Consider the following 72089-nt stretch of genomic DNA (forward strand, 5'->3'; position numbering starts at 1 on the left):
AGGCTTTCTGGAAATCTAAGTACACTATGTCCACCGGATCCCCCTTGTCCACATGTTTGTTGACCCCTTCAAAGAACTCTAATAGATTAGTAAGACACGATTTCCCTTTACAGAAACCATGTTGACTATTGCTCAAGAGTTTATGTTTTTCTATGTGTCTGACAATTTTATTCTTTACTATTGTTTCAACTAATTTGCCCGGTACCGACGTTAGACTTACCGGTCTGTAATTGCCGGGATCACCCCTAGAGCCCTTTTTAAATATTGGCGTTACATTAGCTAACTTCCAGTCATTGGGTACCGAAGCCGATTTAAAGGACAGGTTACAAACCTTAGTTAATAGTTCCGCAACTTCACATTTGAGTTCTTTCAGAACTCTTGGGTGAATGCCATCTGGTCCCGGTGACTTGTTAATGTTGAGTTTATCAATTAATTCCAAAACCTCCTCTACTGATACTTCAATCTGTGACAGTTCCTCAGATTTGTCACCTACAAACGCCAGCTCAGGTTTGGGAATCTCCCTAACATCCTCAGCCGTGAAGACTGAAGCAAAGAATCCATTTAGTTTCTCCGCAATGACTTTATCATCTTTAAGCGCTCCTTTTGTATTTTCATCATCAAGGGGCCCCACTGGTTGTTTAGCAGGCTTCCTGCTTCTGATGTACTTAAAAAACATTTTGTTATTACCTTTGGAGTTTTTGGCTAGCCGTTCTTCAAACTCCTCTTTGGCTTTTCTTATTACACTCTTGCACTTAAGTTGGCAGCGTTTGTGCTCCTTTCTATTTGCCTCACTAGGATTTGACTTCCACTTTTTAAAGGAAGTCTTTTTATCTTTCACTGCTTCTTTTACATGGTGGTTAAGCCACGGTGGCTCTTTTTTAGTTCTTATTGGGTTCTTAATTTTGATAGCCTCTCTAATTTCCCTTAGCATTTCATCATCACTATTACTGTCCTGGTCAGGTGGTCGATAATAGATCCCTAATGTTATATTTTTACTAGAGCATGAAATTTCTATCCATAGAGACTCTATGGAACCTGTGGATTCGCTTAAGATTTTTACTTCATTTGAATCTACACTTTCTTTAACATATAGTGCCACTCCTCCCCCTGCACGGCCTGTTCTGTCCTTCCGATATATTTTGTACCCCGGAATGATTGTGTCCCATTGATTGCTCTCAGTCCACCAGGTTTCTGTGATGCCTATTATATCAATATCCTCCTTTATCACAAGGCACTCTAGTTCACCCATCTTATTATTTAGACTTCTGGCATTTGTGTACAAGCACTTTAAAAACTTGTCCCTGTTTATTAGCCTGCCTTTTTCTGATGTGCCAGATTCTTTTTTATGTGACTGTTCATCATCTGATCCGGCCCTTACATTATATTTCTCATTCCTCTGCTCCTGACTATAACCTGGAGATTCTCTATCATCAGACTCTCCCCTAAGAGAAGTCTGTGTCCGATCCACACGCTTCTCTGCAGCAGTCGGCTTTCCCCCATCACCTAGTTTAAAAACTGCTCTACAACCTTTTTAATGTTTAGCGCCAGCTGGTTCCACTTTGGTTTAGGTGGAGCCGTGAACCTCCTCTCTACATGCGCGTGGAACTGGGAGCATTTCTGAAAATGCCACCATAGAGGTCCTGGATTTCAGTCTCTTCCCTAGCAGCCTAAATTTGGCTTCCAGGACATCTCTCCTACCCTTCCCTATGTCATTGGTACCTACATGTACCACGACCACCGGCTCCTCCCCAGCACTACACATAAGTCTATCTAGATGCCTCGAGAGATCCGCAACCTTCGCACCAGGCAGGCAAGTCACCATACGGTTCTCCCGGTCATCACAGACCCAGCTATCTACATTTCTAATAATCGAATCTCCTGTTAGCAGCCCCTTACTGCTGCTCCACAAAAGTCAGCATGCACTTCCCTAGGTGTGTAGGATCTCCAGGGGTCTGGTCTGACACCCCAAAGCTGCTCCCTTGCGGTCATCTCATATTCGGGGAGTGCTAGTGTGACGAAGTGGGACTGTTCTTAATGTTTCCTCTGAATACTGTAGGGGTGCCTCAGTTTCCCCTATGCATTTCTTAAGTCTCTAGGTGGTGGGATAAGGGGGTGTGATTGGTGCAGAGCAAAGGGCCAGTGCACATAAATGGCCGACACTCTGTCTCCTGGCAACTGATGGCCTGGGCCCTTCCCCCCTGCAAGGTGATAGCTAAAGGTGTTGGAGAACAAAGGAATCAGGTGACCTCCTGGCCCGGAAAGGGACAAAGGCCAGAAAGGAGGGGCTGGAGGGGTTTTTCAGTTTGGGGCTGGCTGGGGACGCGGAGTGAAGTGCAGACGTGGGGGTCTGGCTCACTGCCCCCTAAAATGGACCCAACTGAGGGGTCCTGTTCTCTGTACCTACAAGCTCTGTTTTGGACCGTGTTCCTGTCATCTCATAAACCTGCTTTACTGGCTGGCTGAGAGTCACGTCTGACTGTGGAGTTGGGGGGCAGGACCCTCTGGCTTCCCCAGGATCCCGCCTGGGCGACTCGATGTGGGGAGCGCATGTGGGAATGCTCCAAGGTCAGACCCAGGAAGGTAGAAGCCGTGTGAGCTTCTTGCCCTGAAGACAGTCTGCTCACAGAGAGGAGACTTCACCAGAGTCCTGACTGGCTTCTTAGGGAGCAGTTCCAGCGCATCGCCCGGGGACTCCGTGACAGCTAGTTCTGTAGTCTGCTGTGCTATTGGAAGTAATCAACTGCTGTCTACCTACATTTTGTTTTTCATGTAATCTCTTTAATACTGTGTAATACTTTTCTTTTTAAAATACAGTATTTTTTGAGGTAGACCATTACAGTTCAAAAGCATTTCTTTTCAGACATTAATAAGACATGAATTAAATACTTTCATGTACAATATGTTGCAAAATGAGGTAGAAATGGTTACAGAGGATGTACAAAGTCAAATATGATAATAAGAAAAAAAGTCTTCAAAAATCCAGTACCACTTTTTGGAGGAAAGGTGAGAGGGAGGCAAGGAGGATGCTAAAAGGAGGTACATTTAAAAAATATTCCCAAAAGGAAGCTTTCTACAAAGGCGCTCACGATACTATCAAGTGAATGTGCAGATACACACGTACATAGGTGAACCTGAAAAAGTTCATGTAGATATCATAATATTTGGACATAGCCTCCTCCTGTGATGTCTCATGCAGCAGGAAAGAGAGAGGCTTTGGCTATACTGAACATAACAAGGGATTCTTTGTTGAGGGTCCTGGACACAGACCCTTCAGTTCTCTCTGGCTCTTTAGCTCTCAGCTTGTGTGGCCAGCCGCCACTATCCTGGATCTCCTTAAATCCCAGCCTGGATTACAAGTCAGGGAACGTGCTGCTAACTATGAATCTATGAACTACACCACAGAAACGTTTATATTTCCTGGGAGATTTTTTACTGATTCCTCATCTCAACGAGTGGGGTTATCCCCCATTATACAGATGGGCAAACTGAGGCACAGAACATGTTATAAAACTAAACCAAGGTCGTGCAGTAAACCCATGACACAGTCAGGGAATAGAGCCCACAAGTCTTGGTTCCTTGTTGCCTCTTAATAGACAAAAAATAAAAAAACAGTTCCTCTTGTATAGTACTTCCAATTTCATATAAAACAAGATCACAGAAACATCTTTTAAAAATCTTTTAAAAATTGTCTGGGTCATGTTATCTTCTTGTATTTCAACCAGTTCATCCAATGTCTCTCACATATACACCCTCCCCTTACCAACTGAGGTTATCCAGACCCCACTTTTAAAACTGGACACCCAATTTGTCCCCCAGCCATTCAAACCAGCACTTAGGTGCCCAAATACATGTCTTGGGGGCCTAAGTGTCAATTTGAGAGCCCGACCATGGCACTGGATCTCTTACATTTAATGGCCAAGTTTTGAAAACTGGTCCTACACAGTCAAACTGGATAAATTAAAAATTTTAAAATCCCCTGCACCTTTTCAATCCTCTCCCTCCTCAGGGTTCCATCCTTCCCCCATTGCTTTATTCACTGTTATGCGTTACTAATCAAGGGAAGATAGACCAACCAGAAAGCCTCTCCCCAAGACAGCCAGGTCTAGCCATTCTTAACTTCCAATGGGAAATCAGAAAGAGGATGAGGGGATGGCTGGAGCCAGATACCAGCAGTAAGAAAAATGAGTGGCTAGAATTTTACAGAGTCAATTCCTGCAGCCTACTGCATGTATGGTCTTGCTGCTCCTTTTCTTTCTGTGAGCAGCCGTTTAACCATTGTACATGGACTGTAGCTAGGACCATTTCCAAACCACCAACATATATAGAAGGGAAAGTCCTGGGTCTAGGCAACAGCCCCAGGGAACTCCTGGTCATAGAGAACATGGGTTGATTCCTGGCACCTGGGACTGTTGGTTAATACAGAATGTAACTCTGTGGGTACGTCTACACTACCCGCCAAATCGCTGGGTAGTGATCGATCTATTGGGGATCGATTTATCGTGTCTAGTGTAGATGCGATAAAATCGATCCCCGATCGCTCTGCCGTCAACTCCGGAACTCCACCGCGGCGAGCGGCGGAAGCGGAGTTGACGGGGGAGTGGCAGCGGTCGATTCGCCGCTGGCCTCACAGCCAGGTAAATCGACCTAAGATACGTCGACTTCAGCTACGCTATTCGCTATTCGCATAGCTGAAGCTGCGTATCTTAGGCTGACCCCCCCACCAGTGTAGCCCTAGCCTGTGTCTTGGGCAGACTTCAGCAAGAAGAGTCGGGAGCAGCTATTTCAGAGCCTATCTCCTGGTTTGAGTGGCCAGCACATATTCCAGCAGGGAGCTGCCCAGGAAGTGCCACCCTTGGACACATCACTGCACACAGCTCTCTCTAGCTGCTGAGCACTTTCTAGTTTTGTTTTCCAGGATTTCAAAAGAACGAATGAAGAAACCTAGAGAGAAAAAGCGGCCGGGGGGGGGGGAGGAGCACAAATTGAGCCCTGTTTGAAAAGTGCCCTGGGTCTCAGCCAGTGTTTTGTACTAAGCCCTCAGAGATAACGGAGAAGAGCTTATTTAATTTGCCTCCTAAATTATATACTCACTTAAGGGTACTTCAATAGCCGTGGCTTCTGCTTTCTCAATGGTTAAATACAGCAGCTGTCAGAGAGAGGAAGCATCAGTCCTACATTGTTAACAGTTGCCAGGGTTCTAGAATCCAACCCGGAGGAGATGCCTCAAAAGGAGGTGGTGTAAAGACCCTAAAAGAAAGTGAGATTTTAGGATCTGAGGAAGCAGGGGGAGGAGAAGGAATGAATGAATGAGAGCTGTGAAAACAATCCAACCCACCACAGCACACCTGCCCACACAAGGGACAATGGCACTTTTCAAGCGGTAAAGCTTGTCACAGCAAGCAAAGGGCAGCGGAGAGCAGCAGAGTGAAGAATAAAGGACAGTGCTATCCCTCTCCAGCTTCTGGGCCAGTTTGATTATTGCAAATTCAGACTAAGTTGGAGACCAAGACAGAAAGTGAGACGGAACATCCGCAACATAAAAAACAACAGAGCCCTGTCTGCACTCATCATCCAAAGATCTGATCCCCCGTTCACTGAAGTGGACAGGAATCTAGTTCCATTTACTCAAAAGGGCTTTGACTTGGGCCCTACATTGTTTTAGACGGTTGGTTTGGTTATACAGTAAATCTGCACAAAGCTAATGAACGCTGGTTGTCACGATCACATCACTGCTGTTCTGCTACTTGCTCTGATCCATCAGAGGCAGAGGTGGTGCAGTTAGACTGAGTCACACGTGAGCCTTTACAACGCAGATACCCCTTTCAGAAAGATTTCCTTGTCAGGCAGCTCCGCAGCTACTCAGGAATTAAGGATTTCAAGAAATGGTTTGGGTCGGGGACTGGGTCGTTATATGTTGGTGCAGGGACACAGCATGTTCTGGGTGCTAGTGCAAAAACCTCATTCTTTGTAGGGTGAAGGGGGGGAAGTTGCAATGCTAGCAGCAGAATCTTCTCATGAGACACATGGACGCCAACGTCAATTCAGAGAAGCAGCAAGCCCCTTAATAACAGCTCCAGCAGCTCCCTCATCACAGCCCTGCAAACACCCTCCCACTCTCCCTGAGCAGTCAGAGTTCCTGGCTCACAGACTATAGCATGCAAGACCTCTCAAGAAACTGGTTCTATCAAATGCGACACCAACGAATCTTTGGTGGGGATAAGGGGCATGATTGCAGCTCTGTAGACCATGAGCCAAGGTGTCTGTTCCCTCCCAAATTATCTGTGAAGAACATGCCTAGAGAAAGAAGCTAAGAGGCAGCCTTGGGTTGGCTCCTGGCACAGGGCGTTATTTGGTGTGAGAAGAGAGAGGCTGTGATGAACACAGAGCCAGGGAGGGAACAACTGTGGTACCCTGGCTAGCTTCTTCCAGCTGCCTTCCCCCAATAGAGCAAAATGATCTAACTAAGGGAGTGGGAGTGCCTGGACTACACTGCAGCTATTCTCTGCTTCTCCTGGCCCAAAGGAGGCCATGGGAACTAAAGCATAAGCCAGAGCAGCCCTGAGGCTGCTGTAACTCACACTGGAGGATGTGCTGGCCCCTGAAAGCCCAGAGTGCAAAACTGGCTTAAATCCACCTTAACTCCACCCTTCCGCACATGCAGGGGTGGGAGTAACTGAAATTCCAGACCAGAGAATCTCCCAGTGCCCTTGCTAACCTGCCTCAGCCTGCTCTGTGCCTCTTCCCTGCCCCAAAGTGGCCAGTTCTCAGCACTAGAAGTTCATTCTCAATTGGCCTTTTAGCTCCAGCCCTTTGGCTGCTGTTAAGCATTGCTATAGTGTCCTAGATCAGCACAAACCATGGGCTGATGCTCTATTACCAGGCAGCGCTGGCAGTGGGACTTCAAGTGGCTGGGGGTTTGGCATTTTGCATTTCAAGTGCTTGGCCTGTTTTTTATAGGCTGTATAAAGGCAGCTCAGGGAGCCAGCCGGGGGCTGAGGTGACGCGACTCTCCATGCAGGTAAGAAGGATCGTAACAAGCCCTTCTGATGGCTTCAGTGGGGTTGGGATCGGACCCCTTAGTTCTGGGATGGTAGCAATGCGACTAGGCCCATGGGTCACAATGGTACTGTCCTGCCTTCCCCTACCGTTAACTGGGACATACTCATCTTCGCTAGATGGAAGGAAAATGCCAGTACGGAAAAGCCTCTGCATGAGGAGACTGGGCCCTGTGTTATTCAGACCTACACATGAGCTTCAGAGCCAGGAAGACACAAGAGATATTTAGCTTTACCCCCTGCCGTCGCTCTCTGCTCCTGTAGCCTAGGGGTGGGTTTTGAGAGGGCTTTGCCTGCAAACAAAGGCCCTGATCCGGCATGTTGTTCTGCACAGGGCAACATGATACGCCAGCAACACAACCTGCAGGATTGGGCAGTAAGAAATGGGCTGTGACCTACTAAATGGCACTAGTTTAACTTCAGCTGTTTTTAAAAAATGATTTAGTTAAAGTGGTACAAACCTCTTATTTTGGTTTAAAGGCAGCTCATTTTGTTTCAGCTTCTGCCAACTCCTAACTGACTTTGGGCTATACCGAAATATGCCTGGTTTAAACAAAAAGATGAGCATCCACACAGAGGTTTGCACTGGTTTCATTAAATCTATTTAAAATCTCACTCTTAACTAAACCAGTGCAGCTTTCTCCTGTAGATAAGGCCTTAAACATACAGTGCAGAAGTCTTTGCAGGTTAAAACCTGGTTCTCTAACATAGTTTTTCCTGTCCACAAAGGCAAAAATAAACCTTCTTACAACGTGGTCAGGTTTTGACCACATGTAAATATACTTACTCCTGCAGCACAGGCAGGGCCCTTTGCTAGGATACACAAGAAGAGGAAGTGGAGAACACAACAGAGAAACAAGCTTTGCAAACCAAGAAGCTGGGAATGTACCCAGTAGGTTTATCCAAAAAGTGGTACTAGCAACAGCTTTTAAACTACGGCACTAATACTCTCGTTTCCTTTGAAGACACGTTACTCCACCAAACACTACAATAACAATGTTTAAAAAAAATAAAATAAAATTATGGCATAATATAGTGTGAAAAGCACCTGAAATACATTCAACTTTCATCTTTGTAACAACTTCAAGTTTTTTTTTTCTTTCTTCTTTCTGTCATCCTTTTTTGGAAGCAAACACATAATGCAGCTTTGTATTGAGTTTGGCAAACTCTTAAGATCTTTTTTTTCCCCTTCCCTTTCTTGAGAAGATAAAAGAGTTTTTAAAAACACATTCGGGTTTGTTTGTTTTTTCTGAGGTAAATTTTTTCCTGAGTAGTTAAAAAGAAAAAACAAAAAAATACTACATACATTACAAAAATAAAAATGAGGTCTAGTATATTAAACAATCTACATTTTTTTTTTACTCCAAAACCTTCCCTCCCTCCTCCCATCTCCCTGCGCCATTTATTCCTAATAATAAATTCCTCATGCTGGCTTGAAAAGATGTTGGGTTTTCTGCGGAACGAGTCCTTAGTATGGCACAGTTCAGAACAGAAAAATTGCCCATAATGCCACATCCAACAGGGACTGTTTTGTTAAATGATGGCTGAAAAATTTCTATTAGGAACAACAACAACAACAAAAATCAGGTCTCTGTAAATCGACTAGAGAGCTGTCGTATCACGCATGAGAAGGCTAAAACCGAACGTATCGCCACCTGGCTGCATCCTTTACGTTGCTGGTCTCAAAACGGATGAACGGGAAAGTAGACGAATAATAAATAGATTATCCTGAGTTCAGTGAGCGACTACTTCCAAAAACAAAAACAAAACCAAACAAAATCAGTCAAGTCCGTCATAGAAAAGCCTGTAAAGGAATTTGTGTGTGTTCGGGTCTTTTCTTGGATCAAGTATTTCACCTTCAGATCAGCTTGGACATAGGAGAAAGACAAAAGACACTGACTGAATTCGTGGGCGATCTGTTATTCCATCCTTAGCAGCTGGAGCTAGACCAGAGACTACAGAGCAACAGATCTGAACAAATACAAAATAATTCCCCCGAATCTTCCACTCAGAGGTCAAGCTGGCATACAACCAACACCAGCATCAACAAAAAAAATGCCACTGGAGTCTGAGGCTGGGGGCTTGGCTCCCCCAGCCCACCCCTCCCACGCGCCGTCAGTGCCTGGACCCGTACATTTTGTCCCACTCCACGTACAAGTCCAGCTCCTTCTGGGAGACGGTGGGGCGGATTTTGCAGAAGGCGTTCTCGAAGTCTTTGTAGGAGGTGGGCTGCAGCTGGCCTGGCAGGTTGTGGAGTTTGGTGGGGCCGGCCTGCTGGCACAGCTGGATGAGCTCGCTGCCTGAGTAGCTCTCGGTGTGCTGCACGAGGGAGGCCATCTCCCGTTCACTGAGGCAGTAGTTCTGCTGGGCCAAGGTGTGGTGGAGGATCTGCCGCCGGGCGATGCTGTCAGGCGGGGAAATGTAGAACCGCTTGGTGAACCTCCTCTGGGAGGCTTCATCCACATTGCTGGGCCGAGTGGTCGTCCCGATGACGATGACGTTCTGCTCGGCTGAGGTAGCTATGTTGTCCAAGTAGGAAAGCAGCTGAGACTTGAGGCCGCTCACCTGGGTGGCTTCTTCACCAGCGCAGGCCACGAGGAGGGACTCCACCTCGGAGATGAGCACCACTGACGGCTGACGGCAGCTAGCCACGAAGAAGACCGTCTGCAGGATCTTCTCAGCTTCGCCCTTCCACTTGGAAAGCAGGGCCGTCCCACTGAGATTCAGGAAGGTTGAGCCCAGCTGGGTGGAGATGCACCTGCTCAGCAGAGTTTTCCCTGCTCCACGAGGCCCAAACAGCAGGATGGTCCTGGGCGGCCGGCTCTCCCCAGTGTATGCCCCAGGCCTCAGGATAGGCCACACCAGCTCTTCCTCGATGGCGGCTTTGACCGAGACCTGGCCGGCAATGTCCGTCCACTGGACGGGAGGGCTGCAGTCGACGATTTTGCTGTTCACCAGCTCTAGGATCAGGGGGTCTACGTTTTTCAGCTGCTCTTCCACAGGCTGGCTGCTGAACACCTGCGGCTTGGCCTGCATCCCATGGGCAAAGGCATGGCCCTGCTCACCGCCTGCGCGCTCGCCATTGGCGAGGGGCGGGGTGAACTTCTCAAAGCTCTCCCCGGGCCTCAGAGGGGCTTCCCCGGCACCGTACGGAGGGGAGACCAGGCCTTTCATGGGCTGGCTGCTGTACTTCCCTACATGCTCCTCCAAGGCCACAGTCGCCGCTGCTCCCGTCGGCCTTTTCCCAGCCTTGAAGGGCAGCTGGGAGGTCTCGGTGCTTCGGCTGAAGCTGCTGCCGCCACATTCGCCGTTGTCGGACATCTGGTAGGGCGACTCAGGGGTGGACTTTGGTTGCTCATAGCTGTATTTCCTGTACCTGCCCTCAGCTTCGTCCTCCCCCCCGGGGATATCAAAGGCCTTTCGTTTCAGGGAGCCCGAGTCGCTGCTGAGCGGGGGCACCGGGAGGGGGGGCAGGCTGGAGCTCTGGTAGCTATAACCAGGGATGCCTGGGGGCCGGGAGGAGGGGGGCGGCGGGGGGATGGGGGTGGGTGCAGCAATGCCCGAGGGCAGGTAGGAGGCGGACGGGTGCGAAGGGTGGATCCCCCCGTAGCCGGGCTGAGGCGGGTAGCCGCCTGAAGCGTAGTTGTACATGGGACCTGAGGCGCTGTAGCTGGGGACCAGCGCAGAGGAAGGGTGCGTGGGCTGCAGGAGTCCTGAGCTGTGCAGGGCTGACGGGTGGGGAGGGGGAAGTGCTGGAGTGGGCTGGCTGCAGTAGCCTGATGGCAGGTAGGTGCCACTGTAGCCTGAGGTATACTCCTGAGCCGAGCCAAGGCCGCTGGAGCCGGTGGCTCCCCCACATGAGTTAGTGGAATAAATGGGGTCTGCGAGGTTGCCCGGGACAACAGGGGAGCTGCCAAGCCCTACAGGCCCGTTTCCGGGGGCGGAAGGAACGACCCCCTTGGAGCCAGACAGTCCGTCGTGCATGGCATTCAGGGGGTAGGCGCCGTCCGAGCTGTGCGACATCGGCCACGGCTCCACGTCACCTTTCTGCCCATTGAGCGGCCCAAAGGCTCCATCCCCATAGCTGTTCAGCACCGGCCTCTCATAGGGTGAGTCCAGCACCCCTGAGTACTTCTCCGCATACCTCTTGAGGAGGTTGGAGGCCGTCAGCGCGGAGATGTCGTCGTTGGCCCAGGCGTAGTGGAAGCGCTGCCGGCTGCTGTGGTAGAGGTCAGATTTGTGGGCTGGTGAGGAGGTGGTGGAGGAGACATCGAGGTGCTGCTCTGGCCACTGGTTCAGGGGCTGGGCATGCTCTGGTGTCCAGTGCATCTTCAACAGAGCTGGGGACAGGGAAACAGAGGTAGAAAGGGTTAAGTGTGGCTCTGGAGTAGAGCGGTCCTGCTGAAATGGAGGCAGGTTTAAACGTACAAGGCTCAGCACCCGGCCCTTCTCAGTCTGCTAAATGTAAAGAGGGTCGCGGCTACGCGATAGGGCTCCCTGGGGTGTCTTCAGCACGGAAGAGGCCAAGAACCCCTCACCTAAATAAACTGGCCCAATCTCTAGACCTGCAGAGCAGGCAAACTCCCCACTAAAGTTCACAGGAGCTGAGGGCAATTAGCACCTTGGACAAGCAGGCCAGTGGTAGTCCAGGGCCTGCCTTCAGGCACTAAAGTTTGAATATTTTAGCAAAAGGCTCCGTGATGTTCATAGAGCCCCCTTTGAGGCTGGGTCGGCTTCTCTTTAGGAGCGTTTCTATGCCCTATGATGGGGGCGGGGAATCTTTTTATTTTCAAACTGAATCAGGCTTCAAGACAAAAATGTTTAAGTTACACTAGGAAAACATGTAGTGACCTACGCTTCCCTGATGATAAACATTACCATGTGCCAAAACTGAGATCCGCCCTCTAGTGGTCACACAAACACCGAGCCCAGCTGCTTATTTCACTCCCAGTCCTACTAGGCAGCATTTTGTGATCAAGACCAAACTGCGGACCAGCATAGAACACACTGGCTCAGGGCCTAGAGGAGACATTCGCCGGTCTGATGGCTTGGCATGGGATGGACTCTCTTCGCACCGATGGGACCCATGCACACAATTCCCTGCATATCACTAATAATCATTGTCGTGCTTTACACTTCTAAGCCACTTTTTAGCTGAGAATTTCAAAATCCGACCACAAAAACCATCCAATGAATCATGGATCATTATGATGATTAGTTCCACTGTAGTAGTGCTTAGAGCTCCCAGTCAGGCCCAAAGCAAGACTCTGCAAGTACATCACAAAACGACAGACGCTGCCCTAAGAACTCACCTGCTAAGTCAGAGTTAAGGTGGTTGTGACAAAATGTGCATTGACAGAGGATGTAACCAAGATCAGAGTGATGTAGCGTGGTAGTTTAGACTAGCCCTTAGTCTGTTACCCTGGGCCTTGTGGGGGCCTTCACAACCGTGCAAAGCCATTTTAATGTGGTAGCACTTTGCACGGGTGTAAATGACATACGAGGGGCAGACCCCGGTCTGCATTTCTGCTCAGCTTGTTCAAAGGGTTAGAAGGTAAGTTTGGGACAGAACACAAAAGATCGGCGTCTCCTCCTCTCAGACATGCTGCTCCCTTCCTGCTTTACGCCAGCGGGAGCGAGAGGAGACTGAGCCCAAAGGGTCACAGCAGATATGGATTTGAGTGAAGATGCTGGGACCCAGATCACAATTTGCTGGGCATTCGGGGTGCTGGCTCCTTGCTCCACACTGTCCCTAAAGACCCCATGTACAGAGTAAATCACAACGCACTGGTTCATATCGGCACGTGGCTAAACCAGGCGGAACGACACAGACAGGCCGCAGGTTCCACCTCTCCTGACGCGTCGGACACTTACTATGAATTATCCATGAGCCCATATGAATCGCAGGCTCTTTTCACCAGGCTCATTTGTCATGGGAAATTAAATCCATACTGTCAGGTAGGTGAAATATCACAAAGCTGGACGGGTATTTTCTGAGAGCTGTGTCCTGCCGCCTGGCCTGGGGGAGGGTGGGAGGCCCTAAAGGCACTGGCTCTGCCGCGCACAGGAGAAGGCTGCAGAGGGGGGAACGGAGCACAGCAGAGCAAGGGTGCTGGGATGGCACACGGCCAGTGCGAATGAGGGAGCGGAGACCCATTGGGCAAAGCAGCCCTAAAGAGAAGCCTTCTGCACCGCAGCAGCTGCTCTGGTCCCCAGGCTGTGGGTGAGTTGGGGGGAGGGTTCCCACCTTCCATGGAATCCACCCAGCCAAATCTGTTCATGCCGGGGGTCGAGGATCGGGCTCTTACAGAGCCAGTCGCCTTCATTGTGCTTCCTGGGGTGCGCGTGGGTAGATGGGGAGAGAGGGTATCACATGGGACAAGCCGCCATGCCTAGACGCCGACTCCATGGGTGCTCCGGAGCCAATTAACTCCTCCCCCTCCCTCCCAGCGCCTCCCTCCCGCCACAGTCAGCTGTTCAGCCGCATGCAGGAGGTGCTGGAGGGGCGGGGGAAAGGCAGGAAGAGGCAGGGCGGGGCAGAGTGGGGGTGGGAAGAGGTGGGGCTGGGGTGGAAGCATGGGGGAAGGGGGGAAGTGGGGGCAGGGCCTGGGGTGGAGCGGGGGTCAAGCACCCCCCAGGAACAGAGGAAGGCGGCATCTACGCGCCATGCTGCCTAGCGTAGTGCATCCCAGAGGGATGTTTTTCATTCTGGGCACCTGCACGGGATAGCAACTCACACAGCTTCCAGCAGGATTTTACACGGGCAGGAACTGAGGCGCCCAATCCTGTGAGGTGCTGAGCACCCTTGTCTCCTCTAGACTTTGCCAGACCCATAGGACCAGGCCCTTTAGAGATATATAAATATGGGGCCCAATTGTGCTGTCACATCCTTTTTTCACCTGGCTAACGCTAGTGATTCGCATCAATTGACATGTGCAGGAGGAGAAACAGACTAGTGGAGCCCCCTTGCAGGGTAACTGGGGCTCATTAATAATGAAGCAGCCTTGAAAAAACAAAACAGACCCCTGTGCACTAGCATGCAGCCACTGACTTTACATGGCACGCCCAGCGTTAGTGTCATTGTGGAAGAAAATGCACCAGATCCTCACCGACTCAATGGAAATCAGTGGAGTTATGGCTGATTTCCACTAGCTGAGTGTCTAGCCCAGTGAGTCTGAACGGAATGTAGAGCCCTGGGTTGTGCCGTCTCTGAGCGGTGGGATACTGATGACATAATGTCTACATTGCATGGATCCACATACACAGAGCAAGCTTCACTGACACGGGTTTTACTCCTGTTTGACTCCATCGACTCGCGCCAGCAGCATGACTCAGGCCCACTAATTCTCACCGGAACTGAGTGAAGGTCTCTGGCCCAGGAATGCACCAGGGAAAAGCCGCACATAATGAAAGAATCCAGGGCAGGCAGTGCTGGAGGAATGCGAGCAGCACATCGCCATTCTTTTCTCTTAAGTGACTTTAATTGCACTGTTCTTCTTCTGAGCTAATGAACAAAGACAGACAGGGACCCTTGCTAAGGGCAAAGCAAATTCCAAAATTTCCAGGCCAGGAGAAGGGGGCCTTTGGGACGCTGCTCATAGTGCACGGGCGCGCGGGCACTCCCTCCCTCCCTCTCTCTCTGTGTTGTCAGTTGTTGTCCTTGTGTGTGCGTATGTTCTCACCACCAACCTCCACTCCTTCCCTAACATCCCTCCCCCTTTACTCATTCACAAAGGCCTCGGGGGAATGCTAAAGTGGGGGCTGGGAGGGTTCTGGACACGCCATTCACTTGCCTCTCTCAGCCTTTAAGCCACTTTGTGGCCACAGCACAATTAGATTACTTAATGCTTTAATTGACTTATATGGCATTTGTGCTTCCACTCTGGATATCAAACTTACACAAGAGGATTTAAATGCGTGGCTTTATCTGACATCCTCTCTGCATTTACTTGCCATTATTAAAGCGCCACCGATAGGTAAACGGTCAGACAGAGACAGCAAAGGCAGCCCGCGGGAAAAGAACCCCTTTTTAATGAACACAAAGGCGAGTGCTTTCCAATAAACTTCCCTTCTTGCAGCTGATTTTTTCCAAGCACAACACTAATATGATTGGAGGGGGGAGGAAACCATCCCCCTTCGATTGGGAGCACGAGGCAGCAGGAAGCGATTAAAAAGAAAAAGTGAATTTCAGGAGGAAGCATGAGACTTGGAGGGACAAGGAGGACGTTTTTAAAAGACAGAACAAAAGTACCAGGCCCTTGAGCATTATCGTTTAATCACAGTAACCCATTAACCAGGATTGCGCAGGGCTGGGTCCCAGGGAGATCCAGCCAACGGCTCAAGATGCACCATCGAGGCAGCACGGCCGCAGAGACATCAGAAAATAGGAGCCGCATTAGCGGCGCTGCCTCCATTGTGACTCTGGTTATTACTTATTATCGGCGCTGCGGTGAGGCCGAGGAGCCCCAGTCACAGACCAGGACCCTGCTGTGCTGGGCATGGTACAGACAGAAAAAGACACCTCCTGCCCCACAGAGCTTACAACAGCGCATTGTGCGCTGAGCACTCTACACTCCTGAACTCATCGTTCATAATATCGAGCTGATCAGTTTAAGTGGTAATTTTCTCTCTTGCGTCCATCCACTTATTTAACGTAGAGAAATGTGGATCTGGCAATTTTTCAAGTTTATAACCAGAAGACTTCTAGTATGTGCCGCCTCCCGAGTAAAATTATTAGATATAGCTGGTTTGGGGTTACAAGGAAAATACTGCAGCAGCATCCACACTGCCCAATCCCTGCATGTCCAGGGAGTCAAAGGGGTTGGTTTTATAGAAGCACAGAGAAAAAAATATTTTTTATGAGCCTGATCCCGGAGTTGCTCCATGCCTGGAACTGACTGATTTCCCAGAAATTCCTCAAACACAGGGTGGCTGCAGGATCGGGATCCATTGCAGAGGTGGTTTTCCAAGCACAAAGTGGATCTGATTTTCCCAGAGCATCTTTTCAACTGCACACACCCAATATTTGCACACGCAAAGAGGACTGCCTGGTTCCATTATAATTACTTGCCCTGTGCTAGTGCACGGACCAGAACTCCTTTGTGCTAGACGTGCAGAACAAAGTTTCTGCAGGCAAACTTCAGAGGCTCTGGAATTTGGCTGGTGTCAGAACTATTGTCATCATGAAGTATATTTATACTGAGTATCGGTGTGAAGAGTAACACAAAACACAATTACAAAAAACACAAAGGGAAAAATGCCTCCATACGACCCGTTTAAATGTGCGGCTTGAAAGGCATTTGGAAAAAGGGCCAAAGCAAAAACTAAAACCAAAACACATGCCCTTAAAAATAAGAAAAGAGAGGGAGGGAGGGAGTGGGGGACAGGGCTGGCAGGCATAGAAGTTGTCATGGGTTTGAAATGTAACGTGAATAAGCTTTCAGAGCAGGACAGATGTTTCAATGCTCCCCTTCGGCAGTGTGAGAAAATTACTGTCCAGTGACCAAATGGCATGTCAGTTTCCCACCCTCCCTGCTTCTCCATTATCTGAAGCACAAGACAAAAGGAGGGAGGGGGCTGGGCAAAGGAGAATCCTATTGTTCCCGGGTGCACTAATTATGGAAATCTTGTTAATCTATTCAGCAGCAACGCTGGACTGGGCTTTTGTTAGGGGGCTTTTTAACTGTGCACAACTAGAGTGCACAGCAGAGTGTCCAACTGTTCAGTGTTTGAGGTGGGGAGCGCTCTGTCCCCCCAACACCCCTTTTACTGCACCAGCCCTCGGTGTCCAAACGGAAAAATCCAGGCGAGTTATTTCACAAACAGCCACGAGGCTTTATGCACCCTGCCCAGCCCAAGCGACAGCCGGCCACGGTGGAAGCCCACAATGCAGACACATGCCCTGCAAACACCTCCGACCATCTAATAAGCTCCTGTACGCCCAGCCTGGCTTTTTACATACACACACAACATGAATATTTGTGCACACACACAACACACAGCTCCACACACTAGTACACTGCACAGAACCTGTATGCACACACTAGACCAACACCCACGGTGGCCCAGATCCTCGTCCAGGCGTAGTTCCATGGACGTTAATCACACTGGCTGAGGATCTGGCCCGATTGGTGCTTTGCAGTACGCAGCCTCTCATGCCCCTAAGAGCAATGCAACGTCCAGTGACTGGATCTGCAGAGCACGGCCAGCTCCAGGCACAGCTCCCTCGAACTGAAACCTGGAGCCGCTGGGGATCGGCTCCCCCATGGACATGCTGAGCGCCGTGTTTCTAGTGAAGACGAACGAGTGACATTAGAGGAGGAGGGGGAAGGGAGGGAGGGAGCGAACTCCAGGGAAGATGAAAGGGGGAAATGGAAAGCAGGCAACGCTGATTACCCAACAGCAGAGGCACGAGGGATTATATTCCACAGGGCGGGTGAGACCGAGAGCAACACGCACACAAACCGACAACAGTAATAAAACGTGGCCTACACAGGTCTCAGAAAGGCTTTGCAAACTATGAATGGAACCTCACAACCGCCCCATGGAAGGGCTACAGGGGATGAAAGGCAGCCCCTCCCTGGAGAAACAGGATGAAATCAGCAGGGCCACTAGGGTTAACACCCTGCCCTGACTAAGAAATGGTGCCGTGGGACCTTCAATGGCCAGGAGCGACCACGTCCTCAGCCTGGAAGATGCAGCGACCCAGCAGCCCTCAGTAGCACGGTGAGGAACTAGTTCGGTGCAGACTCCAAAGGCAGAGATGGGGGGAAATACAATAGCAACCCCCTCAAGCTGAGAATCTGCAGAGTGACAGGATCTGAATCCAATCTGCATCTGGCTGAGCAGTGGGGCGGGGCGGGGGCACAGGAGCCACTTGAGAGATCACCTAGGAACGAGATACAGAAGGGGACTCAGATGCCCGGCCTGGCCCGGCATGCGTGCCCCTCGGATGATCTCCCTTTAGTGACCACCCCTCACCTCTTTGCAAAACCAGTCCAGCTCCAGGAAAACCTGCCCACCGCTCCCTCTAGCGTTTGTGAGGAGGAAAAAAAACCCCGCTTCTCTGCAGGAACGCAACACCCTGGCCATGAGAGAAGAGACAAACTCCAGTCCCTAACACAGGGTACAGCCCTGCAAATCAGGCAGCAGGATAAATAATCAGCACCCCAGATGGAGATTCATGAGACTAATCGCTATCAACTAGGGCAAGCAGAGCTCCCGCTTCGCGGCATCAGTTGGCTTATGGCATTACAAAGGGGCAGGGCAGATATTCTCTTTGCCAGGTCACATCTTGCTGCGAGGCAAGATGCCAGACCCCCTGGCCCACTGGTGTAATCTGGGCTGGCAAATGGCATGTTTATAGGATTACAGAATCGCTAGCACCATACAGGATGCCAGAAAGAGGAAGAGCCCAGCTGGAGTTTGGGGCAATTAACATGTAAATGTTAGACCCAAACAGTGTCCAGAAAATGAACACGGCACCAGACGATTTAACACACACACACACACAAACACACAGACACAGACACACACACCTCGCCCCAGTGCTGGACAATCCAGAGCTAGGACCAGGCCACACCCATCCTGAGATGCGCCGGTGGGGCAGCAAGATTTGTGCGGCAAGTTACATAACCTTTAGTTTCTTCCTGCTACCCCAAAAGCAAATCGACGAGCAGCATTTCTATACAGTGGTAACAAATCCTTTCCCTCGACAGGGCACATGCACACAAGACACGGATCTGTTCCAGGTTCTCTCATCACCACTGTATCTAAGATCCCAGACCAGCTGCCTAGCAAAGCGCCCACAAAATGTGATGCGGTTGGCCCCATCTATGTAAAAGAAATTCAAATGGATGTAAACGCGTCTACACAGTTAGGAGCTTGTCTACGTAGCAAGTTACTGTGCAGCAAGTCAGGGTGTGAATCTACAATGCAGTAATGTGCCAGGTAGACAAGCCCTTGGTACCGCAGTCCTACCAGTGCAGCTTGTTGTGGTGACATCCAACATAAGCCCCATTTTATACCAGTACAACACGTCCACACTAGGTGTTTGCACTGGTTTAGCTACACTGCCAAGTCTTGTGGCAGCTGCATCAGGGTAATTCTCCAGCAGTGAGCAGAGCCTCTGCCCCGTGATCTGTCACAATGCCTGAGCGCTCTGCTCTCCTGTGGTGACTGAGGTCTAAAAGCACTTTACACACATGGATGCACTAACCTTCACAACGCCCCTCTGGGGCAGGTCGGTATTACAAACCTCATTCCTGAGCTGGGGAAATGACTCACCCAAGGTCACCCAACTAGCGGGTGGCATCATTAAACCCTAGCCGAAGTTTAAAAAATGGATACGTTTCCAGCACCATCGGAAAAAAAACCTCACTCACACTCTGGGCCTGATTCTGCTCTCACTCATGCTGGTGTAAATCAGGAGTTATTGGCACTAAGCCCACCAGAGATATACCTGGGCAAATGGGAGCAAAATTTGTAATTATGCAGGGAATTTTGCAGAAAGGGCAAAGTTTTCTGTCTGTGCCAGTGTATTAAAAGGAAATGTTTTCCACCAATATCTCCCCTGCAGCTATAAGCCAACAGGTGGCTGGGATGTGCAAAAGCCATGTTTTTTCATCCTAACGCCCTAATATTCTTCAGGTTTGTTTCAAAAAATAAAGTTCCGTGTTTAATGGCCACTTATCCATAACTGCAAGTATGAAAACTGCACCCCAGCCGTCTTCTACCTCCCCTACAACGTGGAGCTGTATCTTCAAAGTTTCATCTCTGCACTCAGCTTTGCCTCTCCACAAGCACTACAGCATACAGCCTCCTCCACAATCACCCAGAAGATAAAGAAAATAAAGATGAACCTGTTAAAACACACACACTCCTCAGTATTCTGCAGACATGGTGTCAGTGCCTCTGATGGTGTTAATCAACGTAACACCACTGAAGTCACGGTAGCTTTTCTGATTTATACCAATAGAGCATCTGGCTCCAAAACAGATGCGGAAGAATTGGAGGTGAACAGAGCAGAGTTCTGTGTTTTATTTTTATATGTGTTTTATTTTTATATTTTATATTTATTTTTTATGTTTCGTGAGACCACTCCCAAATATATTTGAGCAGACTGTATGTCTGTTACTGTTCAAATGCAACTGGTTGAAAAACAAAACAAAAAAACCACCCTTACTGTATTCTTATCATTAAAACTATGAATACTTTAAAAAAAATTGCAAAAGGACTGGAGAGGTTAGATGTTAAACCAAAAAAACAAACAATAACAAATCCAAGTCACAGGAGCTGATTTTTTTGCAATCTGGTCTGTTGCTATGAAATGAACTCCCAGGTTTACAATACTGGATATCCAGGTACAAATTTGGCCTGTTCACCAAATCCATCAGGGAGCTGCTTCCCTTTGTTTCCTGCATTGTCCACCCCCTCCTAAGTGATGTTGACAAAAGGAAAGGATGGTTTTCCAATCAAAGCAGGGTCAATGTACATATGTTAAAAGGATTTAGGCTAACTCCAATCACCCCTAAGGAGCCGCCACTGCCCAGAACCGGGCTCCCTCGGTGAGCCGAGGGCTCTGTAGTGTCCACTCTGCCCACTCATATATCAAGTGCAGAGCAGCTGGACATCACTACAAAATGGAGACTGACCAATAGGCCATTTCCCATCTGTGCTGTTTCAGTATCCGTCCGGCAAATGAAAAATTAATATGTATCCATTCGGACTGGCGGCAGCTGAGCCGCACCCATCTGTCAGGCTGAGACCAGATAATCTTAGCTAAATGTAACTCAGAGAGAGCGAGAGATCATGCAGAACCGGGGATGGGGCCTCATCTGGGACATCCCTAGGACTAGAAGCTATTGGTGATTAAACACAGAGGTTGTTAATAAAGCAATAAGGAAATAATAAATAATGAATTTTAGGAATGTTGCTCCAAGCTCCAGAATTTTAAACTAGACTGAGAGGTGGGAAAAAATCCCCCCAAAAGCCCAGAAGTGAATAAAAAAGATTTCTCTCAAACCGCACTCCTCACTCCCAGGGCATGCAACAGTTTCTTATTCGGCTGTTGTTCTGATTCCTTTTTATTTTCCAGCAGGAAGTTTGCAAACTCTGCAGTTTTCAGCCTCGATCCCCAGGTGATCCAGCTGGGTGGGGCTGGAGCGGCTCAGCTGACAAGACGCCACATAAAAAAGTCTGAAATGGATGGTTTGGGTGGAAGTACCCCTCAGGAAAGCACCAGATCAAGTCTGGGAGACGCACTGCCCTGGGTCTCAAGTTTCCACACACGGTTATTTACAAGCAGGCTTTGGAGAATCCTGAAAATCAGAAATATCAAAGAAGAGCAGCCCAATTCAGATGGAAACGGGTCCCGGCAGGTTCACACAGACACCGAGACTTACAGCTGTCCCAGATCACGCTAGAGCCAGGGTGAGCACGTGGGATGTGGAGACCAGGCAGACTGTGGAGGGCACAGAGGGGCGTGTTAGGAACCCGAAACCCACCCTCGTGCAGATGGATCAGGCCCTGCTTACGTCCCATGGACGCCTTATTTTAAAAGCACCCAGGGACAGGGCAGTTTTGGCACCTCCTGTCCTGGGAGACTGAATGAAAAGGTGCTGGGTAATTGGTAATGCTGAACACTGTGGCTAGTCTGCTTTAAGTCCCAGATCAGCTCACGGCAGCCACGCGCACGCATGCGCCTCCGAGGGCAGGATCTGGCCGGAGCAGGAAACCAGTTCCTGGAGGCCTTGTCTGCACAGAGCTTTTTCTTGGTACTGTGCTTCAGCAGCACCCACTGTGGCTGCCGCTGAAGCCTTTGACAGTGCAGCATTTCACGGCACAGTTCCAGGAGGCAGCCCGTGCGTGCGACGCCACAGAACCACGCAGCGCGGGGGCAGCCGATGCAGCTGTGCTCCAGATTCTCTAGTAGCCACACACACGAAGGACAATACCAGGCTCTAGACTCACCGTCCCCAGCCCGCCTCACTGCTCGTGCAGCTGGGGATTTCCAGTGCCTAGTGGAAACCCTGAGTGGTGTTAGGCTGGCACTGCCACATCTGTGCCACTCACTTGGCTGCCCTCCCAGCCCTACCAGCATGGGGCACAGCTGGAAAGATGGTGGAATGGCTCATAGAATCATAGAATATCCGGGTTGGAAGGGACCTCAGGAGGTATCTAGTCTAACCCCCTGCTCAAAGCAGGACCAATCCCCAACCATTTTTTTTTTAAATCCACAGATCCCTAAATGGCCCCCTCAAGGATTGAACTCACAGCCCTGGGTTTAGCAGGCCAATGCTCAAACCATGGAGCTATCCCTCCCCCCATTACTGAATGCAGAGCAGGTTTCCCAGGCTGGCCCAGTAGCTCAATGTGTCCCCATGCCCTGTTCCCAGTAGGGCACGGGCACCTTCTCCACCCCCATGTGCCTTGCACTCTGCTCCTGGCTGGCAGCTCTGCTTCGGGAGCTATCTGCCTGCAGATCCCTGTCCCGTCTCCCCAAAGGACTGGGGGCTGGGCTCACACTCCTCTCGATTCACCCACGTCTCTTGGTGCCACCAGGGTTACTCTGCAGCACATGGGACGGGGACTCCACCGCAGGCAGCTCTAGGATGGGGAAACCACAGAAACCTGAGCAACGGGTAGGAGGAATCTCAGAATATTATTAGCTCTCAGATCCCAGCTAGGCCACCCCAGTTCCAGGGACTCTGATGGGGCCAGGATCCGCCTGAGGACGGCGTCCCTTGATGGACATTCCAGCCCCTGAAGAGAGACGAGGTCCCCAGGGCATGGATCTGACATTATGCCTGAGATGCACATGGCCTAACCCCAAACACCCCATTTCGGAGGATTAAGTTAGAGAGAGGAAAATCCATTTCTAATCAGCAAAACAATTTCCCCAAACAGACGTGGCCTCATAAAAAGGTCAGAAGGTCAGTTAACCCAATTGGCACACAATCTGCACAACAATGACCGAGCTCTCCACAGAACCCAGAGGCGGCAGTACCCTGGGCGTGTGCTGTATAGGGCAGGGTGGCACCAATGCCTAGCTACATCCCCAGGGGCCAGGCTCCCGGCTGGCATACATGGAGGTAGCTCTGCTGATGGCAATGAAGATTTACACCAGCTAAGGATCTGTCCGCAGGCCTTTTTCCTAACCCCAGTGCTAGACTGCAGAGGGCTGGCAGTTTGGATAAGCAGCCTGGTTGCAAGTCTCCTTGGTCTGCAAAACCAGCAGCTGCTATCTGAGGCACTGGCTTCTTGGGCCGATCGTTAAACCAGAAGAACTGCCCTCCAAAGGCACGTCCATCGCTCTGCTCTGAGACTTCCAATCTCTGGCCACTGGACAGCTTGCATTGTCTCTCTGAACCATGCAGCTTAGACTGCAAGCCACGTCTTCCTGTACGCCCCATAGGGCTCCATGCACAGCGCGGGGGCAGGGGGATGCTGAGCACTCGGCTGTGACTAACGGACCCACAACTCAGTACCATCTTGAGACATCAGTGGGCATGGTGGGAATCCAGCACCCCACAGAATCGGGCCATCCACAGGCACTGGCATGGCCCAGTGCCGGACTGCGAGTCGGGGGATCTAAATCCTATTTCCAGCTCTGCCACCGACTTGCTGTGTGCCCTGGGGCAAGTCATTTCCCCTCTCGCCCTCCAGCTGAGGCACCATTCAGGTCCTGCTTACCCCTCAAATCAGAGTTTTGCCAGAGCCTTCTGGACCTTCAAAACCAGGAGCAAGAGCACACTACACCCAGAGAAGCCCACACTGCCGAAGGGACACGCACCAGAACACATCTTCACCTCCATGTGCTAGGACCATGGAACAGGGGATATTGCCTCGGGAATTCAGTGAGAATTAAAAAGGCAAGAAACCTCATGAACAACGAAATAGCTGCAGTGTGTCCCCATGGCCTCATCTATGCATTCTGTACCGGTTTAGAAACGGATTTGGTTAAATTGTGCAGAGATGGTCTAATTCAGACTCCACGCCCTTGCACTGAATGCAACCAATGGCTCACGTGATCAGATGTTTTTGGTAATAAAACTTTGCATGCCTATGGCCCTTTCATCCAAGCCTCTCAAAGGCACTTGACTAAAATTAACTTGGTCGGGGAGTTAGGACTCCTGGGTTCTATTCCTAGCTCTGGGAGGGAAGTGAAGTCTAGCGGTTACAGCAAGAGGGCTGGGGTCAGGACTCCTGGGTTCTATCACCAGCGCTGGGAGGGGTGTGGGGTCAAGTGGGGGGGGCCCTCAGCACTCCTGGGTTCTACGCCTCTCCCTGCTATTGGCTTGCTGACTGACCATGGCTAAGCACAATGGGGAAAGTGCAACAGGGGTAGGGTGACCAGATGTCCCGATTTTATAGGGACAGTCCCGATTTTTAGGGGTTTTTCTTATATAGGCTCCTATTACCTCCCACCCCCGTCCCGATTTTTCACATTTGCTGTCTGGTCACCCTGGACCGGGGCCTGCCTTACAAGTGTAACGGATGTTTGTCAAATGCTTTCAGAGTCTCCGGAGAAGGGCACCAAATGCAAGTGCGAGTTACCCACCATAACATCCCCAGATCACCCCTGGGCTCAGGGCAGATTGTATCTCTATCCCCCTAATGTCTGTTCCGCCTGTGCCTTTCCTTGAGTCAATTATGTCATTTAAACCGATAATTCAATTCTGCAGCACTCCGACTGGAGACAGTCACGCGGCTCAGCAGAGGGTAATACGCTCCCCCAAAGCCTTCGCTCCCACGCATCCTTCGCCAGCACGGCCACAATGTGGAGCACATATGGCAGGAGCAGCGGAAAACTCCATTACAGGGATGACTGGATGAAGGGGATAGTTCTGAAGGCTGGGGGGAGCGGGAGAGGAATCGACTCCCTCTGCATTTCACCACTAAACACTCCCATTGTCCTCCAGCCACCTCGTAAGTTACACACTGCGCTTGATCGACAAACAGATGCTGATTTTTTCACAGGCATGGGTGAAAATAAAGACTCTGGCCTGTATTCATGAGGTGCCAGGTTCTCTTGGTTTCGCCTCCTCGTGTTAATAACCAAAAGGGCTGAGAATGGTCCAAGAAGCCTCCTGAACTGCGCCTTGCACTTTGTGAGCGGAACCATGTGCAGCAGCCAGGACTCAAATAAAGGAGAGCAGATCTGTGCCTGGTTCTGGGGGCACAGGGGCACGGTCACTTTCCAGCCTGGAGATGGGGGTGGCTTGAAGGCATCTCAGTGCCCTGCTTGCTATGGAAACAAATTATCCAAGTGTTATCACTACATAAAAGGAAGGGTGTGGTCTTCAGCGGACAGATCCTCCTCTAACCCCGACATGCTCCTCGGCTGTCCAAAACCACAGGGGCCCCACCCTGCCCTTCTTCCTTCCAAGGGAGGTAAAGGCTTGGTGACATGCAATGCATCATGGGTGAAATTCACACCTGTGCACCAGGCCTCTGCGCCACACAAGATCTCAACAAACTTGAAAGCGGGACTTCAGTGGCACATTTGCCTTGGGTTGGCCCTTCCATCTTGTGTGTCAATCATCCAGTTGAGACCTTAAAAGCCATTAGCCTTGGGTTCCATTCCAAGCTCTGCCACTGAGTTTGTGTGCTACCTTGGGCAAGTTTCTTAACAGGTCTCAGTGTCTTCATTGGTAAGAAAAGGGATGATACTAATAATACCGCCTACCTCACAGGGTGTTGCGAGGTTCAGCTAACCTAGCAAAGCACTTGGAGAGTCTCTGATAAGAGGTGCGCCCAGAGTGCAAACTATTATTATTGTCCAGCATGCTGTTCAGTGGGGAATGGCTGTCCTCCACCCCAGGGCTGGATGCATTTCAGGGGTGCTGTGTTAATCTAATGGCAGTTTGCAGGGGGCATTCAGGATGAAAGAGGCTCTTAAATGAAAAGCTAAAATATTGTCAGCCACAGACCAAGGAACACCCACAGATTCCTAGGTTATTGCTATGCTGACAGCCTGAAGCAGGACAGAACTAAACCCATCCGCTGTGCACAGACATGTGCTAACAAGGTTGCCACTTATCGCATTACATGTGATCGAAAGCACAGTGGATTCTGAGCACCTGGCAAAGTCCTCAAAGATCAGATCTCTCAGCTCCACAGAATTAGACTGGACATGTGTGACTCTGCCTGGACATGTGCTTTTGAGGCATCAGTTGAAGGAGATGAGCAGGAGACCTCTAGGCTCTCACAGAATCAAGACCCCAACAAAACAAGACACTCTGCCCCCCAGTCCTCCCACTGGGAGTGGAGGGCAGAGAGGATGACCCGCACAGGACAGACTTAGTCACATCACTTCAGGCATGGCCAGAAGGCAGACAGATTCCACCATGGTGGGAACCTGGATTGAACAGAATAGTTGCTGCAGTACAGAACACTCCGAGTTCCACAGGGCAGCATGACAATGGCCCGACAAGCACAGACTGAACCAGGTGAGGGTTATCCCCACTGGACGGACGGGAAATGGAGGCAGAGAGAGAAGCTCAGGCCTACATTTCTGGAAGTGACCTCTAATTTCAGGTGTCCACCCAGCACTCCAAACTAAGTCAGTCAGAGCCGTGGGGGCCCAGCCCCTCGGAAAGCCAGCCCCAGGTGCCTCCAGTTGGGCCAGCTAACTTGGCGGGTGCTTTTGCAAACGCAAGCCTCAGCGACTTGGCTGAGGTCAGCCAGGGGCAGTGGCAGGGCAGGGAGCAGAATCCAGGGGCCCAGTGGGCTAAACGCTACAGTGCCATGCTGGCCCTCCTCAAGAAGCAGCCCTGGGGAAGTGGCTTTAAGCTGCCATTGTGCCCTGGGGATGCCGAGCTGTGTCAGGGACTGGACTGACCCCGGGTTTAAATCACAGCTGGGGGTACTTGAACTGGTGGCAGTCTCTGGGGGCTCCGTTGCAGCCTCTGTAGCACCAGGCGAGGGGCCTGCATGCCCTGTCACACACCCCTGCCAAGGAGTTCGGCGGGGAGGGCAGCACAGGGTCACACACAGCAGGCCTGCGCTGGGCAATTCTCCTCTTGCAGCCGGAGCAGCGCAGAGAGGCTGGACCTGGCAGCAGAACCCCCCCCATGGCTTGGCCCATGGGGAATGTGCAACGTGAGGCATTTACCTGCTTTCCAGTGCGGCCGGCCTGCCTGCCTCAAAGCTGAGCTCGCGGGCAGGGACAGGCCATTCAGGAGCAGGCTGGCTCGCACCACCACCCTCCACGTCTCCAATTAAACTGTTTCAAACTACCAGGAACCACTCGAGGCGTGTCTGGGAAAGTGCTTTGTTTGGCAGCAGCAGAGTCCTGCAGCTGCTGGCTACATTCCACCGCACAAGAGCAGCGGGGGCTCGAACCAAGAACTCCAACCTGTTCCTCACATGCCTCTGGTTCAGAGCAGCCCCCGCGGGCCCTCTCGCTGAGCCCGGAGAGGAGGAAACATGGTGCCTACGTACTCCAGCATGGTAAATAACTGCTGAAGCTCCTAGCAGGGCAGAGAGCTGCAGTCTTTCCGCAGGGCCCTCAGAGCGGGAGGCTGGTTGCTTCTGAGTGGGAGTAACCTGGATTTCATGGGCTGTAAATAACCCCAGCGGGAAATCTGCTCTGGAACAGGCGGGGGTGGGGTCTAGTGCGTATGTGTGTGAGAGACAGAGCATGTGTGTGTGAATGCTACAGAATGAGAAAAATGCCAACTCCCAAGAACAGCAGCGCTGCTCCAGCCCTCTCTGCATGTATAAACATTTCCTATTTCTGCAGCACACGCCCCCACACAACCCCCCTCCTCCCACACACCCCTCTCTGCTCACTCTACTCACTGCAGTGACCTTCCCTTCGCCTGACAAGTTCAGCTGAATTGGGATAGAAGGGTAGGGTGCTGAACTCCCCCAGGGCCCTTTGAAAGCCTAAGCCTAGGGTGACCAGGTGTCCGGTTTTTGACCAGAACACCTGGTCGAAAAGGGACCCTGGCGGCTCCAGTCTGCACCACCGACTGGGCCGTTAAAGGTCCAGTTGGCGGTGCTGCGAGGCTAAGGCAGACTAGTCCCTGCCTGTCCTGGGGCACTGCGCTGCACCCCAGAAGCAGCCAGTAAGCCCGGCTCCTAGGCAGGGGGGCCATGGGGCTCTGCGCGCTGCCCCAGCCCCAAGCACCGGCTCCACACTCCCATTAGTCGGAAACCGGCCAATGGGAGCTGGGGGGGGCAGTGCCTGCAGCAGGTGAGAGCAGCACGCGCAGCCTCCTGTCCCCTCCCCCACCCTCCGCCTAATAGCGTCGGGCCTGTCGGCTGCTTCTGGGGCGTGTGCAACGCGGTGTCAGGAGAGGCAGGCAGCCTGCCTTAGCTCCCCGCTGCACTGCTGAGAGGGAGACGCCCCAGGTAAGCCCACACCCCAACCCTCAACTCCCTGCCCCAGCCCTGAGACACCCCCCCAACCTGGAGCCCCCTCCTGAACCCCCAAGCCCTCATCCCCAGCCCCAGGGTGGGGCCTCAGGAAGGGGCGGGGCTAGGGTGTTCAGTTTTGTGCCACTAGAAAGTTGGGAACCCTACCTAAGCCTCAGCATCCATCTACACCCCAGCAATGGAGTCCAGGGCCAGCCTGCACCACGGTCACCCCCTTAGGCAGCTACAACATGGTTCTAGTTTGTAGAGCAGGTTCCCGTCTCTGGCACCGGCAGGTCTTGCCACCTTCTAAAGGCTCTCGCTCAGTTTTGGAACATGGTTAAAACCCCTCCTCCTCCTCCTCCTCGATCTAACGGAGCTGGGTCTGTAACCTGGTCAGGGGCTAACAGTCCCCTTGAATCTCCTGTACTGGGTCCTAAATCAGCTCAAGTCTGATTAACTGAAAAAACACTGAGGGGGGCGGGAGGGACTGAATATACTCAGCTAATCAAGGGAGTTTTCACTGCAACTGAGACACCTCAGAGGCCACCAGTTCAGGTAACCAAGAGCTCGGGGACAACTGACGCTCAGCTAAGCAAGGTCACACTGCACCTTTCAGTTTTAAAATAAAGTAAAAACCCCCCTTGGAAAATTTTAAACTAACTGAAGATGCCATTTTAAATCCTCGGTCTGTCAATAAAGTCAATGACAATGAAATGTCAATGAGAATTTTGCCTGAGTAAAGACGGCAGGATTTTCCCTGGTATTTATTTATTCCCCACAAAAAGAAATGAAGAGGTTAAACAAGGGCCCAGTCATCCTAGCAGGAGACTGATTGGGGCTTTGGGACTGGTCCTGATCTCAGGTGTGTAGGTGTAAATCCAGAATAAGTCAATTGGCTTTTAATGCAGCTACTTCTGATTTCCCCCTTGCGACTCTGACTGGGATCTGGCACTTCCTACTAGAGCTGGACAGGAGACGGTTTTGGTCCTGTGAAAAAAAATGTCAAATATTTTCAGGCTTTTGTCAACAAAATGAAAAATTTCTGACGAAAACCAAACTCCTTCCGTTGCCAAAAACTGGAATAAATAAAGTAAAAAAATACAATAAAATTAAAAAAATGTCCATAGAAACCATAGGGTTAGAAGGCCCGCGAGGGTTCCTGTTTTTCTATTAACCGCCCCTAAACACTGACTGACAGTGGAGATTTCCCACATACATTTCGGTTTGGACAACAAAGCCAATTTTCACAGACCAAAGCATTTAACATAAAATTATGACCAGCTCAACTTCCCTCATTAAGGAAATTTGTGCCGGTGTCACGACAGCCTTGGAATCACACCAGGGATGCCCCCAAATGCAGACAGACACAAGCACAAAGGGACTCACACGGACGCAGCTCAGTGTGGTATGTGACAGGGCTAAGCTGCCCGGCTATGCACCTACGCAGCACGGCCACATTACAGCTCTGCAGCGCGGTCGGCACAGCAGCGGGGTTCTGCCCACGTGAATTTCCTTAATGCAGACAGGGCCTCTGTTGGCTTGGAGAATCCATTCACCACTCTGGGTTGGGTTTACCCTATTAAACAACAACCAAGCTCCCTCCCCATCTTGGAATCTGCCAGGTCAGGAGATATTCTCGAGACCCCCAGACGACAACTGTATCACTCGCTGAGCTGCCTGTAACCACGTACAGGTACAGAGAATTCACCCTGGGGGATGTGAGAGGAAAGTCCCCATCAGTCCTAGTGGGGTTTCTGGGGATGGGGGGAGGGAGCTGTTTGCAGCCCTGTTAGTCTAACGAATTAACAAGCAGCCGCTTGGATCTGAGGACCTGGCGCAGCAGCCCCCTCTGCGTATTCATTGTGCTGTGCGGGCCAATGACAACCCGTCCCTGGGAATTGACAAACGCTGGACAGAGCCCCAAGGGAGGGAATTAACACATTTGAACCACTCAACCTGCAACTAACAAAGCCCAAAGGCTAATACAGGGGAAGAATAGGCAAGGCTTGGGGGGGGGGGTGGAGTGGAGGGTAGAGGGGCTCAAACAGAGCGATGAAGCCACATGCCTTATAGGATGGATTATTGATCCTGTTAGAAACCAGCCCCGATTGCCTGTGTCAAACGAGAGCACGCTGTTCTCAAGTAGCGCTTTCACCTGTCACAGGGCGTCGTATTGGGGGGGAGGCTGGGTGGTAGCAGACAAGGGTTTATACACCACCGAATTCATTACTAATATTGCAGCAGCTCCTGGAGGTTTCAAACCTGGGACTCAACGCCCCGTTGAGTGAGCTGCTGCACATACACGCGATGAAGAGACAGTGCCCCTGCTCCAAAGCACGAACAAGCTGAGCCCCTTTCTACCCTAGGGCTATTTTAAACCAGGGTCAAACAGAAACATGGGACTTGCCAGAGTGGATCAAACCCAAGGGCCATCTAGTCCCGTATCCTGTCTCCCACAGGGAGCAGCACCCGAGGCTTCAGAGGAAGGTGTAAGAACTGTGCATGAGGCAAATGTGGGATAATCTGCCCCTTACATTAGGGCTCATTCTGCTCCCTAATCAGGAGACATTGGTTTAAGCCCTGAAGCAGGAGAGTCAATATCCCTTCTGCAAAATGGCTTGTTATTAATTATGGTAACTCTGGATTTCCTCAGTAGCCATATTAATGTCCAGTCCATGCTGGAATCTTGTTACGTTCTTGTCCCCAATGACCTCCTGCAGCAGTGAGTTCCACAGTCTAATTCCATGTGTGAAACCATATTGGATTTAATCCATTCTGAACTTCTTCACCTTTTAATTTCATGGAGTGTCTCCTCCAGCTTGTATTACAGGACAGGGAGAACAGACGCTCTAGCCCACTCAGTATTCGATACACTTCTATCACACCCCCTGCTATTTGACTCCTAAGGTAAGCAATGCACAGCACTGGCACAAAATGGTGCCACTTTCACTAATGTAGACATGTTACTTAGACTGGTGCTAATTTCCCTAGTCTAGACAAGCTCCAAGTCTACATGGATAAATACATCCCTGGTGTAAGTCACTTAGAGATGGCACAGTGATGCCCGGATATATTATGGCAATGGATGCAACAGGCAATGGTGCCGAAGAAGGGTTAGATCAGAGAGAGAGGGAGATTCCAGTTACATCGGGGACGAAGGCGTCTGTGTCACTGAAAATGATTCTGATAATTTCAAATTCAATTCTTTGCTCTGCCGCTGACTTCCCTTGTGACCCTGGGCAAGTCACTTCGTCTGTGTGCCCCACGTGTGCCGGGGGATAGCAGCCTGGCCCTGGGTCACAGTGGGGTTGTGAAGAGAAGCACGTTAAAGACTGTGAGGCACTCAGGTACCATGGTGATGGGGGCCAGACAAGTATTCTAGCTAGAGAAATTGTGTTTTACTTGTAGTGCGATAGGGGCATGGACCAAGGACCCAACCTCTGACCAGGGCCCCACCGCTAGGCACCGTACAGCCCCACCGTTCGGTCTGCCCAGGCAGGTCAGAGCAGCGTCTCCTGAGTGTTTGAAAACCGAGCCGCCCTCCTGGAAAATGAAAACAATTCCCCTCCCCCCCGCCCCTCCCACCGGTAAATGAGAACCCACCTCAGCTCATGGATCCTTCATGCCCACCCCAGGGGTTGTGCCCCACACTGAGAAATGCTGGGACGTAGGGCTGGCATGGGGCCTAGATCCTGTCAGGTGCTAAAGCCCACGACTCCTTCCAACTCCAGTGGATTTTGAGGGCACTCATCACCTCAGCGGTTCAGGCCTGGTAGTGACACCTGCGGCCTCTCCCATCAGGAGCCTCGCAGAGTGTAATGAGTTCCCTCTGGGAGCGTTAGGCCCCTCCAGGATCCCTTTGTTCCCCACCAGCCTTCTGACTCATTTTTCTTTCTGGAGGCCATCCTGGCTGCCTGAAAAGCCGGGATCCCCGCAGCACTCCATTCGCAAGCGGCTTTTCCATTCCATTCGCTAGAATACTCTCCTTTTGAATTTCCACACCAGCTACTGTCTGAGGATCTCAAAGCACTCACTGCTGTTTTTTCACTCCCATTTTACAGACTGGGGAAACTGAGGCACATACTTTTCCAGATGTACTCAGCACTCCCATTGCTCCTAGTTAGGCGTCAAAATAAGTGGCCAGATTTTTCATGAGAGCTCAGTGCATTGCGGGGCTGAGCTTTAATGAAAAATTGGCCCAAACTGTTGCAATGTCATTCACCAACACTGGGTATTTGGTGCCGTCAAGTGTTCAAAAAATCATTGGTCAGATCCCAAATGAGATTAATTTTTTTTTAATCAGTGATTCTTTTGAGTTGCTTTCAGGTTTCTGAGACTTGAGGATGTATTTCTGTCTCATTTTCAAGCTTTTCTCTGCGACTACAAGGGTTAGAAACTTTTGTTAAAAATGAAAACTGAGATTCTAATGCAATCTCCTGAGCTCAACAGCTGGGGCTTTAAGCAAATCATTAAATATTGCAAGACTCGTGATGAAATCAAGTTGGTAAGGCTGTGTACTTGGAAACCAAGCTCTTTAGAAAATCTGACTACAAGTTGCACAGAGCATGAAGAATCATGACTCCTTGAGTTTCCCAACCCTTACACCAGGGGTCGGCAACCTTTCAGAAGTGCCGTGCCGAGTCTTCATTTATTCACTCTAATTTAAGGTTTCACGTGCCAGTAATACGTTCTAACGTTTTTAGAAGGTTTCTTTCTATAAGTCTATAATATATAACTAAACTATTGTTGTATGTAAAGTAAATATTTTAGAAGCTTCAATTAAATTAAAATGCAGAGCCGCCCAGACGAGTGGCCAGGATCCAGGCAGCGTGAGTGCCACTGAAAATCAGCTCGCGTGCCGGCTTTGGCACGAGTGCCATAGGTTGCCTACCCTTGCCTTACGCTCTTCCTTGCTATGGGGTCTCTTACACGACCCTTTGAGCTTTCCTCTCTCACCCCCTACCCACCGACCCACATGCTGTTTAGGGCTTCTGCCTTCACTTCTGCACTAGAACGGACTCTATTTCAAAGCGGTGGCACTTTATTCTTGGCTTGCATTCTGTTAAGCTTGGGGCGCTGTGTTGCATCAATATAATTGTTATTGTCAATGAGCAGCAAAGGCAGGAACGGGACCCAGGAGTTCCAGCTGCCAGTCCTGTGCCCCCACCGGTAAGTGTAATATCGTCCTTTTAGACTGTATGTTCTTTGCAGCAGGGGCTGCCATTTGCCATACATTTGTGCAGCTCCCCGCACTATGGGGCAAACTTGACCAAGGATTCTAAGCACTACTAGAGTCCACTTACCCTAGGGTTTTATACTGCACCCTAACAGCTATGTAAGACAATCAATACCCCCCTTTTCGAGTGGAATAGGCGGTATTCCCCCAAATACGGACCATGACTGGGGCTCATTGCAGATTGTCCTGCAAACTGCTCGCATGAATGCTGAGATTTCTGTATCGGGGGAAGGTAGCGTTTGCCAGTCGTAGCACCAGCTGCCTTCCCCTTCGTTTGCTGTGGGCGTCCATAAGACTACACAGTGCAATGCAGCACCGGCATTGCCTCTGTTCTGACTCCGCACTCCAGACCTTACACCGCACAAATAGGTGAAACAACCTCCTCCGATTCAGGCACTTCCCCGCAGGGCCACAGCAGCCTCCCTTTCCCAGTGCCATGGAATCATGGGGTGAAAATCTGCACCGCACCCCACAGCACCGTGCAAGGCTGCGTGGCTCCGTCCAACTGGCAAGATGCTATTGATTGGGCCAGAGCTATTCTAGTCTCCCAGAGCTAATCTTAGGGCAGAAATAATTAATTTTCCTCTATTTTCAGCAGCCTCTCATTAAAAAGTAATCACCTTGTAAGAGGAGGATGCGAATAGCCCAAGGTCAGATACATAATCACATTATTTCTAGAACACGTACCTAGCTCACACACAATAACCACCAGCTGCCAGGCCACAGCCCGGTTACATCGCTGTAAATCCATTGACTTCCAGAGTTACTCCGGATTTACACCAGTGAAATTAAGAGATCAATCTTACCCTGTGGCTTGAGCTGCTCAGGGCACAGGTTATGATGATGCAAAGCAGAATATGCACAAACTAGTCTCCTGCCACCAATACAGAGCCGGGGGCATTACCCCGCTCACTGAGCCTCACAGCATGGACAACCAGAAGGAAACTAGCCCCTCTGTATAAAACACCGTTCTACTGGGGAGACACCAAACGATAGGGCTTCCCCTGCAGGACAGGCACAGATGGTCGTGTGGCTACAGTAGCAAGGCTGGGAGTGAGGACTCCTGGTTCTACTCTCATCTCTGCTGCAGACTCAGTGCATGACCTTGGGCGGGCACCTTTGTCTCTCCACTCCACCTGTGGAATTCCTGCTCATTGCACCCTGCCCTACCTCTGCTCAGTTCGTACCATTCCCATGTGCCTCAGAAACATTTGCACCAAATGCAAAGGATTCGGGGGCACATTTGGGCACTAAAAGGTCGATGAACAGGGGAACCTCAACATGGCAGGGGAAGTGACACTGAAAGGGGATGGTAAGCTGGCAGTGGAGAGATGACCTAGGTGTCGGGAGAACATGGCGCTGGCAATGCTAATGGTGCGTCCACGCTGTAATCATAGGGCTTGTATGTCTGCACACGTTGCTGTGACATCCATGAGCTAGCTTTAACCTAGCTGGCTGGGTACTGGAGCCAGGGGAGCAGGAGCTTCAGCGTGGGCATGGGACACTGAGTAATTGCTCGGGCAGCCAGCCTGCTCATGCTGCTGTGGCTTTGCTCCTCCGGCCCCCGAGCTCACTCAATTAAAGCTAGCTCAGGTGTCTGTACGCCCTGGGATTGCAGCGCAGACACACCCTGGGACTCAGGGGCACTTGCACAAAACAGCTGGAGAACATCCCACTGCCAGGACAAGAAGCTGGGCCCCGGCCCATCCCTTCTCCTGAACATAGCCAGGGAGGTCAGGAGGGAAACAGAGGCAGTATCACTGGTGACGCACAGTGTGCCGATCTCATTAATGGCCTGGAGCTCTTGGACTGACGGAGTTCCTCCCACTGCTACAGTCCCCAGTCACACGGTCCTGTTAAGGTCACTAGTTGTTGCAGGGGGGAGAGAAAGAGAATGTAATCTGGTAGTTTTCCTTATGTCTGACTGGGAAAACCCCCTCCAGACTCCAACCTTCCCCCACCCAGGCCCTAGATCGGCACTCCCCAACCCTTTGAATGTGCAATTTGAGACCCACATCCACCTTTGACAACCAGGCTCCCAGAACCCTGGAAGAAGTGCCAGGCATGTTACAGCCACACGAAGAGCCATGCTCACTCTACATCGCCTGCAATGCAGACAGCCTACACTCCGCTTGCACAGCTGCCGTTTTCAGCTCATCTGGAAGTCAGTGAAGACTTCAGCACGGGCCAAGCAGGCTTAAACAGGCACATAGGGTTTTATAACACCAGGACCATCCTGGTCAGATCTTGGCCAGGAGAGGTGATGTCACAACATCTGCTCCTTAGCAGTCTGCACCGGGCATCGCCGATTAGCTAAACTTATTTAAAATGCAGCCAGATGAGTGGAGCAGGCCCAGACCCAAACTTTCTTAACATTCAGAGGTGTTTGGAGCCACAGGTCTTCCCTAGATCATCTCTCTGCAATGTAAATGCCTGGGCACCTTCTCCCAACACCCTTTCTATATTCCACGCCGTGATTTGTTTGAGTCTGGACTGAGCATTCATCGAAATAACTCCCTCTTTGGGTGACGCTAAGGCTTGAGCATTTAATGTCTTCTCAGGTGACTATAAATCCATCCGGGGCATGAAGTTCTCCTGTTCCATGTTATTTACTCACCTTGGACATCGGGGCTCTGGCCCAGACAGGTTCCCAGGAGAGGCGTTGGGGAGGGGGAGAGAGATGACATCAAAGGTGGTTCTACCCTCCCCGTTCGCCACGTGATAAACAAGCACGAAGAGGTTTAGCAAAGTTCAACCTATTCACGAGCCCTCGTGGCATGTTATTATTTTAGCAGATTTATGGCTTTAATGCACGGCCAATTCAGCGCTCCCAGGGAGGAGAGAAGAGCGGGGGAGCCCGTGGGATGCTGCTGGGAAGATGGGGGAGCAGCGCCCAGAGGGGAGAGCAGGGGAGTGACGCTGCTGGGCAGAGCTGAGCACATCCCAGAGGGTGGATACTGCGCTATAAGAATGTGCACTGACCAGGCTCCCTGCTGTTCCCCCCCCCCCTTCTCTCTCGCTTCCAGTTTTTATTTTTTATTCTGATTTATTATTTTTTATCCTCTCCCTTTCTGATGAAAACAGCACCCGGCCTCTGGTTCTGGCTTCAAGGGTTTCACTGTTTTTATTTCCCAAGTGCTGGCACCGGGCGCCTTCAGGCCACAGCTCAGCTCCTGGAAGGCCGGGGCCCAGTTCCATTCGCACCCCCAAGACGGGAAGCCTTTCCCTCCTTACCGCCCGCAGAGAGCCCCGCTGGCGTGGAGCTCGGCCAGCCAGGCCTTCCCGAGGCTCCAGAAGGAGAAGCGTGAGCCTCTCTGTTCTGTCGAACACACGGGGCCACTCACACCATCTCCGAGGGGAAGGAGCTCTCAGGCCCCCTACTCCATTCCTCACCGCTGCTGGCTGCGCCCCCAACCGCTGAGTGTGCAGTGCTTGCTCCAGTCCACTTCCATTCCCTCGGGACACCACTCCACCCTTACGACCCTCTCCCCCGCCAGAGCGGCCTACACTGCCCTTTGCTTAACTGCACCCCCTGGCCATACGATCCCATGTCTCCTCCCCACACGATGTTCATGCCACAGCCTCCCATCTTGGCTTGGCAGACTACCCAAAGACCTCTAGCTCTAAAAGCCGGGGGACGCTAGCTAGCTGGCAGTAGCCATCTCTGGACTGGCCACTGGAAGGGGGAGAGGTCCCATTCCCTTCCAGGGCTTCCTGACAGTTTTCACACCCCCTAACCGTAACCAAGCTAAGTGCATTCAGTAATTTCAGTTTCCATAGGAAACGTCCTTTCTCCCAACCATGACGCTTTTGGTGTTCTTCCCCAAATCCCCCCCCCAGTCCTGGGCGGCCTAGACCAGAAAGCAGAGAGCGCCCCCCCCACCCCCAGTCCTGGGCGGCCTAGACCAGAAAGCAGAGAGCGCCCCCCGCACTCCCCCCCCCAGTCCTGGGCGGCCTAGACCAGAAAGCAGAGAGTTCCATTCAGCACCTTCTCACCAACAGGGGACGCTCGGCAAATCTGAAGCCATTCCTGTTGTTTCCCTTCGTAAGGCGCTTTGAGATCCAGAAATGACCAGGGCAGTACGTGTTGTGTTATTACACATGCACACACCCGAGGCTGAGTGAGAAACACAGTGCAATGCCTCCCACCCCCGCACTTGGGTTTGAACCCAAGGAACTCTGGGGCTAAACGCATCCGGTTTTAATGCTTGAACTAAGCCGCTCTAGTCGACTCTGGTTCTCTTACATTGACCAGCCCCCAAAGAGAGATCCATATTCTTTTAGCATGGGATGCCAGAGCAAGCTCGGGGCACCTAGATCTCGCTGCACTATGCGATGTCAAGCACAAGCCAACCAGCATGCACAGGAAACCCGCCAAAGCACAAAGCCTCTTTGTTTACCTCTGAAAAAACAAATGTTGAACAATACGGACATTTTTGCATTGTTCCAAGTGGTATTTTTTGCATTGTCCCATCTGCTCTGTTTGTCACGTTTAATGCTGATGTCACAGTATATGGGGGGGGCCTGATTCTCCCTGTACCAGTTATACCCTCACTGGGGTCAGTGAGGACACACGGTGCAGGGCAACAGAAAATCAGGCCCCTTAGGCAGAGAATCAAGCCCACAGCAACTTAACCCAGCTCTGACATGGCAGGACATTCCCAGCCCAAATCGCAATGAGGCACAAGACTGCTGGATTCTGGGCTGCCCATTGGCTGGCAGAGATCCTCCTAGTGCAGCAGTGTGAATCACAGGACATCACCTTCAAAACACACTCAACCCCTGTAACCTCCAGTACATAGCCCAGGTTAGGAGCGCATCACCCCTGGCCTTTAATTACACATCTCTGCAACCATTAGTCCTGGTGCCATCAATTACTCCTACATTCACCAGAGCATCAGGATTCCAGCCAGCAGTCCGGGACTTCGCAGATTACCCGCCCCACAACTTATCCGTCAATTGTCATTCTGTGTTTGCATAGCGGCCAATGCATCTCTAGCCTTTACCACTAGATATGGCAGCACAGGCATCCTCCCTGCACCCAAGCCCCCGACACACGCACTGCTGCCCACTTTGCAACCCCCTCCTTTCAATTCTCCCTTTCTATGTAAGGATTTTTTAACACCTACACAGAAGACTTTTGCTAGATCACAAGCAGCTAAAACCAATACAATCTGATCCAGCGCTGCACTATGAACGGGCATCACCACAGCAGGGCTCTCTCATTAGCCCAGTCGGTTTTAATCACGCTCATTTCCTATATCTCTTTACAACTGAAATTGCTTCCCTCTTCCCATCAGTGCTGTACGGTTGCTCCCGTATCATCCTGCTCGCTGAGGAATCGGGATTCTAGCATGCCGTCGAGTACTTTGCTCATGACCACTGCGAGCTCTGGGGTGCAGCTCTCGCCACTCTGTTATTGTAGGGTAGGTTGCCCCACGCAAGCGAGGTTGGTAGCACTTGTTTTGTTGTTAAAGCGCGTGGCAGCATAGCACAGTGCACGGGGGACATGGAGTTTACGAACAGACCTATCATGAAAAAGGACAGAGAGCAGGGGGTGGGCTTATGAACCCATCATGGTCCCTTTAAGCCCAGAAATCAATCACAGGCTCACTGGCTAAATCTTTTTTTCCTTTAAAAGGCTCAGAGTCAGAACCAAGGATGAGAGTCCAGAAGACAGCAAGAACCCCACCCCGCAAAGAAGGGAACCAGCTGACGAGTTCACTTGTTCAGCTTACGAGGAAACACGGCCGTGAACAGAACAGTCTAAGTATCTGAAGGCAGCCGCATCCCAGCAACAGATTAAATAATTTGGCAACTAAATAGACTGTTTTTTGCGAAGGGGGAGGTCCCTGGAATGGATCCACAGCAGAAAATATTCATGAGCGTGCAAGTGCTGCTTCGTGGGTCATTCCCTGGGCTGAGAGTTGGGAGTCTTGCATTCCAGTCCCAGCTCTGCTACTGACTTGCTGGGTGACCTTGGGCCTTTCCCCTTGTCTACTGACATTGCAAGGGCTGTCTCTTCCTAGGAGCCTATCTGGGCTAGCATAAAAGGTGGGTTTTTTCAGAATCGATTAACTAGCACATTGTGAAACCCTCTTGTAGACACGGCAAGTTGTAACTCAGCATGGGCTTAGTTGTGCTAAAGTACAGCTTACCTTGTTGACATGAGAGTTTTAGAATATGACAGCTCACATGTGCTTTATAGCCCCTCCCCTTTTACCTGAGTAAAGAGAAACCCTCTGTTTGTACAGCACCTTGCACAACAGGGTCCAGTCTCAGCTGGGGCCTCTGCTAGGATGTCAACTCGTTATGGAAGCCACTATCTTTCTGTTCCCCAATACAAACAATACTCAGCACTGCCACAATTTAACAATAAGACGTGTGTCAATATTTAGTTCCATTATCTGGTTACTTAAGGGACTGGCTGTATTTTTTATTTATTTTTTTGCTGTGGGGGAGGGTGGGAGCGGAAGAAGGGAGACAATATTTAAATGTGCGTCTCTTCCTGATCTAGCCTATAATTCAGCAGTGTTTGTTAGGCCTTGGATGGGTTTATTAGGGTCCCCATAAAGATCAGGAGTTCCTGATAAGCAACACAGGGCAGGCCCCATTGGAGGAAAAATTGTTCTGGCAGTCTGTACAGTTTAACGAACATTAACTACAGCTGAGGACAGGCCCCAAGGCCACGCGGAGGATTTTACAACACCCTTGTTACACAGCAAAATAACCTCTGCAGCTCAGAGCTGGCTGTAACTTTAAACCCCTGTTAAGGGGGCTGCAAGGGGGAAAGCGATCAGATCCTCAGCTGCTGTAAACAAGTGTAGATTCGTTGACTTCAACAGTGCGAGGATGAGTTACAACAGTGGAGGATCTGACCAGGGTCTCTCATCACCATGCTGACTACTGAGGAAGGTTTGATGATCAACACTTGAAATGATGAGATGGAACAATGTGGACTTCTAGTAAAATCTTCCGAAAACCCTGCGATTCACGTTCTCGCCCACCACGCACGTAAGGCGACTCATGCTTTGCTCTGCCAGGTTTGCAGTCCAATCCAGCTTTCACCTCTGCCACATTCCATCGGCTCCCCGACTCGTACCCCGTGCAATCGCACACAGAGGGTGGAAGTGGAAGCTACTAGAACGCCAGAAGGATCTGGCAGAATTGCTGATCTCTCAGCCTAACAGGCACTGAGTCCTAAGAAACACTGTGTCCCGTCTGTAGCCCCAAGCACTCAGATCGGCCTTTCACTGCGTTTTGGCTTTTCTGCGGGGGGGGGGGGGGGTGTCCTTAGAACTAGAGAACTGAGACTGAGAAAAATTCACAATCATCAATCAGTCTTCTTCAGTATGGTGGGAGATAGCCCAGAAATCTCTCTCTGTGTCTTAGCTGAGTACCTCACAAATCTTTAATGCATTTCTCCTCCCACACCCCGTGCCATTATCCCCACCGTATAGATGGGGAACTGAGGCTAAGGGACTGGCCTAAAGCCATATCAGCAGCCTGTGGCAAAAATACCTAGGCGAGGCGCTGCAGGACGGAGCGCTGGCGATTCAGCGCGATTCCCCAGCTGAATGACACTCTCCATTCAATGCGCCGCTGCGGTCAAAGCAGCAAAGGGTCAGGGTGCATCACGCACGGGATGGCGACCGTGACGGAAGATGTTGTAACGTCACAATATAAATCAGAGATTGGCTCCATCAGGAACGCTGTGTTCCAACAGCTGGAAAGGACACCGCAGAACTGAGGGGGCCAGAGAAGGGCGATGAGAATGACAAGGGGCTTGGAAAGACTCTCTTCTGAAGAGACCGGGATTGTTACCTTAGAGGGGAAACCAGTGGGGACAGGACACAACGCTGAATGGGCTAGAGAAGGCAGACCTGGAGCTTCCGTCCAACCTGCCTCCCAACACGAGCACATGGGGACGTCCAATTAAATCCACCGGAAATACTTCCTCACGCAACGGGGAACTCTCTGCCATGCAATATGGTTGAGAAGAATGCAGCAGGATTCAAAGGGGACCGGACATTTCTGGATAACGTGAATGCCCAGAGTTATCACGGTTCAGGCTAATGTAAATTTTGGATGAGAGATTAAACTTCAGGCTTCCGAGTTCAAACCAATCTCTAGCTAAATGGTGGAGGAGACCTAACGTGAGGCAGATTATCCCACCTCTGCCTAGGGCCGGGTTTCGTGCATCTTCTGCTGAAGCACCCAGAGGCCAAGTGCTTTGGGAATCTGGCCTTTACCTGCTCTGTGCCTCAGTTCCCTGCCTTAAAAATCAACCCACCGCTGGGCAGGTAGGCTGAGGTGCAGGGCAGGTGCAGTATCACCAGGACGACTCAGTGCAGAGAGCTAAGGGACTTACTCCCATGTACAAAGGCCCATCCAGGCCAGCACAGCTCGAGTTCCCAACAGAATTACCCTCAGCGAGAGCATGGCCTGGCAGACAGGGCACCAGGAGTCAGCAGACCTGGACTCTGTTCCTGGCTCTTCCACTGACTCGCTGTGCGGACTTGGGCCAGTCACTTTGCCTCTGTTCGCCCTCCCGCTCTTTGCCTGTATTGCCTATCCAGAATGCAAGCTGTCCGGGGCAGGGACTTGTTCTACGCCGGTGCAGCACAAGGCGGCTCGGCTCTTAGCTGGGGCCTCTTTGCCGTACCGGAATACGAATATTTCCCAATCAGTAACACATCAAGCCATGAATGTGGCCCCTGATCCTGAAAGATGATGAGCCTCCACCCCGCCCATCGAAGTCGATGGAAGCTGTGGGTGCTCAGCGCCGCTCCGACTCAAGCCCTAGCAGCAGCAGCAAGGAGGGCGATTGAGAACTCGCAGCACAAAGATCCACACGAGACAAAGTCCGTGCCCCCTCTGCCTTTCCCGGACACGGCCTGTTTGCCTGCACTCAATATTTACACTGAAGAGAATTTGGTTTTCGAGTCCCTTCGTTCCCCAGGGGGGATGGGGGACGGACATGGGACTTTTCTCCAGACCGCAAAGAGTGAAATCGGTCCTGCGGGTGTTCCTTTCACACACACAGCATGCAAAGCTGCCTCTGTCCTAACTCCCCTGTGCACTCCCTCCGAGCATCTAGCAACAGCTCTTCTCCCACAATATCCCCATTGTTGATGCAAGAGCCTCCTCCTCAGCTGATCCCGTCCTATGGAAAATGCCCCCCTGTATCTCCGCTGCGTCTACTCACTCTGTAACACAGCCACAGGTATCTACGCGCAGCAGCAGCAGGAGGGTCTGAACATTGGACTTTCACACAAGAATAGCCAGAGTTGTAACAGCTAATATTGACAAACATTTTAGATGAGATATTAAACCTTGTGCTTCAGGGTTTAAGCCAATCTGTAACTACTCGAGACCTAACGTGGGGGGCAGATGACCCCCACATCTGCCTGCTGTGGAGTTCTGGCACCTTCCTCTGAAGCATCTGGCGCAGCGCACTGTCGAGCCCGCATACTGGTCTAAAGCTAACTTGAGTCTGACCCGGTCCTATGTTCCTGCATCCCACTGCAGCGATTAAGGCGAAGGATTGACACAAGAGCTAGCAGCAGGAAGAGGCGGTTATCCCCTATGGGTCCAGCCACTAGCAGGGGATGTGTAACACTGGGCTAAGATGTCACTAACACCACTCACTAGAAAAGGAAAGTTGAAAACTTAGTGCCACCTGGTTCCCAGCCCACTGTACCCTCCTTAGGCCAAGAGGCTTTTGATCAGAAGAGGAGCCATGTCACCTGGTTCCCCCCCACACCTCTGGAGGGTCAGTTCTGAGTGGCCTGCTGAAGCCGGATGCTGGGAGCATGCGCCGTGTGGATGGAAAGATGAGTGTTTTCAGCAGCAAGTTCCTATTGCATGCAACACAGGCACCAAAGTGACGATCCCTGACAGCCTGTAACTTGGCCAAATCTGAAAGGCTCTTCCTGAGGACAACCAAAGGCGCCTCTCCGACCCCAGGCTGATGTCCCTGTCAAATTTCAAAGTCCCCGCTGCAAACCTGGGAATCATTAGAGCTTTTCAAAAATACGGATGAAAAGTGTCAGGCAGGCTTAATATGTGGGTGGCTAAAGCTCCTTCTCTGAATACAGGCACCACATGCCGCACTGCATTTCCATGGAAGAATCCCAGCTCAAACGACACTTCCCCACCCTCCACTCCCGTCCCCAGTTGTGGGTTATGACACTTCCCCTGCTAACAACTATATTTCCCTCATGTTGAGGGGGAAAGAACAACAGAGGTTCATAAAGCTCTGAAAACCAGAAACATCTGGCATAGGAACAAGCAGGGTTTGACCAAGTGCTATACCACAGAAGTCTGCAGCGGATCGTTTCTGCCCTCAGTAGCAGTGTGTGGGTACTACAATTTTACTGTATTATTTATGCAATCAGGGATTGCATCTGAACAGGCAAAGACTGAACACTGAACCACGCTCCTCACGAGAAGCTCTAATACAAGTCACATCCCGATCACGATTTCACCAACATTTGGATCTGTGATTTTGAGGTTTCTAATAGAAACTGACTAATTATTACATCCCAGAAAGCACAATCACACACACCCCATCCATACACACATGCATGTACTGTGGTGTCAGAAAGGGATACAAACACACACAGTAAATGGGCAGATGGTTAAGACTTATTGTAGGAATGGATAAAAGGGAAGCTATATAAAAAAATCTCAGAGCCTAGATAATCCTTGTTTACTATACCACAAATGTGCCTGGCGGTCTCCTCATTTTTCAGTCAAGAGTTATCAGCATAGCATTGGATTGGCTACTGACACTCTGTTATTTTCCCAAAATAAGTCCCAGTATGTTTGCTGGCCTGCTACCAGGTGCCATAAATAACAAAAACTGAATTGCACTTCATCAAGCAAACGACAAAAGGACATTTTGTGATGCACCTTTCTACATCGGAGTTTTTTTAAACGTTTTTGCTCACTTACCAGATAGTTTGGAAAATCTGCAGTGGCTCTCCCAATCATTAATGTGAATACACAAGGCCCAGTTCTATAGGTCTATCTCTAGAGCGGCTACTATGCCCACCCCCAACCCCACCAGGGTTTCTGACCAACGCACAAACACAGGAATCTATTCCCGGTAGGGATGTATTGTTCTCTTTCTTTAACGGAAAGAAAACCGAGGCACAGAAAAATTAATGGCTCAATTTTCAAGTGAGCTCAGATCCCACCTAAGTGAGGTGGTGTGACTGAGTCCCAGGCTGGTGCCTTCACCGCATAAAAACAATAGCTGCTTTCGTTACTACCTTGGACTAAGTTACAGGAGATGGGAATTTCTAGGCAGGAGGTACAGGAGAATGAGGTATTAGGGTCTGGAGCAGTAATAGGTAACTGCTGAAAACTAGCAGTGGTGTCTTTTACATGTGAAGAAAGTCGACTGCGGGTGTTTCAATATAAATCTTGCTTTCTGTTTCAAAGACAGTAATATTTCAGCATATTACAGAACAAGCTGACTGTACGCTGCCTGGGCACTGCGAGTGCCACGCACACCTGCGGGGCGGTATAAATGACAACTGCAATGAGTCAAGCTATTGCAAAACAACTGGATTGCAAGTGAGACACACTGTGCACCTCTTCATGTATCCAGATACTTGCACAGACAATGGGGTGCAGGCCACATCCTTGCAAGTTGCCTTTGTCCTCGGCAGAATCTTTTATTCATCCTGATCCACCTTTGCTATTTTAAGACTTAGCACTGACTTTGCAGCCAAATACCTCGGTGAGACTTTTTGTTTACTGCAAGGGAATCAATCAGTAGCAGTTGCCCTGTGAGCTAAGATGTGAAAAAATTATCTAATTTATACGCAGTGGCCATCACAGGGGCCCAAAGTGAACCACCCAAATCCATTTTTAGGCTCCTAAAATAAACAGCCCTCATTGTCAGAAGGTACTGAGCTCAATAGGAGCCGTGTAAAAAGAGAGTAATAGCGATGAGTTGGAGCCTTCCAGCTACTTACTGAGGAGCCTAAATGTGGATTTAGGAAACCAAATTGAGGTCTCCACTTTTGAAACCCTTGTCCTCCGTGTGTATACGTATTTCAGCCTCGGTAAACCTGAAAAATATCATTAGGCTCGTCGCCTAGTAAAACTCCCTGACACAGAGAGGTCAGAGGAAGCCAGCTTTTGAACTACACGTGCCATGAAAGCACTTTATTGACTAAACGGTGGGAATCTGGCCCATGAATTTGTGCTATTTTCTCCATGAGGAAAAAAACCCCCAAAGCCCACCAGGGTCTCTGCTAAATCAAAACTGTTTGGTTATTTCCAAATATTCTGTAGGGCTTGTCTGGGGATTTTTAGTGCTATTCACGTTTTAATTTGCTAATTCTCTTTCAGCTGGTGACATGGAAGATGCTATATGTCTGCAGAAATGAGAAATGAACTTTCTTGGGAAACAAGACAAAAGAGATTGCGAGCGAGCGAGCGAGAGGTTGCTCCTGTTCTACAGAACCGTTGTCAAACTGGCACCTCGGTGCGGTCTGATTGCCTCAATTTGAAGCTGCTATTAAAACCCCACTCAGAGGTCTGAAAGAAGCAAAAAGGTTGGGGAGAGGGGAGAAAACATCAGCTCCAGATAAGCAATTGTTAACATGATCCATATGGTACACAACTTGCCTTTCTGTTTAACCAAAATGATAATGGCAAAAGGAAAGAATGCAGAGGGTCTTCTAAAGGAGAATGGAGGCAGAACAAAGGCTGCTAGCTAAACCGTTCCCTGGAGCTGAGTTAAAAGAAAACTAATTGTGAGAGAGGAACAGCAGCTTTCTGCTCCTTCATGGCTTAAGCCACACCAAAAACCCACCCCAGGATCTATTTCTCCTTTGCTAAATCGGATCTCATGCATTTTTATAATAAAAACAACAGGCATTTAAGGAACTGTCGTTTCACTTTTGAAACAGAGAAACAGAAACTCCAGATACCAGCAGCAAAAAGCGAATAAGTATTAACATAGGGCATTTTCATCATCAATAATTAGCTTTCGCAAAACCATCAGTGGTGAAAACGGGCACAGCTCCTTTGACTTCTGTAAAGTTTCACCCTCTCACATCCGTGCTGACTTCAGGCCTGCATGTTTATATTATTTCAGGATTCTAAGGATTTTCAAGGGATACAATACAATATGTGCCAGTCATTATCCCAAAAAGCCCTTGACAAGAAAATGCCCATACACTCCTGCTAACTAGATCTAAAAGAAATGTTTAATTCCACTGCATCTCTACCCTGCCAAAATGTTTAATTCAGAACAACCTCTGAGAACAAACACCCACATAAATTACACATTGGCACTCACACAAAACAAAATTCTACACACACACACACACCCCAACTCCCAGTCAACATTTGACGAGCACATAAAGAGCGATCCATAAAAACTCAAGGTCAGCAATCAGCCTGGCCATGTGGGAAGATTTGGAAGGAAATTGGCGAGGTTTTTCCATAATACAAATGCATACAATCAATAATTCAATTATAGAGCCAAACCTAGTTATTTTAATCATTTTCTTCACCAAAACTGTACTGCTTAAAATAACCTTCTTCAATTAACTACATCAAGTGTTGGGGGATTTTTTCATTCTGAATTTAGTTAAGCACATTTGTATCCTTCCAATTTGTTTGCGCTAAAAATTGAGGTATTATTTATTATTTAGAATTCATATCTCACATGCCAAAGCAAAATTATTAGTCCCATAAGTCAGTACACAGGATCTGCAGAAGCGCCAAGAAATTGATCATTTATTTAAATATCTATCATATATATATATATACACACACACACCATTTTTTGTGAGATATTCTTTTTTTAACCTACTGTTTAACAAACCATGGTAAAATAAAAGAATTATCTTCTGCTTGTAGCAGGAAGAGGACCAAAACCCAGTAAGAATCAAAGAAAAATCTTCCTAGCTTTAAAAAAATACTGTATTTAAATTTAATTCTACAAAATTTGAATAGGCCAGTGCTGTCCTATGCCTGCCTGATTAGCTTGGCAATTAAGAAGGAGGGCGTATGTGTTGTTGTTCTTAGAAGGTACATGATCTTCTGCTCTACCCAATAAACACATTTATAGCATGTTCTGGAACCATTCACTCCCCCTACACATGTACATACTAACAGGAGTCATGCATGGACATTGACATGAATACATGCCCCTGAGGCCGGGGGCGGGGGCAGGAATGTTCTGAGCTGAGAACGCAGAGATTCAGCTAACAGTCCATGATCAGAGCCCTTTGGGGGAGCTAGGGTTACGCGGCATACATGTGAGAGCAGCAGGTACGTCTCTGTACAATCCATACACAGTTCTGCTATCAACACAACCACTAACCAACCAACCAACCAACCAAACAAACATTCTTCAGGCTCCTACTCCCCACACCATCCGGCCTCCATGGATACTGGCTTACACCGAGCCTAATCCTGATTTAGACCCTTTCCCTCTTCCGTTAATTGGCCACCCTTCTACGCACCACTGAGTACAAGCCAGGGCGTCTAAAGCACCATACCGGCCAGCGGAGGAAGATCCTGCAATTTTTGCTGCACTGAGGCTCAGAATATTTGGGATCAGAGACGCTGAAGCAATTCGTATAGTGGGGGTGCTGAGAGCCACTGAACCAAACTGTAAACCCTGTATAGAATAGAAACCACGTCAAGCCAGGGGGTGCCGCCTCACCCCAGGACCCGTAGTGCCAGCACCTGTGTTTGGGATGAAGAGGAATGTGTGGCCAGCACTTCTTTTCGCTCACCCCACAGCACAGCTCTGACATGCCTTTATATGTAGTTCAGCCAGATAGTTCTTCGGGAAAGGTACCAAACTGCTTGGCAGCCTGCTGACTCAGGATCTGCTGCTTCGACTCTATTTACAGACAATTGTTGGGATGACGTGGAGGCACCAAACGCAAACACTCTGGGGTTTGGATGCATCTCTATCCATACTGGTGACAGCCAGGTGACAATTAATAACAGGAACACCGGAACTGCCACCCTGACCACATCCACATAGCCCAGCATCCTGGCTCTGCCAGTGGCCACACCATGCCCTTCAGATGACGGTAGAAGGAACTGAGGTTTACTCTCTCTTTCCAACTTTGTTGCATTACCTACTATAACTCTAGATACTCCTGATATCCAGATAAATCTCCAGTCCCTTTCTGAATCTTGCTAAGTTTTGGCATCAGACACTTCATGTGGCAGTGAGTTCTAGGTGCTAATTATCTTTATTAATATTAATTTTCTTAAGTATATTTTAGATAAGAACTTAAACATCAAAATCCTTCCTGCTCTCTGTGGACATTAAAGATCCCATTCGTACTTTTAGGGGTTTGCCTCCCAATATGTTTATGTAATCACTGGCCTCCCACAACGGCTGGACAGCAAGCTGTGTGCTCCAGTCTGACAGACGCTGTCCACCCCAGAAGTGGCTGCATTTTTGTAGCACTGTGACTATGAGATAACAGATGCTACAGAAATGTAAGACAATATTGTTTGCACCCAATCCTTTTGGAGCACGGTGAGTGGTCAGTGAGATCCGGCAGACAGCTAAACCCACCCCCTGGGGTACTAGAAGGGAACCCGAGTGCAGTGCATTATGCACCCGCATCCCTTGCAGCCTCTGAGGTAGGGACCTGGCAGCTGGGCCTTTAATGACAGTGGCCAGGCTACGAGAATGTATAATATACTGTCACCCCCACCCCCAAAATCCATCGGGGCGGGGGCAACGCCTTTAGCTACCAGGGGTGCAGATGAGACGCTCTCGGGGAAGAGATCACTCTGCCAGAACCAACATCCAACATGATAGAGAATTCTGACCTCTGGTCGAGGGCAAGCCACGGCCCCGAAGACCCCAGCTCCAATCCTGACGCATCTCATCATCCCAACATGCACCCAGACCCTGCACCCCCCTGACCCCAACACACACTCAGTTCCTGCCCAGCCTTCTGCCTCGAACACAACGCCAGTCCCCCCGCACCTTCCACCCACCCCCACCCCAGCTCTCTCCTCTCCAGCCAGGCTCTGTGACCCTGTGCACACGGGCCATCCACTGCAGCCCCATGCAGCTGCCCTGCACACCCACCCCCGTGCATGCCCAGGCCTGTGCAACTCCCCCCAGAGCCCTGTGCACTCCCCCCGGGAGACCCCCCCAACCCTATCCCAGAGGTTCACTATCTCCACGCAACCCCTCCACATCCCAGTGCATCCTACGCCCTGACTCCTGCAACCCCCCACAATGTGCGTCCCCCCCAGTCACACCCTGACCCCCGGGCAAGTCCCCCAAACCCCACACCCTGTGCGACCCCCCCCAGTCACACCCTGACCCCCGGGCAAGTCCCCCAAACCCCACACCCTGTGCGACCCCCCCAGTCACACCCTGACCCCCGGGCAAGTCCCCCAAACCCCACACCCTGTGCGACCCCCCCCAGTCACACCCTGACCCCCGGGCAAGTCCCCCAAGCCCCACACCCTGTGCGACCCCCCCAGTCACACCCTGACCCCCGGGCAAGTCCCCCAAGCCCCACACCCTGTGCGACCCCCCCCCAGTCACACCCTGACCCCCGGGCAAGTCCCCCAAGCCCCCCATCCTGTGCGACCCCCCCAGTCACACCCTGACCCCCGGGCAAGTCCCCCCAGCCCCACCCCCTGTGCGACCCCCCCATTCACACCCTGACCCCCGGGCATGTCCCCCACACCACACACACTGTGCGACCCCGCCCGTCACACCCTGACCCCCGGGCTAGTCCCCCAATCCCCACACCCTGTGCGACCCCCCCCGTCACACCCTGACCCCCGGGCAAGTCCCCCAAACCCCACACCCTGTGCGACCCCCCCAGTCACACCCTGACCCCCGGGCAAGTCCCCCAAGCCCCACACCCTGTGCGACCCCCCCCAGTCACACCCTGACCCCGGGGCAAGTCCCCCAAGCCCCACAACCTGTGCGACCCCCCCCAGTCACACCCTGACCCCCGGGCAAGTCCCCCAAGCCCCACACCCTGTGCGACCCCCCCAGTCACACCCTGACCCCCGGGCAAGTCCCCCAAGCCCCCCATCCTGTGCGACCCCCCCCCACTCGCTCCCTGAACCGGTGCGACCCCCCCCATTCACACCCGGCCCCTGCGCCCCCCGGTCCCGCTCCCGAGCCGCCCGGCCCGGTGACAGCCGCGGCCACTCACCTCCTCATTCCGGCTTCCTCCCTATCGGAGCCCGGCGCAGGCACCGAATCCGCGGGCCCGGGGGGCGGCGGGCGGCGGTGCGGGGCTCGGCATCCTGCGGCCGCCGGGACAATGCGGAGCCAGCTGCGGCGGCTGCTCCGGCCGGGAGCTGCGGGGCTGGGCTGGGCTGGGCTGGGGCGGCTCGGGGGAGGGGGGCAGCGCAGCCTGCTCAGTGCTGCCCCCTCCCTGCCCTGCCCAGGGCTCTGCCTCCTCCCCCCCCGCAACCCCCAGGGATCCCCTCCCCCCCGCTCCCCCCAGGGTCCTCCCAGCCTCTCCTGCAACACGGGACCCCCCCATTCCCCCCCTCTCTGCCCCCGCCCCCAGCTCCCCCCATCCAGCCAGAAAGGGGCTGGGGGCGGTGACCAATGGGCCGCGGATGCTGCCTCCTGCCTGGCTCAGCTCATCCGCTGGTGGTGAGAGGTGCCGAGACCAGCCAGCGCCCTGCAGCGCACAAAGCGGGGGGGCGCCCCGGGAAATCCCTTCACCCAGGTCACTTCCAGCGGCTCAGCCCTTTGCTCTGGTTTCCTGGGGCGGGGGAGCTGTAAGTTCCTGGGTTAACACAGCCAGGGGGGGACGCTCTCTGGTGACCACGGAGAGTCCCTGCAACGCACCCCAAAGGCCGGGGTGCCGGAACGATGGCAATAGCCGGGGTGCTGAGAGCCACTGAACCAAGCTGTAAAATCTGTCCCTGGGGAAACTACGTCAAACCAGGGGGTGCGGCAGCTCTCCTGGTGCCAGCACCTCTGCCTCAAATGCTGCCCCCCTTGGAGTCTGGGCACACACCCTGAGATCCCATAACAGAAAGCATTGAGGTCCCTCCCTGCAGCAAGGGGGAGACCCCAGGCCCACACCAAGTTCACACCAGAACCAGGGCTCAAGTCCGGGAGATTTGCCACTGGCTTCACGGAGAGAAGGCACCCCCAGCTCCCACTGAAATGTAAGCGAACAACAGCTGGAGGGTGTGCCCGTGGGAATGGGAGGGGCGCAGAAATAGGGGCTGGGAAAAACCACAGTGAGGGGAGATGCCGAGTAACCTTTTACCACCACCCATCAGGATGCTGCAAAGCGGGGACAGGGGCTATTTCTCTGTGCCTCAGAAAAAGCCCAACGGTCAGAGATGTCGTCTGAAAAGTGGAAAGGGTTTATTTTTTTAATACACCTTTAAATCTTCTCTTGTATGTCTTAAAAACAGCAATATTAGCCCACTGATTGTTCCAGGTGCTGCGGCGTGGACGGCTGAAGCAATCATATCCCCTGGGACACGGTGATTCGGGGCTGTGGTTGACGAGGGGTTCTGTACGTTGAGTCCGTCTCTGCAGTCGCAGTGAGGGTTGCCCCCTTTTAGGAAGGAGGTGGGCAGGCACATCTGCCATGTGAGGTGGGGAGGCCGTTCAGCGTGGACTATATTTTCTGGGGGAGTGAAATGCCACTGGGTTCTCCAGGGGGGATCCGTAACGAGGAGTAGTTTAAATGATTTAATGCAAATGTGCCAGGGACAGAGTTGGACGTTCAACAGCACGAGGGGTGCAGACGTGCTTCATACAAAAGAAAACCGGGGTTCAAGACCAAATTATTGCAGAGGGTTGTTTTGGGGTGGTTGTTTTTTTAAAAGCGTCTGAAGGCAACTGTGTCATATACACACACACGGAGCAACTCTGCTCCACCCCCCTCCCCTTCCACTCCTGCATCACAGCCCACAGTGCAGGAGCAACACGCAGCAAGCCCCTGAGAAGGCAGCAGCACATGGGCAGCTCCGGGGCCTTCAGTCCGTGGCCTGGCTGAGGTGGTTCTGGGATTGCCTATATTCCTTCCCAGAGAACAGGAGACTGTGGTTTGCATAGAACCAGCTGCTCACATGGGGCCAGGTCTCCATCTACTACATCGTGTTCAAGGAAGCCAAAACTACCTTGAAGACTTCCCCACAATTACTTTACTGTGCAAAAATAAAACATAGTGACTCCAGGGATATCGTGTTGATGGGAGGTGACCACTATTAAGACATCAGCCACTCTGTGAAAAAGTTTGAGAGCCTGTGTAATCGTTGCATCCATCCCACTCCCTTCTCCCTGTCCAATAATTCACCTTCTTCAGGTCAATTTCAACCCAGAATGCTTTGCAGGTGCCTAGGCTTTGGCCTCCAACTCTCCCCCGGTGCCCTCTCCCTCTCTTTAGTAACAAAACACACAAACTCCTAGTCTATTTTATTACACCAGATCAATTTCCTTTTTAATACAATCAGATCACAATGAAGTTTTCCACACCCAAGACTTCTCTCGTTTCCCTGGGATGATGACACGATTTCCTCTTAAGAAGCTGGAAGAGAAACAGAGCAGCACACACAATATTCCTCCAGGTAGGCAGATAAAGGCTTGGAAAGAAGAAATTAACCCTTTTCTTTATGTCATCTCAGTGCCAGCCAGCCCTGTGCGTGGCTAGATCTTGAGAGATGGAAGAGAGTGGAGGCTTTAGGGAGAAGGAGGGAGGGAAATGCCTCATCTTTACATTTTAATTATCTTCCTCTGAGTCCGTGAAGGCGATGCTTTAAGACACCTTTTTTGCCTTTGGAGTATTGGATTACAGAATGTGTCTATTAACAAAAAGATTTCTGCAGGAAGATAGCCCAAACGTCATAGAAGGGCTTTACTACCTCCTGGAGCTGTGCGGGGAACGGACATGCCTTTTGGCAGAGAATGTTGAGATTTTGACATGTATTTTCATTCCAATTAGGAACAAACCCAAAAAGTTCAAACATTTTCCACAAAAGAAAATTGCAGAAAATTTTCATTTAGGATTGATGGAAATGTTTTATTTGCAACAAAATTGAAACATTTCATTGTGAGTTTGATTTGTTATTTTATTTTATAACAAATATATTTTGAAATGAAAAGTATTTAAAAGGAAAAAATCTAAATGTTTAATTCCAACAGTGTCCAAACGGGATATTTTGACATTGGAAAAAAAAAGGGGGGGGGAAGTCTTGCCAAAATAAAAGTTTGGCAGAATCGACCCCATTGAGTTAACTGGATCTGCATTCTTAACCCGAAGATTGTTCCATCAAAGTTCTTCTGACCACCTCTACCACTCCACACTTTGCAGAAGATGTTACAACTGAGGGTGCATTTTGCTCACACCCAGAATTTTTTAAATGCAGCTCATCCGCATTCAGATATTCTCATTATTTACTTAATTATCTCTCTCGTCAATAATACACTTTTGGGAGTGCAAAACTGAAGAGTGACAAATGAACAGACCATTATTTAACACACATTGGGCCAAATTCATCCCCGGAAGTGCACACGGACATCACAGTTTGAAACACCCGGTGCTCAGTTCTCCTGTCACTGATACTGATGTAGAACAGGAGCAGCCCCACTGAAGCTAATGGAGTTACAGGCGAGTTACACAGCTGGTGTAAACGAGAAGAGAACTAGACCCATACAGGCCACTGGGTGCTAAATCTGGAGCCATGAAAGGCTAACGGCCATCTCCAGCCATTCAAAGGCTGCCCCAGCAGATAATTATCATATGAAAGCAGCAGTGGAACCTGCAAGTCTTTAATTTAATCTAAAAACACAGGGTCTGATCCTCCATCGCTATGCTCGTGTGCAATCCCATGCAACCCATCTGGAGTGACATGCTCACTTGGTAGCATTTTTATATTCGCTTTGCACAGGAGCAGACGGCTGCCCAAGCTGCAGCACGTCAGAGAAACCGGCCTTGGCGCTTCCAGGCTACCCAGGACATTTTCCAAGATCCAGGTCACATGGCTGGTGACTTGTCAGAGTGACCTACATGGCTGGGGGGCCGTCCGGAATGGATGATCAGTGTGAGGTGCGGAGAGCTGCAGTTACAACCTCCCCCTGTGAAGAGCTTACACTGTGTATCCCCTAGTTCCCCAGCACATTGCCCTAAGAGGAAAGATGCAGGGAAATCGACCTCAGAACCATCACAGTCCATCCTCCTAGCACCAGCTCTCTGGACCGCTCTCCTCTCACTCAAGCCTCTCCCTTTGATCTGGTGACGGGAGGCCTCGTCTGGCTTCCCTGGGGACTTCCATCTTGTTGATTGGTTTGTTGCCTGTTTGGTACCAATTAAAACGAAATCAAATGGCCAATATGTTCTGTGCGTCCACGACATGAGAACATAACATAAGAGCGGCCAGACTGGATCAGACCAATGGTCTGTCTAACCCAGTGCCCTGTCTTTCAACAGTGGCCAGTGCCAAATGCTTCAGAGATGGGGAACAGGCCCGGGCAATTTATCAAGTGATGCATCCCCTGTGGTCCAGTCCCAGCTTCTAGCAGACACTTTGCCATGTTATTTGGGAGAGGAACGGTCAGAGCTCCCTTGCTGAATTCTACCCAGACTCCAGGGTTAGTTCCTTGGCTTCAGCCACCAGAGGGGTATCAGCTGAAATGACAGACGCAACCACAAAGGAGTCCTCGTGCCTGATCAAAGTGGGAGTTAGACAAAAACAACACACACTCAGAAGTTACAAAACAGGAACACAGCAAACACATTCTGCCCCCACACACCCCATTCATACACATCCCTAACCACACAGCAGAATGTAGAGGAGACAGAATCCTAAAAGCCCTTCTCCCACCAGGAAGTCCTGAGAGCATCTATCGAAATGCAGGGCTAACCCTCCATCATGTGTGAGTCTCTTAAGGCTTGCTATAGCTTTGATAGGACCCTTAAAAGACCAGCTTGGTTGGTGGACTGGGGCGGGGAATAGGGTGAGGTAGCTAAAGGTGTAATTGTTTTAATATCCCTGGAGCATCCATATTAGTGACATTCCACACGAAGAATTAAAACTCCTTAATCTTAATGGACCAAATTCTGCAGTCCTTACTCACCCAAACACCCACTCAACTCAGTGGGGTTCTGCATATCATTGCTTGATCGCCAAGTGCTTTACGAACAAGGACTCGCAACATTTCCTCCTTTTTACTGCTAGGGCAACTAACTAGCCCATGATCAGAGGCTGAGTTGGAAGCAATCCCCCCAGTCCACTGGCTCCTCAGCCCACCCACAGGGCCACACTGCTTCTCTACTTCATGCCCCTAGTAGGTGATGATGTCCTGCAGGCCGCCCCTCTGGACAGATGACTGCCTGTAGTTGGAGGAAACAATTTCCAACCTGTCTGAATGACCAGAGGGTAGTGTAGTGAGGGTATTTCCCAGCTCACTGCACATCATTAATATAGCATTAAAAAAACACCCTGCCTGACAAATATTCAATCAAGGATAAATTACTTGTAACCATCCAGATATTGCTGCAATCAACATATGAATAGCTCTGAAGACAGTAAGCAAATATGATGCAGCACCAAGGTGTGTACAGAGCTGTCACTGGACTCCTCTTGGAAGCTTGGCTTCTGTTTGGTAAGCCACTTCCAACCATAAATCAGACAGAAGCGCCTTCAAGTGCCAGCTGACAACCCTTCCCCGCACGCTCTCTCTATCCCCTGCCCCCCTCCCTGAGCCACACTTTGAAAAAGAGGATATTTTGATACCAATGCACAGAAACCATCCTACGGAGAGTCCAACCAGGATGAAAAGCTGCCACTTCCCCACTCCAACAACATATGAAACACAAGTCTTGCACTGAAAGCCTAACCAGAGATGCCTGCACAGATCTATTATCATTATTACTAGGTATTTGTTAGGTGTCTCCCAGTAGCACCACGGAGCCTTAGTCAAGGATCAGAACTTCATCATGCTAGGCTCTGTACACACCCACAAGACACAGTTGCACCAAATTAACTAAAAGCTGAGATGCTGCACTGACAAAAAAGATCTATGCCAAGAGATTAAAAAGAGTGCGACTGGTTACCTTAGAAAGGAGATGAATGACAGGGGACATAATAAAAGTATATCAAATAGTGATCTAGAGAAGGCAGATTTGGGGGTGTCGGTTCTCTGTTGCAACATAAGAGCATGGGGACATTAAATGAAATTAAACACTGGCAAATTCAAAATAGGTAAAAAATACTTTTTCATACAGTGTAATTAGTCAGTGGAACTCACTGCCACAGGAAATCGATGAGGCCAGGCATTTAGCAAGGCTCAAAAAGGATTAGATGCTTATATAGATAACATGAATATCCAGAGTTGTTATGGTAAATGCCAACGTAAATTCTAGAAGGGACATTAAACCTAATGCTTTAGAATGTAAGCCAATCTCTAGCTAAAGAATGTAAGAGACCTAATGCAGGGGGCAGATTATCCCACATCTGCCCAGTGCAGGGTTTCCTCTATCTGGTGCTGGCCACAGTCTGACACAGCATGCTGGGCTAGATAGAGCTTAGATCTGATCCAGTCTGGTAATGCCTATGTTCCTATGATTACTGGAGTGGTGCAACTTTGTGTGTGGACAAAAACGATGCAAGAAAGTCCACATACCAAGTTGCATTGATTTAACTAAATTGATGCAACAATATGTCTTTTGTTCAACCAGTGCTACTTTGCATTTAGATCAGGCCTCTAGCTATCCCTGAAATTTCCAGAGCGATGCTTAGCACTTATATAGCAGCTTTCCACCCAAAGATTGGATGGAGCTTTACTCAGCATGGTCAGTTTTATTACTTCCATGATTTAGTTGGGGAACAGAGGCACAGAGATGTGAAGCAACTTGTCTGAGGTCAGGAAATGAGTATGTCATTTAAATTTGCTGTGCCTTGGTTCTACATCTGTAAAATGGGTATAATAATTCTTTTGTCGGTCTTGTCTGTTTAGATTGTGAGCTCTTTGCAGCAGAGACTGTCTCATGGCTGTGTGTGTCTGTGCAGTGCCCAGAAAAATAGGACCCCGATCTCTGCTGGGGGCCTGTAGTTACTACTCTCGTAAAAACACTGTATAGTGATACTAATCATAGCACCCTATACAATGGGAACCTGACGTTTATGGTGACTCTGGGTTTCACTAGGCATAAGCTGCATTTTATTATATTGGAAAGCAGGATTCCTAGACCTGCTTGGAGAGTTCAAACTCACCTCATTAGCCACAGAAATGCTGCATTCTAACCACAGGGCTGCACAATTTATTTTCACAAATCACTCCCCATGATTCCTCTAAAAAAATAAACTGCTAATCAAAAGTCTGAATTCATTAATTCTCTCTCTGTTTGATCAGTGATAGAAACCATCAGCAGAAATCTATGCTGACACCTCCCTCTTAACAACACTGGGGTTTCTCTTGATCCCACAGGGAAGCTGACATTCCACAAATCACATTAGGGTTTAAAACAAAATATGATAATCCCAGGTCCATGGATTTTTGACATGTGATGCCTAATATTTTCTCCCAGCCCTTTGGTTCACGAAGGGGTGACATATCACCAGCTCAGCTTACACTTCTGCAGGCCGTGAGCAGCTGTGCTTGGAAGAAGGGTTTACACACTAGGCAAAAATTATTAAATGCCAAGCAAGAAACATTAACTGAAGAGGCCTCTAATTATGAAGTGCCCTTGTCCACCAGGGAGAAATCCCTGCTGCAAGGCATTTAAAATATGATCACAATTACGCATCTGTGAGGTTGTTCCACCAACGCTCCCAAGGTGCTTTGCAGGCATCTAGTCTGTGGGGCAGATATCAGGGTTATTTTACAGACAGGGAAACAGAGGTGGGAGGCCGGTCTTGTGGTGCAGGCGCTTGCTAAAGCGCTTTGAGCTCTACGGCTGCATAGCCAAGCTAGGTATCAATGTTCGTGGTAGCAAGGAGAAGCCATGGGAAGAAAGAACCCCTCCCCACAAAGCCCGGTGAAAGATGAGGTTTTTGGGTGAACTGGGTTGTAATTGGAAGTGCCTGGCAGCAGAAAATTCCTCATTTCTGTATCAAAACCTGGAGGTTACTCGAGAAGAGAGGTTTGTAGAAGGATTTAATCCCAGCCTTGGTCGGTTTCTGGCGCTTTGCTCTGCTAATCACAGTAATTGGGAGCCTGCCTAGGGCTCAGGGACACAGCAACAGGCAGGATTCAGTTAAACCCAGCTTCTGCTGTGTGTGTCCTTTAAGAAACATGTGGTGGGTTTGTCGTTCAGCTCGGGGCTCTCTACGCGGAGAGGCACAAGGGACCCCTTCCCAGAATGCCAGCGTACACACTGAGTTGTTTTCATAGAGCCTTGACCCCACAGAGTTCCTGGAATTCAGCTAAAAGCCGAGTGCACAAGAATAAAACCAGACGGCCCAGAGGATTAGCCTTGCTGGAACATGCTTCCTTCATGTCAGTGGAGCAATTAGCATGATCAGTTTCCCTCTCACTGGCTACACACCTCTGAAAAAGGAGAGCAACATAAAATAACAACATATTCCGTGTCTTGTCCAAGTGTGCCAGCCAGTTCCCAATGGAAAACTCCCCCTGACTTTGACGCAGGCTGGATCATGCCCTTAGAGCTGAAGCTTTTCAGAATGGCCATATGTCCACCCATTTCCCCTACATTCGGGTGTGTTTGGAGCTGGGGACTTAGGCCCATTCATGCCATGAGGTACGTGCCGTGAGCCGTCCCACTGACACATCTGTGCAGAACTGAGGCCTGTCATCAAGGCAAGAAATGAGGATCTGGCTCTGAACTGTTCATGGGTTTCAGTTCAGCTTCAGCTTCTACCCAAGAGACCATTTGCAAAGTGAGGAGTGATTCCTACAGAAGGGTGCTCCTAATGGACGACAGCCAGTATCACACACCACCACTATCGAGCAGTTTCCCATTTTCAGAGCAATTCTCACATCTGAGTTAATGGTTATGGGCAAAGCAGGCAAGTATTCAACTGATGGAGAAACTGAGGCACAGCATGGCAAGGCAACTTGTCCAGAGCTACAGAGGGAGCTAGGACCAGATTTTCCAAGCACCTTGAGGCACCTAAAGCTGCGGACAGGTACTTCTGAAATCCCACCAGGTGCCTAAGTGAGTTGGGCACCTAACGGCTGTTGATTTCAAATGGAGGGAGGTGCCTAAGTCATTGGGATGTTATAATAAATCCCATTGTCAGAACTGAGATTTGAAGGAAGGGAGCCTCGAGCCCCAGCTTCACACCCCAGTATGCCACGCAACAGCAGCTAGTGCAGGAGCAGCAACCTTCGTTCTACAGCGTTTTATATACTGCAGGTGTGTACAGGACCTACATCTATTTGTACTTTAAAAATATATATTTTGCATGCTCCCGGCCCCCGAGCCTGTGAGCAGGACCAAATCCAGGGAATCCTGGGCCCACCCAGAGCTGTTGGCAGCCTTAGGGCCATGCTGAGTATTTTCAACAATTTTGCATCTGAAAAATCAGAGAAAAGAAATCCAAACCGGACTAGCAAGGAAATAAACCCAGTGAATCAGCAACGGCGTGGGAACAAAGACCTCCTGGATGGTGTCAGGACAAACCTGCTCATCTGGTTGTGGGCCTGGCCCTTGTAATGCTAAACAAGCAAAACTGGGTCTTGGGAGAGATTCGGAGCAGCACTGGAAACCCGTCTTTGGAGACCAGGTAGAGAACGTGCCCAACGTCAGGCCTCTTGTAGGTAATTTCTAGCCCTTCCTGCATGGAACCGTTGCAGGACTAGGATGTTGATATTTGAGGTCTAGAATGCATTGAGTGTCCCAAGAGGTTCCTCGAGGGCTTAGGTAGCAGGGTCGCCTTAGCAGTCGAAGAACTTGCTTTGCAGTTCTGGCCTCTCGTGAAGCACAGGTTCGAAGCCTGACAGCCTTGTCTCACATTAGGTAGAAGTGCAGAATCCCCTGTGTTTACTTTACGGGCATTTGAAAATGGGATCTTAAAAGCTGAGCTCTCGGAAGCTCTAAAGAGCCTGTGAGTTCCTTCTGATTAACAGTATTCTTCTCCACCTTTTGTTGCAAGGACTCAGAAAACTGCCAATAGTCAGAGTTCCTGGAAGGAGGGGATTCACCTGCACCCCTGTTGCTGCCTCACTGTAACACAGACACACTGGCCTGGTCCAGGACTCAGAGTGGAGGACTTGAGAGCTAGGTTCTCAATGCTGGTTTGGCTAATGCTGCCTTGCTGTGTGGCCTGTTCCTCACCCTGTCTCTAAAGTGGGAGTCACAAAGCACCTCAATGCTGTCTTTGCTGCAGACTTAAGTCCAGGTATCGGCACTGGATTTACTCCTCGCCAGTTGGCCTCTGTCCCACAAATACAAGCACACATTCATTGCAACTGTGGGGCCCATCGGGCCTCCCTGACTCAGGATCTGGTGTCTCTGTAACGGCGACGGTAATTAACCAGGGGAACAACTTTCCAGGGGCTGGGGTGGGTTCTCCATCACTGACAGCTTTTAAATCACGACTGGATGTTTTTCTACAAGCTTCTGCTCTAGGAATTATGTTGGGGCAGGTCTCTGGCTTGTGTCAGACAGGGGCTCAGCCTAGATGTCACAATGGTCCCATCAGGCCTTGGAAACGATGAATCCGATTCCCTCCCATCAGCAATTCGGTTCAGCCGTCCTTCTCCTGCACACGGCTTTTCTTATAACCTCAACCCAGCCTAAAAATTGTTTAGGGCCTAAGAGCAGCCGGTAGGAAGCAGCGTTGTCCAATGGCTATGGGCACTGGATTGGGACTCAGGACACCAGGGATTTATTTCCATCTCTGCCAGTCAGTCACTCCACGCTTGGTGTCGTAGTTTCCCCATTTGTAACATAGCTATAGATCTTACCTGTAGGGTGGGGATAATGATACCTCTGTACAGTGCCCTGAGGTCAGTGGCTGTAGAGAACCTGCTATTTGTTATGAGCGGGGTGAGTGCAGTCTACATGCATCCCAGGAGCAGTAGCAGAGTGGCCATGGGGAGTGGTTACCAGCTCTGAAGGAGAGGGAGCTGCCTCGAGGGGCGAAGTCCTGGCCCTTGTACTGACGTGTTGTAACTCACATTACTGTCCCATGGCTCAGTTTTCCCCCATCTGTAAAACAACAGCAGCTGTGGATGAAAGCTCCCCTACCCCCGGCGGGGCTGTGACGTCTGACAGAGGAACGGTTGTGAGACTGGGGAAGGACCAGCGAGGGTCATTTTCCACTTTTCAGAGTTAAACGTCTCTGCCAATTTCTCCTTTTCCGAAGCACGGATAGTCTGGATCCCCCTGGCCGGAGCACTGGGAATCAGTAGAGAGGCAGAGACAGCGTGAGGCCAGTCCCAAAGCCCCCCAGCGACAGCCCACGCCATGAGCTGCGGGGGAGAAGGGGATTCCGATGTGTTTGTTTCAAAAAGGCGAGAGACACCTTCAGGAGGCAGATGGAGGGCAGAAAGGTGGCGTAATCTCCCTGGCTGGAGCAGCACAGAGCCCTCCTGTGCCGCATACTGGCAGGTGCACAGGGAGTGCAGCTCTGACCTCGTCTGCCAGTTTCCCCAGCCCTCCAAGCTGGACGCTTTTGCTCCACTTAGTCGAGAGGCTGCTGGTAAATTGGGGACTCAGGTGGGGAAGCGGCCAGAAAGACAGCACAGCACAGCCATCAGGAAAAATCTTCCCCTGCCCCCAACTTGCTCATTCAACTAGACAAGGATCCATCTACAGATTGTTTTAAAGCACCAGGCCTGAGCGGAAGGTTGATTTACGCATCACACGGCTCAAGCTATTTTAACTTGTCTGATGTATTAACATGACATGGAATTACCACGAGCTCAGTCCCTGCATCCTTTCCACTTGCTCTCTTCCTCCGGGGGGCTCGGGGCTACCTGCTTCCTTACAACAACTTACCAGAGCTCTTCACCAGTGTGATTTCACTGTGGAGCTACTGTTGCACCTACAGGACCTTACAAATGCCCCCTCTCAGAGCCAGCAGTCACGCCAGATTGTGCAATGGAATTTTCTACTTGCACTGAGCTTTTAGGAACCAGCCTGCTTACACGTAAGCGCAACTAGGAAGGGAGACGTGGATCTGACCCTTCGCTTTTCCCAGCCACTGCAGGGTCCAGCTCCCTGAACACTCCCTTCCTCCCCTCTCATCGCAAGATATTAAAACCAAGCTCTGGCCCATGCAGCTCCGTGCCCTGGAATGGAGGAAAATGCTGTTTGCTAACCAAAAATGGACAGGGTGGGTGTGTGTGTGTGGGGGGGTGGCCATACAAGCCCCGCGTGGCCTCCTAGGAGAGCACAAAAGGGGTTTAACAGCTTCACCTCCCACATCTGGTTGTGCTTAACATTTGTGTAGCTAATGGGGCTGTTTGGGGGTTGTTGTTTTTTAAGCCTAGCACATGGAGCAGGCAGAACGCTGGAGCCAGAGGCCCTGCAGCGCTGGGAAAGGGATTCCTGAGCCAGGTCGTGCACACTGCTGGATACAGCTAAAGAGATCTAGGTCCCTCCATGCAATAAAAAACGGCGCCCCCTCCCTCCCCCCCCCCACAATGCAAGAGTGAGAAGCTGCCTCAATGCCCTTCCTTCCCCCCACCAAATGGGAAGAGACAATAACTAGCCTTGTTTGCTATGGCGGTGGCTCCAGCCCTCTGCATACTGATACCCAATTTGATGGGGGGGGCGGGGGAGGAGGGATTATCTATCTCAATTTTGCAGAAGGGAAACTGAGGCCCAGGGAGATTGCAAACCAGATTTTCCAGAGCTCAGTGCCCACTGAGGCACCTAAGCAGGGTGGTCTGTCTGGAGCGGGTAGGGGGGTCTCCATTGTTCTTAATGGGAACTGAGGGCTCTCGGAACTCTGCCCTCTCACTGACTTGCCAAAGCCCGGAAAGCCAGTCTGTGGCAGGACTGGGACTGGACCCACATCCTCATTCCGTGCCTCAGCCCTAGGGCAAGGCTGGTGAGCAAGGGGCTCCTAAGGGGACCGATGGTCGTTGTGGGTTACCCAGCTGTGAGCTCAGCCACGGGCAGCAAGTGTCAGTCCATAAAAAGCCCCAGTAACCGATCCCAACACCTGTAAATGGGAAAGGTGCAGAAAAGAGACCGACAGGCTGGATTAGGCCCACGAAAAGCCCCCTGATCTAGTTCAAGGACCGTGGCTGGCCAATAAGAACAGGGAGAGTCCATCTCGTTTTGTCTTAAAGAAAGCCGGATCGGACTGTACCAACAGCCCATCTCAATCAACGTCTCTCGTCCCCAAAAGGACAGTTCTTATCTTCAGCGCCAGCTGACGGACTGTCAGACAAGGAGGGTTTCTTTCTAGACTCTCTTCAGCTAAAGGGAAATGCTTTAACCTTTGGGTTTCCCCTCTTTCTGTATCTTTAATAAAGCTAAAAGATGGTTAACGGTGTGTTTGCCCTGGTACTAAGCAGGCTGGGGTCAGCCTCAGAAACGGGGTTTAGTTAAACCACTTATTGTCCTGGATCCATTCCCAGCTTCAGTGTCCACAGCTGCACCAGTACAGCACGTCAGTGTAGACACGCACCGCGCCGATGGGAAGGGGTCTCCCATCGCTGAGAGGTGCTAGGATTGTGCTGCCAACCTAGGGCTGTCTACACTGGGAGTCAAGTCAGCACAGCTGCGTCTCTCGGGGGGATGGAGTTTTCAAAGGAGCTGATGGATGAAGTCTGCCATTGACCTCGCTCCCACCTCTCTGGAGGTGGCTTAACGACAGCGATGGGACTCCGTCGCTGTAGTGTGCGTCAATGCTGAAGCGCGACAGTGGAGCCGGAAGGACCAGAATCCCACACTGCGCCGCTGCAGCGTTTAAAGTGTAGCCATATCTGAAAATGTCCCTTGGTTAGTTACGTGTGCGAAGGCAAGGCAGGACCGAGCCCCTCGGTTTTACATCCCCCAAACAAGATTAGTCTATTACCTATTTGAAAATAACTCATGCTAATTAAAAAAAAAGTGCAGTTAGGGACAAATTAACCCTAATGATGGCAATGGGGTCACACCAGGACCCACTGGGCCAGTTCCTCAACGGGTGTAAACCACAAAGGTTGACTGACTGCAATGGAGCTATGCTGCTTTACTCCAGCTGAGGACGCAGCCTTTAGCATTTAATCCGCTCGAATCCTGCCTGATTTAGCAACAGTGGCAGCAGAATTCAAGCAGCGTTCTTCACACACAAAAGAAAAAGATTTCTCTAGAGCGGCTAAATCCACTTAGGAGAGCTTTAGGGGCCATAAATTGATTGCGCTGGGGACACAGCCATGGGAACAGGAAGCAGCTCCTCACTAACTGAGCTTTCTGCCCTTCTCCTGAGTCACGACTGGAGCTGGCTTAGAGATGTTTGAAGTGTCAGGAAACACACGCGTGTGCACGTGTACACACACAGATCGGAATGAGATTGCTGGAGACACCATCTCTTACTTTCCGAAAGCCCTTCCTCACACTAAGGCGGAAAAAAAGCAACTCTGCGTTCTAAGGTCTGGTCTAACCACAGGTTTCGTAGCAATGGCTGTTAGGGGTGTGATTTTTATCATTATCGATAAAGCATTGCCGTTATATCATGGATGCAGTTAGACGGGTATAAATGTGCTTATTCCCAGACGGGGAATAAGCTCTCATGGTACAAATACAGTTGAACTGATGTAACTGCATCAGAGGCCGTTCAAACCCTCACTGTTGAAGCAGAAGTGAAGAGGTTTTTCTTAAGCCTGAGTGCTAGTTTTCAGTTCAGAATGAGGCACGCTGTGAGCTATCTCCATCTTCCTTGGGCCCAAAGGAGCAAGAGTGACCATGTGATCTGTCAGCTGGATCCTGCTCCTGCGCTGTTGTGGGGTCTCCTCTCACCCCCCAACATTCTGTTGGCTCCAGAAGCAAATGTGCTTTTAACAGCTTGTCCATACAATCCTGAATCATAGGATTTAGTTGGGGATTGGTCCTGCTTTGAGCAGGGAGTTGGACTAGACACCTCCTGAGGTCCCTTCCAACCCTGATAGTCTATGATTCTGTCCCTCCCTCAGAGCTGTCAGCGGGGGATTCCGATTCGAGGTCCAGACGAGAAGTTAAATTATTCTCAAAGGCAGGAAAGGATTTGGCCTGGTCAGTGCCACTCGGCTCCAGCGTCCTGCATATTTCCAGGGTCTCTGAGAATCATGTAGCAACTGCCCTTGTTATGTTCACAGCATGCAAACGGAGAAGTTAGATTGCAAATATAAAATGCTCTTTTAGGCAGTTGCAAGGTAACACTACTTTATTTCTTACAATCCAGCACTTGAACACACAGGAACCAAAACTGGAGCGACACAAAGCAAGATGCTCCATAATGCAGAGAGGCCCAACTCGCCCCACCTTCTTGTAGGCTGGCCGTCACGCTTCCCTACAGAGCCCCTGAGCCTGCAAGCAGGACCAGGAAACCCTTTACCAATGAAAGTGACAGTTTACAGCTCCAAATACAGCGACTGCACTGTGCTCAGGGACCAGGTCCTCAGCTGCACGCTCTTTACCGGGGATCAAATGCCCCATAGACATGCCATACAACCTACACCCCTGCTGGATTCTGGGGCCCTTACCAAAGTCAGCATCCTCAATGGGCTGAACCTGGCTAATTCCATGTGTTCATCTGGAGCTGCAACATTTTGCGCTGGGCTTTGAACACCCCACGGGTCAGAGCTGATCTCACCAGGGGGGTTGGTTTGGCTCATTACCAAGACCGGTGTGACATTCGGACGCTAATACAGGTTTGGCTGCAATCCCTCTCCCACGCAACCCAAACGTCCGGCGTGTTTGGAGCAGGGGTTTGGTTTGGACCCTGTGTTAGACCTAATCCCCTTTTGTGAGGGCAGATTTAGGTCTAAGCAACTTCCCTTGGGAGCCCAGTAAGTGTAGGAAACCTTTGCAAATATCCCAGTTAATCAGAGTCTTTCTGTTCAATAAAATCCACTCGCCAGCTCAGCCATTCTCGCCCTGGCCCCCGTTTCCAGGTCTCTATGGCAGGGAAGCAGCCTTTTTCTAGGAGGTCATCTGTCTAGCTGCTCTTGCTCTTCCAGCTGTCAGAAATTCCCTCCTGGCAGGGGTCATGCTGCCAGTGGACATTACAGGGAAGCTGCCAGCCAAGCATCCTTGAGGTGCCTGCAGGCCCAGCGAAGGGTGGGGAAAGCCACTGGGCTTAGGTGTGGATCTGGGTCGATCCTTTATTTTAGCAGCTGATGATGATGGCAGGGAGTCTGATCTGGGGAATTCGCTGCATTATTCAGTGACCTCCCTATCTGCTGCGGCCTTGGTGAAAACCGCACTGCATTACTCTAGTCAACATCCAAAGCGTTAAGCCCCCGAAACGTGGCAGGGAGTTCTCTTCATTGGACTCAGAGTGACTACAGCAGCCCTGGGCTTTCCAGTATCTCGGCCTAGGAGAGCAGGGCAAAGTGAGAAGAGGAAAATGATCCAGGAATAATTATTTACATCTAATGGACTGTGGGGCAAGGTAGCCTCGTGGGTAGCGCACAGGGCTGGGGGTCGGCAGGTCATCCAGGTTCTAGGAGAAGCCTGCTGCAGAGCCAGGAAGTCACAAACTCTGCATCTGTGAAGTGCCAGCATTAATCAGAGCAGAAGGGCGAACTGCTTGGCAGTTCAATGGACAAACTGGAAAATCCTCCCCTGATTAGCTGTGTTGAGAACCAAACGGATTCCCCCCCTTTTTCCTCGCCAAAATGAAAACCTGGAAAAAAAACAACATTGTTCGGGTTGAATAAACATTTCGACATATCTGACTTTTCCCCCCAGCTTTCCTCTGGCTGAAACTGTTCACTGAATTTGACCCAAATTTGCGAAGTTTCAGTGCCCTGAAAATGAATTGACTATTTACTATCTTCTGGGGGGGGGTAGGAATTCCTCAGCCCTGGAATGACTAATGACTCAGAGGGATGGAAGGGTTAATTTATTACTGTGCTTAAAGCATTTTGACGGCCTATAGATGCTGTCGAATAGCAAAGTATTAGAACATGAGCAAAGGTGCAATAAACCCATATGGAAAATTCTACACACATAGGCGCATGTGTGCTCCCCCCGCCAACAGTTCATTGCAAAATCCTGTGGCTTTCAGCGTTTTCAGAACACGGTACAGATGCTTTGCATCTGGCAGAGAGCTCCAGAGTCCAGGAGCTGCACAGTCAAGAGGGTTTCAATTAAAGAAGTGTATCAAAATTTTGCAATTAAAGGCCAGTTTGCCCCTTGCATTTAACCCGAGCGGTTTCTAAATACTAACAGCCCACGTCCCTGTACCAGCCCCAAACCCCAAAGGGAGCACAATGGAGTCTTGTTTCTGGTAACCTGAGCTCCCTGATTCCCAGCGCTTTAATTTTAGACTCCAACGCGCTTGCATTCCTCAGCCTTACAATGGCAGATATTTATACTCTGGAATGCAGGGCCCAGCGCTAATTTAACAGGGCTGGCTAACCAAAAGCGTCTCTCCAAACTGGACTCCAGTAGAGATAAAACTGGATCAGGCGGAGTTTTACGGGTTTACAAATCTTTACATTTGTTCCCCGGCTCCCTCTCTGATGCTCCCTGTAAGCATGCTGGCCAGCTAACCGTGCGGATGGACGAGCCAGCTGCTAGCCAGAAGAATTGTGAAATGGCAGCAGGGCGAAGCTTGCTACAGGAGGAGGCGAGAGACCTGGAGACCCACAAAGGGACTGGCCATTTCTTTGAGAATATCCAAAGTTATCATCGCTCATGTGAACACTAATTCCAGAAGGGACATTGCACCTCCCGCTTCAGGGCTTCGCTAACTCATAGAGACCAGGGCGAGATTAGCATGTGGACAGAGTGTCTTGCATCTGCCGCTGCAGGGTTCTCACACCTTCGGCTGAAACACCTGACCCTGGACCAGATGGACTGAGGTCTGATGCAGTCTGGCAGTGCCTGTGTAAGGCCCATGGCATCAGCATCTCAGTAGCTTAAACAATCCTGCCCGCTCCCAAAATGAGATTTACAAAGTTATAATAAATGGGGGGGGTATTGTCTTCTGGTTTTTTAACCTTTAGGGGTCCCGTTTTCAAGCTTCTCTCTCCACCTTCATTGTAAAATAAAAGCTTAGATTCTCATTAATCCCTAGACTCCGGGAGCAGGAGCTGCAAGAAAAACACCAGATATTGAGAGATTCTTGATGCGTCCGTGACAGTTGGCTCCCCTGTAGCAATGAACACAATGGGCCTGTGTGCTCTGAGGCCCGTGGCGGGGCCTGTGCTTAGAGCAGGGGCATCTAGACCATATAGAGGTGGGCTCCCTGTTTTTTAACATTTGCATTGCAGTAGCACAGAGAGACCCCGTTGCGCAAGGTGCTGTACAAATCATGTGTGAACACGGTAAGACCAGGATTTTCAGAAGGCATTAGCGCTTGCAATCAGGCAGGAGTTCTGCTTTTACTGAAGCACCAGAGCCAGAGCTCTGTTTGGGGACAGACTGAATGTGACAGGTTAGAGAAAGGGAGATTTTAGTGTCTATAAATCACTAATTTTACCCAGCTTCTGAAGAAGCTCTTGCTGGTCACTCGTAACATGATGAAATTCTCTAACAGTTCAAATCCCTTCCTGTTCAATCACGAGTCACCAGTATTGATGCAGCCTTACCTGCAGTGCTGCCCTGCATCGGAGCAAGCACGTTCCCAGTGACTGCTCCTGTCGGACGTTACAGTTCTGATAAGACGCTTCGGTCATCTCCGCTCACTTGCTCTGAAGATGATTTTATTTCCAATCCAAGTTAGAAACCTAATGCGGTCATGGGCTTATGAATGGGTCAGCTTTGCTGCTGGTTAAGAAAACTCCACAGAAACCTGATTCCCGCCCCGCACACACACACTTTTCCTTCCCTCCTTTCGAGTCTGCAATATTTCAAAACTTCTCCAAATTTGACATGGTTACAGAATGGAAAAAGTGGGGGGATGAGGGAAAACCATTGCGTTGCCCTCAATGGCATAATGGGGCAGAGGTCGATTTAAAAACTATGTCTCACTTGTGAAAAGCAAAACCATTGCAGTTTGAAATAAAAAGAAACTTCTAATTTCAGTTTGAAATTTCCTGTACAGAACCCCCCACCCACGAAAACAGTGTTTTTCTGTGAAAAAAAACCTTCAATTTCGATAAATCCCATTTTTCAGCCGTAAAATTTTCCTTTCAGCTCTTTATGCTCATCATCCGGTGAATGAAACTGACCAGGCCTGAGTCCGGAGAGAAGCCCATGGAAGACGGTTTGGGGTAGAATTCTAGCCCTCATGCAGGACTATTGCCAGGTCCCTGTTAGAAAATCTCTTTGCCTGATTCCCCACCGCCTTGCATCCGGAGCAGTGACTCTATCCTTGCACAACAGGACAGTCCCACCCAGTGGCTAACCTCACCTGCTTTGCACAGCTCTGAACGGCAGCACAAACTTCAAAGCGCAGGTTGAATTAACTGCTCAGGTGGTGTAAATCTGCACCATTCCACTGACTCCTGCATCGATTTGTACCAGCAGAAGATTTGGCCCGGTCTCCTTCTCTGACTACATTCCCACTTCAGTTGTGCTTCCAGTTTCTGGGCTTGGTGGGACTCGCGAGTTTTTCCCCTCTGAGATCTTGAGCTGAACTTTGAGCCCAATACCCCGAAGTTCAGGTCAACCTGTTATAAGGAGGCTTTTGCAGAATTTAAGTCTGGACATGGGTCAGATTTCAGAAACTCCTTCCTTCCCCCAGGTCAGGGCACATTTGGACTCAGGGGTTCGGGATAAACTTTTGAGACAATCTAACTCTGAACTCAGGTAGAGAACAGGCAAAGCAGCGAGTGTTTCCTCTCTCTCTCTAGCTCCCAGCTGCTAGAAATTCCTTTCCTGCAATGGCAGCATAAGCCCAAAGGAATGGGCTACCCTCCTAAAGACAGCTGGGGGCTAAAGGGGTGGGGTGGGGTGGGGTGGGGTGGGGTGGGGTGGGGGGAGAGAATTCTTGCTGCATTTTTCTAGGATAGATGCTGTCACCTCAGATCAGCTTCTCTCCCTTTTGCCTCATCTTTGTCATTCTGCCCCAACCTGTCAGAGCAAGACAGAGTCTCATGTTATATCCTGGGGGCGGTGTGCAGGGTGAAAGCAGAAAGCCAGAAATAGAGCAACTTGAGGTTGCCAGTTCAAATCCGGCCCAGCAGGGTAGTGAGCTGTTATGTTTCCTGGCACACAGACAGACACATTAGAAGATTATGACATAACACCACTTTATTTCTTAGAATTCAGAACCACAAGAACCCAAACCAGTGAGAGACAAACCAGGCTGCTCCCTACAACAGAAAGGCACAACCCACCCCACCTTACTCTAGACTGGCTATCTGCTGACTGACTGCTCACAGGCTTCCCTACAGAGCTCCCTGCCTGCAAGCAGAACCAGGAAAACCCCTGAGATCACAGTTTTCAGTACACCAGATGATCAAGTGTCACTGGCATCTAATGGCAGCTCAGAGTCATAACAGAAGTGAGCTGGTCTTAGTGCTTGGTGGACAGGTGTCAGTCTTGCTTCCCAAGAGCCCCGTCCCTCCCTTGGACTCTGCGCCCTTGTCCTGCATTAGAAATTCTCTTTTGCTTCCCTTGCTCCTTCTAGCCTCTTCTCCTGTTACAGGAATCACCTGACTTTCTCGTCTCTGCTCCTGGTGCTGGGACCTTCCATCAGCTAATTTGACTGCGTGACTCAGGAATGTGATCAGGGTCCCTCCCCTCACCCCCTATGGCAGAGCTCAGACTAATCCAATTCTCCCCATATGCTTCCAAATGCCGTGGCTCTGACCTCACCCTAATCTCCAGTAATTGGGCTGCCGGGCAGCCAGACCCATCCGGAGATAATTGGATGTGCCGGGGCTTTGCATGGAAGATGTCCCCCTCCAGATGCGACTGGTAGCCATTCCCAGGGGCTGAGATTCGGGCTCATCCCCTGACTGGAGGAGGCAGTCACTCAGGTCTTTGAAACAGAAGGCAACTAAGCCAACCAGGAAGGGCCGCCCAGAGGATTCCGGGGGCCTGGGGTCTTCAGCGGCGGGGGGCCCTTCCGTTCCTGGACCCGCCACCGAAGTGCCCCGAAGACCCGCGGCGGGGGCCCCCCCGCCGCCGAATTACTGCCGAAGCGGGACCCGCCGCCGAAGCGCAGCCCGGTCTTCGGCGGTAATTCGGCGGAGGGGGGCCCCGCCGTGGGTCTTCGGGGCACTTCGGCGGCGGGTCCCGGAACGGAAGGGCCCCCCGCCGCCGAATTACCGCCGAAGACCGAGCTGCGCTTCGGCGGCGGGTCCCGCTCCGTCTTCGGTGGTAATTCGCCAGCGGGGGCCCTTCCGCCCCGGAGCGGAAGGACCCCCCTGCCGGCGAAGACCCGGAGCGGAAGAAGCTCCTGCGCCCGGCCCC

The 72089-nt window shown here is 50.6% G+C and overlaps 1 protein-coding gene across 1 annotated transcript; it reads right to left on the reverse strand.

Moving 5' to 3' along the window:
- Positions 1-8450: 8450 nt before the first annotated feature.
- Positions 8451-50981, reverse strand: FIGNL2 (fidgetin like 2). Its single transcript, XM_044994796.1, has 2 exons — positions 50853-50981; positions 8451-11395 (listed from the first exon to the last, which is right to left on the reverse strand). The coding sequence occupies exon 2, from the start codon at positions 11382-11384 to the stop codon at positions 9171-9173; it is 2214 nt and encodes a 737-aa protein (XP_044850731.1). The 5' UTR covers positions 11385-11395; positions 50853-50981; the 3' UTR covers positions 8451-9170.
- Between the last annotated feature and the right edge of the window lie 21108 nt (positions 50982-72089).

The sequence above is a fragment of the Mauremys mutica genome, chromosome 20, assembly GCF_020497125.1.
Source record: "Mauremys mutica isolate MM-2020 ecotype Southern chromosome 20, ASM2049712v1, whole genome shotgun sequence".
NCBI lineage: Eukaryota > Metazoa > Chordata > Testudines > Geoemydidae > Mauremys > Mauremys mutica.

Coding starts and splice junctions, on each gene's coding strand:
- FIGNL2 (XM_044994796.1), bottom strand. CDS start 11,384: ATGCACTGGACACCAGAGCATGCCCAGCCCCTGAACCAGTGGCCAGAG.